We start from the raw sequence: 72,089 nt of genomic DNA, 5'->3' as shown, positions 1-72,089 counted from the left end.
CTTTCCAGTGTAAAGTGGTATTTAATTTTACATATAAGTGTTCACATGTATGTAAATGTAGGTTGTGTAAAAAGAGAGAGGGATGCATTTATTTATTCCTCGTGCACTTCTTCCTGGCAGCCCTATTTCCACAGAACAAGTAGATGTGGGTGTGAAGCTTTATCTCTTGAGCATGACAAACCTCAGCTGAAGGGTATTCAACAGAGATGTCATGGACACTTGTCAGTTACATTTCACTTAAAACCAATCTATTTCTTTTCCATTGGTCTCTCTTCACCTGTCATCTCTGATCATGTGCCAAATCTTTTTCACTGACACTACTTCAGCTTGGATTATGATCTATTTCAGACAGTTTTTAAAAATTTCTCATAGATAAAGCTTCTATATCATTTCTTCTTGCATGGCAAATTAGAAGATACTTTATATTTTTGATATCTCAGAAATGGGTTTGATTATTTTTATCTTACTTAACCCTATGAACAATTCAAACAAAACACCTGTGCAGTCCCCTTAGTACCGTGAAACATTATGCAAGTGAAGTTCATACATGTGATATCAGGACATATTTCTTGACCTACATAAACATAGCCCAGAACTGACAATAAAATATTTTAAAGTAATTAAAAACTAAAGTTTTATATCCTGCTCTATTTTTTTCATGTTTCATATTTCAGATAGGAAAGAAGATTCTCCTCTGATTATAAATACATATATTTTTGTTGCCATATGACAGCAATGATATCCTGTCTTGTAAGCACAAACAGTTCAGTGTGTAAGAAGGGAAAGATACAACTACTGGCATTAAAAACATCAGCATTTTTCATTTAGAGGTCAGTTGACTGAACCTTGAAGATGCAATCATTAAAGTCTGACTGTCTTCACTTTGCATGCAGATAATTTACTGGCACTGATGCTAGCTGTACAGTAGCTTGAGGAATGTGTTAATAATTTTCTTAAACACTTATTTGTTGATATGTGCTGCTAGGTCAGACAGGCAGCTGTGGGATGATCTGTCACAGATCTCACTGAAGTTCAACAGCCCTGGAGCAGAGATGCTCTCAGGCAGAGAATGGAACTAGCTCAAGGCAGTCAGAATTTGCAGCTCTCAGAACTGATTGCAGAGACCAGAAATACTGTCTGTTCAGCCTTGAGAAGAGGAGACTGAGGGGAGACCTCAGTGCAGTTACAGCTTCCTTGGGGATAGAAGAGGAAGGGCAGACACTGATCTATTCTCTCTGGTGACCAGTGACACGACCCAAGGGAATGCCCTCAGGTTGTCAGAGGAGGTTTAGATTGAATATCAGGAAAGTGATCTCCACTGGAACAGGCTCCACAGGGCAGTGGTCACAGCACCAACCTGACAGAGTTAAAGAGTTGTTTAGACAATGCTCTCAGGTACATGGTGTGGCACTTGGAGTTGGTGATGTGTAGGGCCAGGAGCTGGATGCTGTGATTGCTGTAGATCCCTTCCAACAGCATATTCTGAAATTCTATGAAAAAGAACTAATAATAGTACATTCCTCACACCTTAAAGCTCTATTCTGGGGTTAAACCTTCCCAGACAGAAGGAAAAGTTATACCTTGAGGTTCTTTTTCTGAATTAGAACAGTATTTATGAAGCAATAAAAAACTATTATTATTATTATTATTATTATTATTATTATTATTATTATTATTTTAGGGCTAACACAATGCTTGTACTCACAAAGCCACCAGAAGAAAAAAGCAAAAGAGCACAGAAGAAGCATTGGGCAGAATGATCAGCATTGCATAAACCTGGCTTTCTCCACTCTACATCCCCAAGTCCTATATCCCTGTTACTTTCACAGCTACACCTCAGTTTCATAACAGTGATGCTGCTAGTACTCTGCAAAACAGTGGTCACTTTATTTCAGATGCCAAGAAATTAAAGTGAAAAAAGCACACAATAATAGTCCTGTGGGCAAGAACTGCACGGGGACAGAGGACACTGGGGAGAAAAGCAGTGTAGCACAAAAATGGGCAGCTGAGGACCTGGTTTAGAGCATCACTGAGCTCTAAATTTATTCACAAGCAGAGACACAGGCTGACAAGAGGCCACACTGGAGCAGACCTGCTAGGTCACTGACACCAACTCCAGGCAACTGTTGGGAAAGATTATTCATGGATGACAAAGGATATCAGGCACAAACTGGGAAGGGTTACAATGATGGTCACAATGACAACGATGATGCAATGTGACAGTGAGAGAAAAAGAAATTATATGCCAGTATCTCCAGAATTTTCTTTGCGTTTAATCTGTTGTTGTTTACAAAAACTGAAAATTACACAAGTGGCTGATTGGAAACTATGATTTTTTTGTTTGTTTGTCTGTCTGCTTACTATGCTGATTTCCAGCTATATCAAATAGAGAGTACAGTTCAGTCAGTGCAAAAGTCACAGTCATTTTGTTTTTCATATCTCTGACATGCTGTGTCTTTATCAGTAGAACTATTCAGATAGTGAACCTGTAACACATGGAACCTAGCTAAAATGTGTCCTCTGTTTTATGTCAAAGTTGGCTGACTTAATGTTTTTGATCTTTCAGCTAGGACATCAAGGCCAGCATTTTTAATAACTCTCACTAGGCAGAATCAAGTCTGTGTCTGAAAAACCAGGCAGGATATCATCAATTAAAAATAAACTAACAGGGAGTTATAACAGCTCTTTAATCTGAAGATGATAGATCTTGAGATTGAATGAAGCACCTAAGTGCTAGCCAAGTTCAGTGAAAAATAAATAGAGTGCATATCATCTTTTATTGTGATCTTGTTATTTTGTGATTTAAAAGAAGGGATTAATTGTGTTGGAAGTACTTGAAAGAGACAGCTATTTGTGACCAATTGGTATATTTCCTATATGTTCTTCCCCTTTGAAAGACTGACTCTTTTTCTCTGTTTATAAGGGGTTTTTATTTATCCACTCAGTTATTTCATTATCCTTCCAGGAATTTAATTTTATTAATTAAAAGCAAATGGGCAAACCACTAGAGTACTTTTGATTACGCATTGGAGCACACATACCACCAGCCTGTATTTATGAATGCAAAAGTGCAAGCAGTAATGCCTTAATCAGTGAATTCAGAATTTACTGTGATTGAGGAGAATATTTTGAGGTGAAGACTAAAAAACAGCAGTTTTACAGACTTGGGAGGCATTTCAGGATTTCCCCAACCATGATTAGATAAACTAAATATTCTCTTTCATGATGAAATTCATGGAATTCTTTGAAGACAGTAAATGAGCAGCAACTCATGATAATCAAAAGAGGATTAGAGAAAGACATGTCAGCAGAATACAATAAGCATACTGTTTAAGAGTTGAGGAATTACATATATGTAACTCCAATGCTTTGTTACCAACATTGTAATAAGATGAAAAGACATTGCAATAGAACCACTCATAAAGAAATTTTTACAAACCAAACCAGCAAGAAGTCTTCTTATACCAAAGGAGAATGAAGATGTTTGGTGTTTTGGTGCTGTGATAGACCAAGGCATGTACACACCAGCTGGTGTGTCAGTCACCAAGGCCAATGGTGAAATTAAGGATGACATCTACACCAGTGTGCTTTTCAACATTCAGCAAGCAGCATGCTTCATATCTCAGCTGTAACAACAAGACACAGTAGACACTTTAAAACCAAATAAACCAGATTTCAAGGGACATAATCATGAGACATTCCAATTTATTAAAGCCTTAGGGGAAAAAAAAAAAAAAAAGCACACAAAAAATTGCAGTCACCTTCAGACCCAGGATATCTAATGAACCAAAGGCATAATTTCAACTTAGCCTTATTAACCTTCCAGAGCTGATGACTCCAGCTTCATTTTTGCAAGTTTCTACATCTTTAATCTCTAAATTGCTTTAGATCAAGCTGGTACGCTTTGTTTTGTAAGGTCTCCAGACATACTGACAGTCAGCTAATTTTTCAATCCAGTGAGCACTGAACAATTTATTGAGTGAACTCATAGATATTGCTTGTTCCATCACCCCTCCCCCTAAAATCAGGGAAGGACAGAAAGCACAAATAAAGATGTACAGAACTTGGAGGGAAAACAGCAATACAAACATTATATGGACACACTGAAGTTGTCAGTGGTATCTAGCAAAATCCAGCTCAATAAAAGTTTTGATAAAATAGGCTGCTAGCATAATGCACAGAAGAATTAAAAATTTTTTTTGCATGTTAATAAGAGTACATCACAATGCACTTACTAACAGATCTATTGGTAATGCAGAAGTAAGCAATCTGGTTTCAGCATGCCCTCAGCTGGAAAAAAAAAAGTGTATCAAAAGAGAATAGAGATACCTGAAGTCACTGTTGGGTGAAAAGCATAATACTGTAATTACAAGCACAATATTTGTTATAAATGCTAAAACATGTACCAAAAATGTGATAAAATTAAGCAGCTGAACAAAATAAAGAGAACTTCTCAGATATCTACTGGCATAAGCCAAGGTTAGCTTTTGCATGACTTTGTGGACATTGTCTTTAGATATTGAGATACTTGAACTTAGTGAATTCATGACAAAGCAGAAAGGTGAAGTTGTGAAAAGAAATATCTCCAGAGAGATAGAGTTATCTTGGCTTGGATTGCAAGCTAAATGTAAGGTAAATTTTATCAAGCTGTTCAGAAATTCGCAAAGACTTTCCAGGAACTGCTTGCATTTCACATGTGACTTCAGTAATTACAGAGAAAATGCCTTCAAGCATGTTACTCTCTCCATTAATCTTAATCTTGGTCAACTGATTCAACCTGATTGAAAGGCAAACCTGTATTTTTCACCATCATGGTTTTTTTTTATTTTTTGGTCACAGAAACTGAATCAGCACGAGTGAGAAACATGTCTAAGATAAAGTCTGCATAAATGGAGGATATGTTTTTGTTTCAGTGGCTCTGGGTAACGGTGCTGCAATTTGAGAGCAGCTTTGAAATCATTAAAAAATCTGACATCACACCAATGTCAGTTCTTAACAATGGGAATTTCCACAGAAGTTTGTAGGAACTGTGTCATAGTGCAAGAAGTGTGTGATTACACGAGTTCTGTGACCCAGGGGCCCTGGAGGACCATGAGTATTTATTTGGTGTTCTGCTGACAATTCAGAATGACCTGATTTCATCTCACTTTGAAGTCCTGCAAAAGAAGCACATGAACTCTTTCCTGCTTCTCCAAGTGTAATTCTATTTCATGTATTTGTCATGTGTCCTACATATTAAGGATGCCATTCATCTGGCATGCTTTTCACATTTGCTTCAGGATGAGATTAGTTGTGTGCTCGAAGCATCTGTTTTTTTCTTGGCACTAAGGGACTCCAGAGTGACTACCTCAGAAGCTTGTATCTTCAGTGCAAGGAAATATCCACAGTAGAGTTTAGACAGATCACATTTATGGAATTCTAAGCACAATATGCTTCATTTACAAGTACAAGCTTATTCTGAAAGAAAGAGGATTACAAACTATGTAATGCAATCTCTTCTTTCTAGGATCTCAGTCCAAAACCAATGCCTCTTCACAGGAGGGACGCTCTGCCTTGGGAATTTACCCTGGTCAGCAAAGACAACAAAAAACTACCAAAGTTGTCCAGCTATCTTTTACAGGAAAGTAAACATTGTCTATTGCAGCAGTAGCTGGATGCTTTCTTGCATCACAATACATTATAGGAGCCAGTTATTTTCCCTGCAAAACTTTCAGAGACAGAGTAAATCAGCTGAGCTCTATGTTTGTTTGTCTGCACAGTGTTAAGCACCATCAGCACTCATCAACAAGTAACCTTTATTAAATCCAACATCTCTGACTTAAAACAGCATGTTACAGTCATTTTTGAGGTAAATATGACAGGAAATTTGAAAGAATACAACCTGACAATCTTTTCATTACTTTTCTGTTCCATATATGAACATACAGGATATAATTTAACAGTCTGGTCTGTGTAGAATATTTTATCTAGAGCTATAATGCATAGAGGGAAAATATTGAAAATATTTTTCCAAGAATGGATTTGTAAAACGATAAAAAATAACTCCATGGACTAAAGAAGCTTACCATGAGCAGACCTTGAAACTTGTTATTGTAATGTTTCTTGATACTAGTTTTATCCTGGCTGTGTAAGATATGCTACCATTTCACACACCATCTCATATACTGGGAATCTTTAAACCAGACAATGGCTGCTTTCTGATGAAACTGAGGTTTTCATGCCAAATTTCTTCTAAACACATTTCCTAATTTATTGATTAAAACTTGTTTGAGTTGTCTCCAGCAAGCAGATATTTGGATCAGCTAGCAAGGAATCAGACGTGTGCTGAAAATTTAGCAGATGCCCTCCAAGCACATCATGCTCTCCTGACCCCCTGCCCACTTTTTTTTTTTTTTTTTTTTTTTTTTTTTTTTCTCATTCTCTTTAGTAATGTGGGTTTGTTTCCAGGATTGCTCACCTTTTGCTGGTAGGCACAGGAAGCAAACAGAACTGCCTGCAGAGAGCATGCTCCTTTTCAGACTGCTTTAGGTCCAGAGATCAAGGATATATTTCACTCACAAATTTCTGTGTGCCAAACACAGGGTGCCTAGGGTTAGCCCAACTTTTCTTTTTGGGTAAAATACTCTCAGTGATACTGCTCTGGCTTTTGGCATCTGAGGACCTGCCCTGCTCTGCTGCCATTGCTTGATCAGGAGGAATGATAAATGTATATGCCCTTGAAATAAAATCAATCTGGTGATTAACCAGCTCTATCAGGAGGACCAGAATGACATTTTGTCATTTATTAATTCCAGGCATGGATCTTTATTTTCCATATGGGAGCTAGTATTGTGAGAGCATGATTCAATAGAACATTTTAATTATAATACAAGTCCAGTCCACTAAGCTGCTCTTCCCTTCTGTGACTGCCTCAGAAAGAAGCTGACTTATGACTCCACTCTCCCTTTATGAGACACAGTAATATCAGGCACGTCCTCAGCAGCTACTAGAAAATAGTCACTCACACAGGAAGAGCCTTCAAGTAGGTTTCAAATGTTTTAAGAGAAGGCTGTACAAATAAGGTCTTTTGATTAATGTAAATAAGGGGTTGTTTCATAACGCAGTTTTGGCAGTCTTCCAGGAATGGTGGCTCGCAATGTCTTAAATATCTGCAGTCATGGAGGGAGAAAGGAAAACCTCCATGAAAAGTCTTTCAGTTTGGGATGAGCCACAGTAGCCAGATAATGTATTCTGTTGAGATGTCAGTGCTCAGGGTCTCCTATATGAGCACACAAGAGAGATGGCTCAGGGGATTGAGTTAGTACTGCCCATGGCTCACTGTGCTGAAAGTGGTGTGTGAGTGAAGCACCAACCAAATACCACCTCCTTGTACCACCTTGTACTGAACAGTCATCCTCCCTCCTCCCTTCTCTCCCTCCCTCATTCCTTCACTTTCTTCTCCATGCTGGTTCCACTGAGAAAACTGCAAAAAGGCTTGTATAAAAGCTGTGGCAAAGATAAGAAGTGAAGGAGTCATAGCAGGTGTTGAGCTCTATAGTACCATCTAATACCAGCTAAAATAGTCTCCTCCACAACCACTGAGAAGGGATGCCACAGTTACTCGAGGTCAAGCAAACAGAAAGGAAACTCTGGCTCGAGGCTGAAGATGTTTACAGGAGCCAGAAGATTGACTTATGCTATTAATTACTAGGCAGTATAATACATGTGCCAGCTCACGTTCTTTCTCTAATTACTTTCACTGATGTATCGTGACATCTTGAAATCACCCTTGACTGACTGTGTGAGCCAGATTCCAGAAATGTAGTGCAAACCACATTAGCAAAAACAGGAAAACTATAGAACCTCCCTATCAAGATTAAAGAAAGTTGAAATGTTTCTCACCCTCCTCAGACAAAAGCTGAAAAGACCTGAAGACAACCAGCACATACTGAAATTCAAGCATCTCTCAAAGCCTGGCACATGTAGCAAACCTCAGAGGGTATCATCAATATTTGAAAGGTGAACCAGTGTAATTCAGTTCACATCTGCTTCTTTTTTTTTTTTTTTTTTTTTCTAAATATCCCCAAATTTACTTTATTTACTTATCTGTAGTCTCTATCAGCTGCAGCTCCTGTGGGAACTTAAGAGATTCTCCACTCCAAAACATGGTCACTGCTAAATGTTTCTGCAGTAATGATCAACTGAAGTGCACATATTTTGTATCTGGCTGTGTTGTGACAGATGAGCTAGGAAAATATCTGTACATTTCTTTAACATAAAAATACTTTTGACTCTGGATCTACTCTTTTATTGGAAAATGAACAAATCACCATTTAATTTTTAAATTATAATTTATAACATTTAAGGTATCTCATATGCTCAAACTGAAATATGGTGAAGATCTACAAAATCAGATTTTAGATAACTGTAAAATGACGAAGTTCACTCTTTTCTGTTCTGTTTTTTCAGTAACTTATTTGTAGAATTCTTATTAGGTAAGATTTTATTAGGTGGTCTAGAGACAGAGAAGTGCTAGCCAGCTACTGTGTACTTGTAGTTCATAAAGTTGAAAAAAAAGGGTTATGACTCCAAATGGACCAGCAAGGTGAAGATGAGAATGGCTAGCCTGATGCAGAAAACAACTTGTAATTTATGCCATTGCATCATGCAACAGAGGATTTATCCAGAACTGATGGTATGTGCATGACCTACTGGGGATGCCTTGCCTGGCAACACTGCTGGACATTCATACTATCTCCTCAAAGGTCCAAACTTCATATTTCAGAGTTAAAAACAAAACTAAACTAAACAAAGAAATAAAAACAAACAAGCAAACAAACAAACAAACAAAAAAACCAGAGGGCCATAAATTAGATTTTAAAAGGCATATTCTGTAACTGTCTTTTAAATAGATGTACAGCTCATCAGTTGGAGAAGAGAGACCTTGAAATTCAATTGGCCAGAATTGCATTTAAGTTTCTCAGATTTCTATTTTATATCACGTAGATGACGCTGAAGAGCTGAAGCTAACAAACGGAATCACAGAATCATTTAAGCTGGAAATATCCTCTAAAATACTAAGCCCAGGTGTTAATCCAGCACCACCATGACCCCCAAGTGTCACATCCATACACCTTTTCAATACTTCCAGGGTTGGTGAGTCTACCACTTCCCTTGGCAGTCTGATGCATTACAAGAAGCATTGGCAAGGACTTAAGTGAATCTTGGGCTTACCCACCTGGCTGAACATGGCCTGAATACTTTGTATGACTCCACCTTAACACTGCATCATCTAGTTCTACTGTAAAAACATGGACTTTTAAATTTCTTTTACCTGCTGAGGTTATGTTTAATCATAATTTCTTCTTGGTCATTCATTCTTCAAATAAATTTTACAGAATCAATTAGTTTTAGGTAAGACAAATATTCTTTTCTTTAATTAAGTTCTGGTCACACATGCGGATTTTTATTTTTAAAAAGGATCAATATAAAGGATGTAAGGAAATTGATGCAGTTATATGCAATATGTATATATATATACCTTTTGTGTTTGTTATTGCCATGTTTGTAATGCTGAGAGGGAAATACTGCTGTAACATTATGAGCACAAAATCTGTAAGAGTGTTACATATTTTCATGAATGTTGCATATTCAAGGCCAGAAGCTACCAGTAGGATCACAACCATTATGCAGTAGTCAGAGGCCACATTGTTCACTGTAAGCTCTTGGTGTTGATTCTTATGATACTAGAAAAACAACAGATGTGCTGTCTTGTGATGTGGAAGGGATAAAACACAAGGGCTGTAATTTTTTTTTCCTATATATTCCAAACTCAGACTATGCTTTGTAAAATCTACATGTAGGTTTGTTCAGAGGTTTTGGGCTTAGTTACTGGTATCATAAAGCCAGTATCCTATTATTTCTAACAGTTGACTTTTCTTATTGTAATACACAGGAGTCAATTGCAGACGAAGCACTGCAAGACAACCTTCTGCACCTATGTGCCCTCCTAGGCAGCCCCTGCTTTTTTAAGCAGCCTGTTGATTCAACACTGTAACATCTGAGTTCCTTTTGCATTATATCTTAGAGTTTTGAAAAGGTTGCTTTTGACATATGCTTCTTTAAACTAGATCCAAATGTCAGTGCCAGGCTTAAAACCATTGGCACCTCTTCAGAAAAGTATGCTTTACCACAGATTATAGGCACTAGAAAATAAATTATGGAAAAGACCTATGATATCATCTTGTCTCTCCCTGTGAGCACAGGGCTGTTCTTCACAATATATGTCAGGCAGCTTTGTTCCTTCTAGTTTAAATGACTCTCAGGCTTTCAGCAGACTCTTTCACATCTAATTTATCTTACTATCATGACATCAATCCAGATATTCAGCCCACATTTTTCTATGCTGTGCTTCATCCTATAGTTTTGAGTTGTTGTCCTTCATTCTAAGTAAAGAATCAGGATTTCTTTGAGTTCTGTTTTCCTAGGAAGTGCAAAGAATTCTCGACTTAAGCAGACAGAAAATGTAAGTGCATATAACTGAAACTCTCTCAAACAATAAAGGTGCTCGCCATAATACAAACATCTCCACCTCAGAACTACTCAGAGCAAGAAATAAGTTAGCCCTTTTCTAATAGTTTTTTTCAAAATGAGCTTTCTCATTGCAATTTTCTGGTTTGGTTTGTTTTAACTGCAGTATGCATACATCTTCCATTCAAATACAATAGGTACATCTGAACAGCAGTTAAATGACATAATTATTTCTACAAAAGTGGTCTATTGTGGGGTTTTCATAGCAATGTCTTTTTAACTGACTGTTTTAAAAGCACATCTGTGCTAACACTCATGTTTGCACTGTCATATACTCCACAGCATCCTACCTCTAATCTTAGTCTCACACAGTCACTTGTCCTCCAAAGCATTCTGCTTCGTGAACCCACATGCCCTTCAGAAAATATCTGGTATGCACCCACCCTAATTAACAAGTTATCTAACTAATCTCCTTAGAGAGCATAATCCTGATTAAAATGTCCAGGTGACCAGTATTTAATGGGATGAGTAAAAATGTGGATCTGAAGAAAATCTGTGTTTTCAATTGGTCTCAATACAATACTGAGTTCTAATTCTGAAGGCTGTTTACAAATAGCATCAACTAAAGAGAAGAAGGAAACTTCACAATAGTTTTCAGCCAACTACACCATCAGTACCTTTTCAAATAAGTATATTATGTATCTCAAGAGACATCAATTGTAGATATATATTAGGGTGGCCTCCATATACCTGCATGTAAATGTGTATGGGGATTATGTTTCCAGATATTTGTACATGCAGACGTGTGGACTGGCTATTGTGCTGTTGTGTTTATGGAATGCTTAGCACCCAAAAGAGAGAAGTGCAGACAGGAACACCAAATTACTTGCATCTTTGGTACAAAGAGAAGAGCCAACACTTGAGGGTGCTGTGCCTCACGAAACAATAGCTATACCTATCCCTACCTATACCTATGACTCCTCCTGGCACTCCGCCTTTACTTGGTTTGGCATTGTGCATGTACACCTTCTACTACACAGTGCGTGGCCCAGTCACTCCTGGAATGGCATTTGCTCCAACTCTGATGACAACTCTTTGAAATACTGTCCTCCCTGTTTAAAGTAAAATGTTGCAGCAGATTGCAATAGAAATGGCCTTCCTCTAAGCTAGAGTTTGCCAGTGTTTGCTAAGCAATTTTAAGCATGCTAAGCTTTCTAGCCTCTTTACAATCTAAGTAAGAACTTCATTGTCTCTCCTCTCTTGAGCACCCTTCTATGAGAAGAAAAGCAAACCTAAGATACTTCAAAGCCTTTCTGGCATTTTTGAAAAATACTACTGGCAGGTATTTAGTACTGTAACTTCTGCCTGCTATATTTAATTTGATTTAGTAATTATGGGTCTAAATTAATCACTGCCAAAAATCCATTGATTCAGCAGAAGACCCTCCCTACAGTAACCTTCCTCCAGTTTTAAGTGGTTGCTGTACATACTCTGGCTCAACTCTACATGGACAATGAAGTCCTTAGAAAATGCTAAGAGAAATATCTCCATCCCATTCACTCTGCTACACAGTTATTTATTCCAGGAAAGATTTCCATTATTTCATTCAGTTTATTTAATTTCACAGTGCTCAGTTGCAAAGATCTGACAGAGAAAATGCATTTGTTTCTACTGGAAAAAATCACGACTTTTCTTTTTCACTGTGGTAGATACCCACCAAATTCAAAACATCTGCACCAGCTACTGGCTTCAGTAACATCTACATAAAAGGAGCCAGACCCTCAGAAGCAGCTCAGAACCCCTGAGCACCATTGATAGAGTTCCTACACTTGTTGCTGGAGAAGATGCTCTGGAAGATTCCTACTTGTCCCATAAATATTGGAGAACCTGTAGCATCTTTGAAGATAAATGTGCCTCACTTCTATCTGTGCCTCTGTCATGATACAACCTTGTTGTAGAGTGTGATGAAGTGTTTTCATGTGGCCCCACCTGAGCTGAGTTATAAATTTGCCATGAATTATGCAGAGATCAGTATAGCCATGAAGTGGATTGGGGAGGCTGCACAGCTGCTCTCCTTGCATGTGACATGAAGCATGTGCCTCTTAGGAGAAGTAGGGACAGTCTCCTGCCCCCCTCCCCACCATCCACCAGCAAATCCTCTCCTGGATTAAGCAAGTTCAGTAAAAGGTTGTCTGTTATCTGGCTTTATTTCATGCAGATTTCCCTTTTTTTTTTTTTTTTTTTTTTTTTTTTTTTTTTTTTTTCCCTGCATCTGAGGCCTCTGAAACGCCTTTTTGATGAACTTTTATAATCTGTCTTGGCTTCCTCTTAAAGACTGGTAAAGGCCCTACAGTGTGTTTGTGTGAAAATACAATCTGTTTGTGTGTGTCTATGTCTGCGTGTGTGTGGGTTTGCAGATCTCAGTGGGCAACTGTAAACAGTTTATTGTTTATCTTGTTTGAATTATCATCTACAGGCATTATGTATAATAAAATTTACATACAAGCATTTATATAAAATGCTTTCTGGAGATTGTAAAGCTCCAGCCTTGCTTGCATAAACTTAAATCCCTCAACAGTCACAATTGTCTGAAAAGATCTAGGCATACTTACCTCTTCTAGGTGAAAAAGAAAGCAGAAAAAAATGAGATAATAATGAATATAGTTTTATAACAAAATAATAATAAATACTAGCTAAAATTTATCCTTCATCCATAGAGACTCATGACATTTTCATGGTTTGCAGACACAATTTCATAATCATGCAGCCACTAAGACAGTTTAACCAACCCCACAACTCACAGTAAACTAACTGTGAAATAGAAAAAAATATTTGCAAAGGATTTCTTTACTATTAAGCCAATTTGAATGTTAGCACAAACAAATCAAGCATGCTTTTTCACATACTTGAAACTCTTGGCCTATACCACAACAGTCATTTTTTCTAAAAATGAAAGTGCTTGTTATACTTCTATGCAGCCCCATCCACCCCTGGTCATGTTGCAATGAATAGCTTAGGACCTGGAGAAGGCAAAAGTAATTCTTTCCAGTTACTTTGGAAAAGAAAGAAGCTATATAACAGGTCAAAGTGCTATAATTTAAAATAACTCAAGAACAGAAACACGCTCAAGGAAATTCAAAATGCTTCTGTCTTCAATCTATCACACAGCAAATCATGAAACCAATCCCAGAATTTCACTTGGTTTTTTCAAGGCTGTTCAAATTGCTTTGCAAAGGAAGGGATAAAGGAATGGGTCTGCAGGTTGCTAGTTTTAAGGGCTGATGATAGTGAAAAGTCAGCCTTTACCAGGCTTGAGAACTTCCCATTACCCTTGCCTTCCTGCTGCTGGGAGGCTGGCTGGATGAGACCTGGCTGCATGTGGCAGCTGCTCCCAGCAGTGAGGGTAGAGCACAGTGCAGAGACCCTGGACAGGATGAGGACACCCTCTCATCCCTGATTCCACACACCAGCCAGCAGCAAGCACGGCCAGCAGTCAGAGGAGTGATCCAGAGCCCAGATAAAAAGGCATAGTCTGATAGGAAAAACAGAGTTAATAATGGCATGGGCAACAATTGCCTCCCTGTATATTGTCTCTTGCTGTCCTGAGCTTGCTGTAGACACCTCGTCTAGGTAAAGATCTTGAGCAGGCTCAAGTGAACCTGCCATACAAACACAGGTGATTCCACAGCTCCTTCGTACACTCAGGATGAAAGTAGGCCCAGAGGCATGGAAATTTGCTGCAAGCTGGTGAGGAGCTTGCTGGGAGGCCTGGCCAGCTGAGGAGCCCTGCTGGCCTCAGGGAGCTGCACAGAAATGCAGCTGCTGCAGGCACAGACCCTCCCAGACACCAGACAGCTGCTGTACTGCCTGCAGCCACCGATGTACCCCAGCCAGGCTGGACATGCAATGTCCTTGCCACTGCTGACGGTTTCTGCCATGAAAGCTGTCTTTTCAACCAGCTGGGACAAAGCAACATCATTTTCCCACAAGCTATGTCTCCAAAGAAGCTGCGCATGTTTCCTTAGCCTGCCTAACCAGATTGAAAAACATTTCCCTCTTTCTGAAAAACATCTGAAGTGAAGCAATTTTTGCCAGGAAGGCCTGTGCTTGTCTAACCTGTGTGCCACAGAAAACCCAGTGCTGCACCCCAGGCCATGTGGCACAGCGTCCTGCATGGGGGCTGCATCTCTTTCAGCTGCAGCACCTCCTCTTAGCCACTCTAATGCTCCTGTTCCTGCATCCCATCTACGTGTGTAATCCATTAATTACTCCTGACCAATGTATATGGAGGTTTGTGTTACATTTGTAGTGGAAAAGTTCCTCTTTGCAATTATTTTTCCCATCCATGTATGTTGCATATAGTGGACAGACACACCAAACTGAGAAATGTGAGATTGCATGAGTGCGATGCTAGGCTTGAGCTAAAAAAATCAGGTTTATCTTTGTGTCAGAGCACAAATCAAGAGAGTTTGTGCCTGTCCATCATATGCAGAATAAATACACACAAAGTATTCAAGTGGTCTCTAAGAGCTTTCAGTTTCTTTTGCCAGTTAAAGTACCCACATATTTTAAGGCCATGCTTTGACCCACTTAGATGGTTGTGTAATCTCTGGAAAGGTCCCCTATAGTTCAAAAATTATTTCATATAAAAGCCACTTGTCAGCACCAAAATATGTTTTCTAAATTTCTGTTGCACACTCATTCTAGATACCACAGTGAGAAATGATCAAACCTTAAAATAGCCCTCCTCCAAACATGCACTCAAGTATTTAAAACTACATCAGTTCTGTATACAAACCTTTTTCTATTAATAACCAATGAATATTATTACAGTATTATTCTTTCCAGTAAACTGGAACAGCAGAGCCTGTGCAAGCAGACTGCAGCAAAATAGAGCAATCTCCCAATTTAGTATTTAACTAGTAAGGCCACTTTGCTCCCACAGCCAGGACATCAAGCGACCAAGCACTCACCCATCGTGGCCATTTGGAAGCCCCTAGCTAGTCCCAGAACTGCTAGCCAGGTATGTGACCCTGCTATGGCCTTCCAGGTGACCTCTTTATTGTACTTGACCTTGGCCACTTTTCATAACCTTTGTATGTTTGTCTCTAGGTTCACTAGAAAATCTTGAGACCTCAAGAGTTTCAGCTGGGTTTCAGTCCTGCATGACACCATGGGAGCACAATGCCTGCTTGGCCCTCCCAGTACCACCATAATTTCACCATAACCACAGAAATAATTGTGCATGTGAAGGGGGTGTCCATAAAGAGGTCTTGTAAGTCAGAGAATTATTATAGCTACATCAAAACAATAATGAATTCTGCTGCAATCTAGAGTCCTGATGGGTTGCAAATCTGATGCCCTTCAGACTGTGGTCATAGTGGGAGTCTTCTAAAGGATTGGGTTGTTTAGCCCAGTGTGTTTGGCTTTCTCCTAAACCTGCCCTCGCCTATTAAGCTGCTTAATTTCAACTTCTGACAGTGAGTGCACTACATATAGCGAGACACCAGTTAAATGCTTGCGCTTTTGTTTGAGTTTCATTGGCACAAGTTTAAATTGCCACTTCTGTGTAAGTACAATGCCAAACCACAGGATTGCATGCTCCATTACTGCTCATGCACTTGTCACCTTGCAAACCTGAAGCAAAGCTCATAATCTTGGGTAAGATATCAGTAGGAGGCCCAGGTATGCAGAGAATGCAGGACTAAATCATTTGTGTCATAATTTACAGTTTGCATGTTACAGACACCTTTTTTCTGTTTCTTTCTCATATCTTGGGGTCCGGCATACTCTGGCAGTGAAATGTAAAATATTGCGAATCAAAGACTTTAATGGACACATACCTTCAATTATCTCAAACACGTTAAGCTTTTCCTGTATTTTACCAGTGCAAATCTACTATCACAGAGGTTTCAAGCAAGGCTCTCAAAGCTTACCATTCATAGATGATTAGTCATGCTCTATACTGTTATTTGATATCTGGGATGGGACTTCATTAATTTGCAGGCATTCTTAATGCACTGCATAAGGTCAGAGATTACTGGTTTCCCACAAATGAACTTTTCTTCCATTTAAAAGGATTTAATGGAAAGTAATATAAATGTTTCTACTTAAGAGCTGCTCCTGCTGGTTCAGAGAGCCAAGTGCTGATCCCAGACCACCACCTTCTGGAACTCTGCAGAATCACAGCACTGCCTTGGCGACGGCTCTGCAGGAGAGGAAGAAGACTGGAGACCAGGGGAGTGGTCAGAGGAAATGTCATTCACGGCACATTGCCCTGCAGGCTGCCAGACAACTGATGGTGAGTGCCATTCAAACACTGGTTACCTGGCTAGGAGAACATTTGATCTGACCTGGAACAGACACTTACTTTTTTCCTTATAGAAGGAAAATATTTCCTTATAGAAGGAAAAGATTTTTCTTGTAGAATAAACAATAACAGAATTTCTTAAAAATAAATATAAAAGCGAGGATTTGCACAGAAATTTCTCTTTACCAGTGTAACACCACGAAAGTGTCATAACCCATCTCCAGCTCCCTAGTGTCACAGTCAGGGTGTGTACCCAGGATGGACACACCAGCACCGTGTGTCCCCTGACTCAGCAGGTCTCCACACCCACTCCATCTGCTCCTCCACAGGGATGTCTGGCTCAAGCACTCTGACAGGCTCATCAGACCAGCCTTATTGCATGCCAGAGGCACTGAACGCAGCTTTACACCTGGAATATCACGAGGAAGTTTTTGGAGGGTAACAAGTGAAAGCTTAGAGCATGGTTAGGGTGATAAGCCCAGTGAGAGACTCCCTATTCCATCTGAAGTGGGCACATCACTCTTAGAAAAAAGATTTAATTTTGTTCAGTTAATTGTAATCAGACTATCCTTTGGGAAAACAATACCTATAAACCCAGTAACTGTTTAACAGTCCACAGAGAGGACTTTCAAGCACAAGACTTGTTAGTAAATTTGTTTCACTGGGCGCTACTGATATCCCAATAAGTCACACCATAAAAGATGCCCTGCTCCCACTGAAGTCAAGGGCAAAAAGTCATATTGACTGATCAGAAGTTGCCTAAAAAAACAGGGAGCAAAGTAGAGTAGGTCCTCACTCTGTCTTATATTCTATGTGGGCACCTCTAAGATATAGCTGTGACTTTATCTTCCTTTCTCTAGTCACTGTTTATCTGCTGACATTTCAAGGAAGGTTTTGTTCCCTTACAGCAACCTAGATCAATTCCCACCAGTGAGCACAGCTGACTCCTTCTGCCTGGTTAGTGGTCTGATTTCTCCACACATCTGAGTTTGGTGCTAACCTTCCAGACAGAGGCAGATGGAGCTCAAAATCGTATGAGCAGTTACAATTGTACTTCAAATAGCACACAGCATTGTATTTTAAAAGCTTAACAACCAAAATATTACTAGTGGATTTCAAACAGAAACTGGAAATGAAGGTTGATGGTATTTATCCCTCTGTTAATTTTGGCTTCCGTTCTCTGGATTGCATGCTTACCAAGCAACACTGAGGGTGTGAATATTAAGGCTTGTGACACACCCGTGAAGAAAGCAGGGAAGTACAATTTACGGCTGGAGCTGCTGCCTCTGCAGTGCTGGCTGCTGGCAGAGCTCCTTACAGACGGGGGCACTGCTGCTCCAGGCGCTTTGCAAGGGGAGAGCCTCAACCCTCCTCCAAAGCATTGGCTGTGTCATTGCGTCAAATGGATGCAAAACCTTTGCTCACTTGCCAGTGCAGGGGCCAGAGAAGGTAAGATCTGCAAGCTGAGCCTCTGCTCATGATGGCAATCTGGCACAGAGCAGAGCATGGCTGTAAGCATCCATGAGCTCTCAGCCTCTGCACTGTCAGTTTTCAGCCCTGCTCTGCACCCCAGCAAATAAAATTTACATAGCACTTGAATATATGTTTCATCCACTCTCCGTGGTTTCACCACAGCTTTTGCATTCACCTAATGCACTACAATTATAAGGAGGAGAGTTAACCACCATACATATGGCACAATGCTGATGCAAATGTGGGCAAACAAACATGCAAAAAGAATGCCTATGTTTCTGATACTCTCTCTTCATCATTCTTCTGGACCATACAAAACTTCCCAAAAACCCGAACTAGTTCTGACAGAATAAAAAGTCAGGAATGCTTTTCTTAAATTAAAGAATAATGTAAATTAACAATTTCAAAGTTACAATCTTCATCTGCTGCCATAGTAGCCTCTAACTCTTTTGTGGCTTTGTTGTCCTTAGCCAGAGCTGCTTTCATAGGCACTGCACACAGGAGGTCATTTGACCCATATGAGGAATTTTAAGACATTTATTTCTTCTAAAGAAGCAATACAGAAAGTCAGTAACCCACCTCCTAAATCTCAGTTGTTTTGGCAGCATCTGAGCTGTGATATATCTACCATAGCTGAGGCACAGAACCGTGTTCACCTGGTGCTTATGTCCAGGTGGGGAAAGGTGTTTTGCTAAAGCATTGGCCTTACTTCTCTTCTGATGGATGTAGAGGGGAGAAGATGCCAGCTCTCAAACATGAGACACCATGGTTTTCAGTGCATGAAACCATGGCAGCTGTGGACTCCAGTCTCAGAGGAGGTGCTTGGCTTTCATGTAGCTGAAGGCAAGCTAAGCCCCAGGCAAATGCTACACAGTGCTATAGGGAATATTGTGGCACACACGGCACACAGAAGGAATCAGCAACCACGTGTTTCTCTCCCAAATTCCCTGGCAGCATACCTGTAGTGCACCACATTCCCAGGCTAATGTACTGCAAGAGTGTGACTGAACCAGTGATCCCCAAAGCCCACTGCCTTCATCTCAAGAGCAGAATGAAAGGCTAGGGACCCAGTAACAGCAAATGGGCAGGTAAAACTCTGAGTATTTCATTTACTGAATTAGGTAGAGGAGGGTGGGGGATCCAGCAGCAGTGCCCAGTGCCAGAAATTATGTGTACATAGAGGAAAGCAAGAGGAAAATTCCTTCTTGTCACATGAGGAAAGCAAAGGTCACTTTTGTGGTCTTTCAAAGACCACTAGGGGTGACAACTTGCAGGTGAAAATTCCTGACCAGAGATATGTCTCCAGTGCCTCCTCCACAAAGTCAGCAGCCACAGCAGCCGTTTGAACAGAGTCAGTGTATTAGACTAGACTAGACTGGACTTTACCTGCTGGTGCCGCCAGTGGAGCCACCCTCCCACCAAGGAGATGCCAGTTAGGAGTTGACCATCCACTCCCGGATTGCATAGACAGCACTTACCACACGGTGGGCCTCTCCTCAGTGCCACAAGGTCGGCCTTGAGACAAGGCAAACCACAAAACAATCAGCAGCACAGAAAAGATAAACAGCCTGTCTCTGGATCCTCTGTCCTACCACATGCCTCTTCACAGTTCATCAGATCAGCAGATCATATTGCCACATTCTGGCAAAAGTTTCAGCTTTGGTGTTTCAAGCTATTGAGCCTGTGTTGCTTCCTGGACCATGCAATCCTTTCCCAAACACTTAAGTTTGAATTTCTGTTCAGAAGCAGGTCCTTGGGATATGAATGAGCTCCACATACAAGTCATGTTGTATCCACAGGTAGGATACATCTCTAGGATGTGCTGTAGTCATAGGAAGTGGCCAAAAACCAGAGCAGAATAAATACAGTAAAAAAAGTGTAGTGGCTTCTTAGACTGAACAAACATAGGCATAGCTTTAGGGTAGGTGCTGCCTGCATTTTTGGACCCTAAATATCTTGCCTAAGTTTCATATATTACTTTGTCTTACTTAGCAGTAATTGTGTCTCTCTTTCAGTGCATCAGTGGTGAGTAATATTATACCCCTCCCATTCACCAGTCACTCACTGCTGGTAATCTAGTTTTCAAGGTAAATTCCAAGTCACTACATATATTATTTTTTCTTTCACAGAAACAACATAGCAAAAAGCAAAGCTCACCAGGGTCCTGTCCACTTAAATTACAAGGTCTGAGTTCTCAGTTTAGGAAGGCAGACCCTAAGCCTGATCAAAAACAAAGTGTGAAGGCAGTTTGGCAGATACCGGGTTTGAAGTTATGGACCCTGGGTCTGACATCCCCTGTTGCCATGGTTTAATGCCAGCAGCTCAGCCCCATGCAGCCCACAGTGGGTTGGGGGAGAGAACTGGAGGAGTAAAAGTGAATTAACTCATGGGTTGAGTTAAGAGACAGTTTAATAGGGAAAGCAAAAGCTGCATGCACAAACAAAGCAAAAGAAGGGATTTATTCACCACTTTCCATGGGCAGGAAGGTATTCAGCCATTCCTAGGTCAACAAATGTGAATTGGGAAGACAAACGACATCACTCTGAACATTCCTCCTTCTTCCTCCAGCTTTGTACGCTGGGCATGCCACCACATGGAATGGGGAGCCCCTGCAGTCACTTGTGGGCAGCTGCCCTGCCTGTGTCCCCTCCCAACTCCTTGTGACCTCTCCCAGACTCCTCACTGGTGGGGTGAGGAGAGGAAAGGGCTTTGGCACAGTCTGAGCACTGCTCAGGGAGCTAAACATGCCTGTGTTACCAACATTTGCAGCAAATCCACACCACAGCTCCATACCACTGCCTTGAAGAAACTCAATTCCACCCCAGCCAAAACCAGCACAGATGTTGACGCTGTATCTGCCGCGCTGTGCTGTTGTAGCGAATGCTGTCCGCTCCAGCCGCAGGAGTTTGCTGTCAGTTACTGTCCCTTCGCTGTCCCTTAACGGACTGCCAGCGGGCAGGACAAACCGAGGCACGGAGGCCCCGGGAGCCGGGCCGGGTCCCCGCTGAGGCGCTGCCGGCGGGCCCCATGCCCCGGGCCGCGGCTCTGCGCATGCTCCGTGTGCCGCCCGGGCCGCGCGCGGCCGCGGCTGCGGCGCCTCGGGGCCGCTCGGGGCTCCTCCGCTGCCCGAGGACACGGCATTTCTCAGCATCTCCCACCAGCTTCCAGCCCTCCTTTTGAGAGAGTCCATAGGAGAGTATAAGGTTTCCGTCAGGCTCTTGCCTTGGCGACAACCTGCAGCCGTAAAGCGAGTTTAATTCTCTGAGAGGAAGGCTGGTGACAGCTGTCGTTTCACTGTGTACTGTAATATATGAGATTCTACCCTGAAAACCCTGGAGGTGGCATTTGTCTGGTCCGGTTGTTAATAATGAGATAGATCACAATGGATTTCAGTTCCTCATCTGTGTTTGACCAGCACAAAGGTAAGTCACATACCACTAATTTCGAAATCCTCTGGTCCTCCAATGCGTCCCATGCAACCGTACTGAGGTTACTTGACAAAATCAATAACATGAATTTTTTGGGAAAGATTAGGTTTATTTTGATTTCATGTAAAGGAGTTTCTTCCATCAGTTTTAAACTGGATGGATATTTCAGTCTATTGCTGCAGTGATTTCTAAAAATTAATTTTCAACAGAATAGCAACAGCATCTGGCTACTCTTATGGTTAGCACTGAGAGACGTATATGTATTTATTTTTATATTGCATGTTGGTCCTCTTGTGGTTGTAGATATTAAAAACAGTTGCAGTACTAGAAAACAGCAGTTTAAAATGGAGTAAAAAATTTAAGAACAGCTGGTTTTCATAAGTCACCAAAAGGACTAGAAGATGGCAAGTGAAATAATTTTCTTTAGGAAATTTATCTGTATAGGTGAGTATTGCCATAATTGCAAATTTAAGAGATCACTAAAATCACCAGCATGAAGGTTTTCTACATTGTAAGGTTGCTATAGAAATACAAATGTCTCTTTCTTGTCTATTTTGAAATTAAATGTTAAATTTCATGTCTTTATTTGCCAGTACAAGCTTTTATGTCTTATGGCTCAATCCACTTCAAGTGCAGCGGCATTCCTTTTATGTACCCAAAGCAGGATGCTGTCTTGGCTTGATTATGCCTGTTGCAACAGATTTCTCTTTTAAGTTGGCTTACCAAACAATATGTGTGCAGTGGCTGCAGTTTCCAGTGCACACCTGCAAAATACCTGAGCTGACATGGCCACGGAGGCCCCACAACAAAGGGGCTGACTGTGGAACAAAAATGAAAGCAGGAGGAAAACAAGGCACTGCCCTTGAGGCAGCTGGGTGCTACAGGTTGTACTTTCATGCTACTGCTTCTTTGGTGAGCCCAGAGTGGATACGGCCCATGTGAAGTGGTGGGTTTATGGCTGCCTTTCAGCCACAGTAAAAGCCTGAGCAAGCCTTGGGAGTGCTGGTCTACATCAACTCAGCTGGAACTCGCATGTAGTGGGGGGCGAGTGGGAAGTAAAACTGAGTGACAAGAGAGAAAAAAACCAACAAGCATAAAGAAGAAAGAGAAGTGCAGTGGTAGAAGGAGGATCTGTACTGCAGGAAAAGAGACAGGTATTCCTAAATCATATGTGAATGACATAAGGAGCGTTTTTCCCGACAGGACAGAGGTGTGGGGCTGACTGAGCTTCTGCAGCTCCGAACAGCCATTCCAACCTCTGCTTCTGCAGCACTATGAGCAGGGAGGCAGAGGTAAAACCCAGCACGCTTAGTGCTGTCGGGAAGGCTGCCAGGGAGCCAACGAGGCTGCAATACCACCAGGGATGGAGAAGGCAAAGACAAGTCTCCAGATGGTTTTGGGGGCAGAAAGCAATGCAAGAGACCAAAAACCCAAACCAGTTTATCCAGATAGAAGGGATAGAATTGGAAGGCAATGTCTGCCTATACCTCCCCTTGCTCCTAATCTGCATCCCCTCCTGCTGGCAGGGCACTCTCCACACTGACCCCTCCTAATTTCTGTCCAGCATCACCTGCAGCCTGTGTCACTCCACCTACATCAAGTCCCCTGCCAGAAGGTTCCTTCACTATACATTCATCATCCCTGCTTCACAGCACTCAGCTTCACAAGCAGGAGTGCTTGCTCATTAGGTGATTTGTGATTTACTGTGTGCCTTTCCCTGCTAGCTGCGTGGGAAGTGGATGGGGAGCAGGAGCACAAAACACATAGTACTGGGAGACTGAGCTCATGGGTGATGTGCAAAGAACACTCCATTCAAAACTTGCATGTACAGTGGATTTTGTCTAAATACTATCTTAAAGTGTTGGCACATTATTGGCTTAAACAGGCATAATTTTTTTTAGCACGGAGAAGGGGAATGTCTTTCATTGCAGCAATTTGTAACAATGGAAGAATATAAACTATCTTTCAAACACTGTATTTTTCTCTACTGGTCTGAAAAAATAATTCAGCTCTCCCCACAAACCCTTTTTTTCTCCATCCCACACATCAGAAGACTCTCCCAACTATAAATAAAAATAAATCCCCAGCATTCCAAGCTTGAAAATCATACTCTTTGCAACTCTTCTTATGGTACTGCTCAATAATATCTTATAATACTTAAAATAGTAACAGGAATGTGGGACTTACAGAAGGCAAGAGAAAGCACAGAAACGCCTTCCCTCCTAATATTGCTCGGTGCCATTTAAATAAATGTGTGCTGCTTGTGATTTCAAATGTTTACTAAACAAACAGCGAAGCCAGGGAAAGGCCTGTACTGGGGCATGCACTGCCAGGCATATGCAGAGGTTATTACTTTGTTAACTGTTCTATAAAAGTGCAGTACTAGAGAGTAAGTTACAGTTTTCAAAAATGGCACTCATCCACCTCCCACTGACCCTTTACACTGACATGCTGAAAACAAATAAACTACCCAGTATTTTGTCCTGACAACAAGCTGTAGAAAATCACATATGGCCTTTGGCTAATGGTGGAGATGAAAGGGATTATGAGAGAGAGGGTAGTAAATTACATGCATAAGTATTTCTTCTTACAATGAACGTGAATTATCCTATTATTCTGTCTTCAGTTTTTAATATCTTGTGATTTAGCAAGTCCAGAAACAACCATTGTCAAGACTATGTACAACAAGCTCCAGCAAATTTATTCAGAACTTAAAAATCCAATGCACTAGAAGGTATGCACTTGTGTACACCTAATGTGCATTTTGTAAAACAACACATCAGCCAACGTCAAAAATCATGTAAAATGTGCATTTCTCATAGTGGAGCCAGAGAAGAATTAATGTAATGAGAAACACTATTTCATTGCTCTGAATTCTGTGATCATTCTGTATCTCTTTTTATATGCCCCCTTTTCTGACCAAAAGAAAACTACTTTGCCTTGAAGAAATTATACTCTTAAAAAAAACCTCAGCTTATTTCACATAGATTGGTGTTTAACTTTGTTTCTGAGGATTTTAGCACCACCCTGTATATCGTTTAGTCTTTTCTTCTAGACCTTTCTACACCACTGCTGCCAACCTGCAGTTTCTCCCCTGCCTTTCTCTCTACCCAGGCACTTAAATGGATCTTCTGCCTTTCTGAATCTGACTGACACCTTCCTTTCACCAGCATCACAGCAATTCTCTAAAATATAAAACGTATTTGAAATGGGGCGAGTACTTACTGGCATTTATAGAACTGCAAGATAATAATGGGACAAACTCTAAAACATTGGAAGATGAAGAGTCTGGCATTTGGTTGTTCACAATCCCTTTCTACCACATGATGCTTGTGCCCCAGCCACAGCCAAGCCCCCAGCATGGTGAGTTTACAGAGCAGGGGATACATATGCATTCATTACTTCACTTGCCTTCTGCAAAGTGCCCACTCTCTGAACCATTCCTCTTCTGCCCAGGGAGGTATCTTGAAAAATAAATATCCTACCAGCTTTGTGCCCGTATTTCTTCATTCCTTGACAGGGTAAGCTGGAGGAAGATGAAGTGGTCATGTTGTTCATCTGGAGCCAAGTGCATCCAGCACAAATGACACCCAAGCTCTCCCAGCATTTTCTGCTTTTAGTCATGGGAAGCATCAGAAGGCCGTTTATCTGTCTTCCTTTTCACTCCCCATTCACAGGCATACAGGTCCAGACACCCCACTTGAAGTTGTGTCACCCTACAGAAATGGAATTTGTGCCAGTCAGTTTTATTCAGATCACAACGTGAGTGCTTATCCATTCCTTCTGGCCCAGGCTCCCAGGCAGGGTGACACCCTGCTCCACCTTCCTCTCCTTGCTCTGGCAGCTAGGACTCGCGGGTGGAGAAGTGGGAGTCTTTGTGGCTTCCTGCCACCATACTTTAACAGGAACGGAACCTGTGTTCTGCAAGAAGAGGCAGGGGCAGAACTTAATTTTTCCATCCATCCATCCATCCATCCATCCATCCATCCATCCATCCATCCATCCATCCATCCATCTTTTTACTTGCCCTCCTCATACAAAGAATAGTTGCTCTGGGGAAAGCAGACTGAGCCCAGCAGAAGCAAAGTGGGAGTGTCTTGGTTTTATTTAGAGGAAAAAGGGCAGAGTTATTCAGAGACCCACATGAAGGATGCACCCTTGTCCTTATCTTCCTGCCATGGCGCCCTCAGGTATGCAACTGCTGTGCTCAGGAAATGGAGATTTCCCTTTTGTGGCTAGATTTCTCTGCTCCTGACTCACAACAGGAATACTTAACAGTACCTACAGGCAGAACAAGAGTACAAAATTTACATGTGTAATACATCAAAGGAGGTGAGGGCACCTTTTATTCCCTGTGTGCCTCAGTACACCTAGCAGTTTCTTTCCCAGTGCCAGCAGCCTCCTCTCTGTACCATACCCCTGCAGTACCTGCACAGCTGTACACGGCAGCAGCCATGGGAGGAGCCACCTCAGTGCTCAGGGCTGGTACCCCTCTGTGCCTCCAGAGACAAGAGGAGCAGCACAAGCTATCAACCACTCAGACGTGAGCTTGTCGTTAACGTTTTTGCTGACTGTACCAATTGTGAGAGGTATCTTCAGGTATGACATAATAAGGAAATATTAGTAACTGGACCAGTGGTAAAGTCACGTCTTTTTCTTCATGTTCTAGTCACTGACGATGACTCTCTGGCAGCAATGACTCCTCATCTCTCTGGATCTCCCAGGTTCACAGGACAAACCTTCTGAGCCAAATGAACAGCTGCCTCAGCAACACACTCCTCCACAGAATAAAAATCAAGTTAAAATTTCTATTCACAAACTTTATGAAGTGTGTAATTTAAAATGCCAGTTAAAAGAAAGAAAATAAATTAGATTCTCCTTAGCTGAGGAGAAATGGAGACAGAATCTGTGGCAAAGGCAGATTAACATCAGCTTTTTAATTTTCCCAAACCCACAAAGAGTTCCAGTTCTGACAGACGAACCTATCCCAGTGTAAGTGTAGATTTTGTTTCCATGGCAGCCAAATTTTGAAGTCCAGAGTGTTGATTGCACCCAGTGAGAGAAGGTCACATGAAGAATCACACTAGGCTGTGAACAAGCATAGGCCTCATGCAGGTTCATCTGAGACAACATCTGATAACAAGTGTGTGGCTAATACTTTACAGTAATATTTAAAGATCTTTTATCACTCAAAAAATAGAATGACAGTACTTCAAATATAATTTCTACCAATATGTTACAAACAATATATTTGATTATGGTAACAGCTTTACAGTAACTTTTCAACACTCTTTAAACTATCGTGCTTTTTTTTGCACAGTTTACATAGTTATGCTATCTCCAGAAGTTTGACAGTACAGGTAAGTCACCAGTCACATAATCTGTCTTTCCTTTCATCAACTTTCTAGTGTGATTTAGGCATTATCTCATTCTAACAAAGTAGTGCAGTGGCTGGACAAGAGATATTTCTATAGCTCTGACCCTGTACTGGTTTAGCCTGGAGTAGAGTTAATTTTCTTTGTCGTAGCCAATACAATGCTTATTTTCCTTTAAGTATGAGACTGATGTTGAAAACACAGTGCTGTTTTAGTTGTTCCTAGTTAGTGCTCACCCTAAATCCAGGGCATTTCGGTGTCCCGTGCTCTGCAGTGATCAGGTGCCCAAGAGACTGGGGGAGCATGGCCAGGAGAGCTGACCCGACCTGGCCAAAGGGATATTCCATACACAGACCAACAGAGGCAGGATACGGACTGGGGAGAGCTGCAGTATGACAGACTGGGCGTCAGTCAGCAGGTGGCGAGCAACTCCACTGTGTATCACTTGCTTTTCTTGGGTTTTATTCATCTCTTTCTTTCCTTTTATTACAATTATTAATCGTGTCGTTGTTCTGGTCGTGGTGATGATGATGATGATGATGTGCTGTTTCAGTTATGAAACTGTTCCTATCTCAACCCACCCATATTACCATTTTCTGATTCTCTTTCCCACCCCACAGGGATCAGGGCAGTGATGGAATATTTGGGTTAAACCCCGACAGACCCTCAGCCATTGTGAACACTACAGCTCACTGCAGCTGTACTTCTTTTTGAGTTAATAGGGATCAGAAAGATAAGACTGTTTCTGAGTACATATCTAGAGCATTTTACCATTACATCAGATTTGACCATGCACCAAAAAATCTACTCTTTTGACTCCTAGAGTTAAGAGGTTAATAATCCACATGAAGCCGGAGGAGGTGTATGCATGTTGAGCATGGGATGACCGTGCATAGGAAAGGAAAGTGAAGGGAAAAGCAAAGAAGCAAAGAGAATCATCACTATTATTTCTTTAGAAAGAAAAGTCTGAGGAATGTTCCAGAACAGGTCCTGCAAGGCATCTGCTTTAAATAATAACTCACACTGTAGCTGCCAAACAAAATAAACCTCTCCTGGGTTCCAAGCAATAGTCCACTTTTCCTTTTTGCAGGAATTATCAACACAAACCATTGCTGCCAGAAGTTTACTCTCCCAAGATGAGAATTCCCTTGGACATTGCAGGGAAGTGAAAAGCCTCAGTCTTCTGACTGGTGCAAGGATAACACTGAAATTGAAAACACCCAAGTCTGATTTCATCCTATCTCATAAAAGTGCAGCTAGAAATATTATGAGCTACTTCAGTTATTACATTTTTTCTCAAGTCATGCTACGTTAGTATGATTTCTTACAAGAAATGGAAACTTTCCAGAATTTTTTCTAAGTCCTTTCAGTGTCTGCGTTTGAAAGTTTTTGGGAGAAGTTATGATGAAAAAGTAAGTTTCAGATGACTAACAAAAACCACAGTGCTGTTTAGATACACTTCGTTCCACCAAAAGTTACACAGTAATTTTAACTCCTTGAGACAAGTGTCATTAGTTTTACTATTTATCGTTTGTACTTGCTCTCTGTTTACTTACGGATGTCCTCCTTCTCTGCAGCTGATGCAGCAGAAGAGATTGACTTGGCTGTGGTTTACCAAGCAGCAGCCAATGGTGATGTGAACACCCTGACTGCGGTGATCCGGGAGGATCCTTCCATCCTGGAGTCTTGTGACAGAGAGGGTAAATGAAGGCCGAGCTTGTTCTCCGGAGATCTGTTGCTTCAGCTTGCAAATTAAACTTTCCATTTCTTTATTCTGAATTTTGTGTTCAGCAAATTATATTTACTAGCAGAATATGGGAAATTTGAGTTATTCTTTGGAACAGCCACTGGAAATGCAGTTTGGATAATTCCTTCCCCCTGTAATACTAAGATATTTTTATATGATTACAAATAAGCTGTTTTGCTATAATTAGACAGTACTTTACTATTTATTTCATTTATCGTATTTAGGGAGATGCTGAGAAACGGTTGGCATTTCAGGAGAGGAAAACGAATATTTTTACCAATGCCAAATGACATACATTCTGCACATCTCTAAAGCAGAGGTTATAGTATGCGTACAGTCACAGTGTGAATGGTTTTGTCAAGTAATTTTTTGCCAAAGGATTGGTTATACGATGTGTAATTATCTAAATTATCTGTTTTATCTGTCAGGCTGTGCTCATTTTGTGTTCAAGTTACTATTTAATGTTATTGCAATTTATTGTACTTTGTCTGGGTTTCATATGTATCTATTTCCTAAGTGAGTAAGAACCACAAACCTCTGGAAGCTGTTCTCAACAACTTTTTTTGCCAGAAGTATTTTTTAATTGCAGTTTCTTATAAGGGTCTATATGAATACTGCCTTTTCTAATCTTTAACAGCTTTTACCAAGCTACCAATTTTTCTTATACTTTAAACCAGGCATTCTAAGTGATATGTTTAAAACATTCACTGGTTAGCAGGGAAAATTTACTCAAGACAAAATAGTCCCTGTCTGCTCATTAATGGAGAAAGACTAGGTATGAATGGTGGGTGGAATAGGTGGAGATGGGCTGGCAAGGAGTATACTTCAGCTGCAGAACTAACTTGTCTCCTAGGCTGTCCATGCAAATGTAACTAAAAGCCAGTTTTCCAGCACAAAACTGGAAACAGCTCATATCCTGCACATTTGTCAGGCTCGGCATGACCTCAGGTTGAGTAGCACATTTCCTCAGCAATCTCATTGAGTCCAGTAAGAATAGTTAGTCTTCAACTATATATGAAGTTTCTAGTAGTCTTACAGTTTCTAATACTCATTTTTATTCCCAGCCTAGTAATTTTAAATTACTTTCTCAGATTCTGCAGGAAAATCTCTTGCTGTTTTTCAGCAGTTAATAGAATTAAAGGAAGGGGAAGCAATTAGTGATACAATACTTCACGAAGAAATCTGAGTATTAGGTTTAAATGTAGATTTCAAGAGTTTTATAAACCAGAAAAATTTTGCAGGATATTAAAAAAGTCCTTAGAAAAACAGGAAATAAAATATCCTAGAGCAAATCCAGACTTCCAGTTAAGTTGTTCTCTGCATAAAGGGCCAACTCAAACTTTAATACCTTTGCAAGGGATACAGCTGGATTTTGTAAGCCTTTTGAATATACAGACGGAACGAAGCTGGGGTTTGAGACAAGTAGACAATCACCATCTGGCTACTAGTAATTCTGAAGAATATCAGCATTCAAAATGGTGTACGAAGCCAAAAGTTCATTTTGGGAAGTTATCAACAGCAAAGCACTTCTCCCTCCAGAAGCAGAATTGACAAGGCAAAACTTTTGCTAATCCAGTCACGGTCTTTTTTAAATCGGTGGTCAGTGACTGTCATAGAAGTTACTTCCTGACTCAAAAAAAGATGAGTACAACTATTGGACAGTTGTCAGAGAAAGGATGTGTTAACTTGCCAGTGTTCACATTAGAAAATAAGAAACTATATCTTATAGACATGACAAAATGAAATTGTTAAATAAATTTGGCTTTCTTCCCCAGGTTGCACGCCTTTGATGCATGCTGTGTCAGGACGCCAGGTTGACACAGTGAAGCTTCTGTTGAAGATGGGAGCCAATATTAATACTCAAGATGCTTGTGGACGTACCAGTTTATCTCTGGCAACTTATTTGGTACCAAGACTTGGGGGACAAGGGTGGAGTGAAGGGAGTGAATGCGCAGACCAAATAAGATTTCTGCTTATACTACAGGGAAAAAAAAAAAAAAAAAAAAAAAGCACCAAACATTTGGTTCTAGACAACAGTGGAATTGGTTTTGAAACTTTACTATGATGCAGAGCTGGAGCAGGGATTATTATGAGAGGATCAGGACTCCTGTCAGAGACTCCTGTCAGAGTATCCTTTCTCTTTTGGCCTATAAAATCAGTGCATGCTATGAAAATCTCACAAGAAAATCACCTTTTTTTGTACACTGAAAGTCTCCTCTTGATCTTAATATGCAGGTTGACTTCTTCCCCTTACATACCCAGCATTAGGTATTTATGCTCAAGTGAGCATGAATTTCCTATCTCAAATTCTGATGGTGGCAGGCATGTGTTCCTGCACACTGCGTGAACCAGGGCATTGCTTCTTTTCACTGTAGTGTTGGACTTTGGATGGCCAGATTGAGAACTGAAGTTCAAGGTGCTGCAAGTGCTGGTGCACTTCTTCAGATCATAAATAATCCAGTCCCCTGATCAACCGACCTGCAAGTGACAGGAGGGGCAGACATCCCACTGAGACATTCGGGAAAGGAATTGTACTTTGGAATCTATCTGAAGCAACAAGGATAGTCCTCTTCTCCTTAGTCTTCTACTCCTTGCAGGAGGTAATTCAGGTTTCAGAGAGAGAGGGGGGACCAAATTAGCCAGGCAGACTGGGCTTCCATTATTAATTGGACAGAAAGGAAGAAGGAGTGTGCAGCCATGGCTGCACAGTATGAGTTAAGCTGGATGACTGCCAGCTCATTTAAACAGACACTGAGGCAGCCTAATTAAATGACATCCCTTGCACCTAGTTTCTTCCTGAAAATTGAGGACAAAAACAATGTTCCTGCTTAGCTATGCAATATTCAGCCAGAAAATAAGTGTAGAAAATAACAAAACAGGCATCCAGTGCAAGGAGTATGCCCTGCTTACTTGAGAACAAACATTTCCTCTGCAAGATATTTTTTTAAAATCCCATAGTGAGTGTCACGCTTCTTTTTTCCTTCCTCTTTTCCCGGAGGGGAAAAAATATTCTTTGGAAAAAAAGAAATTACTGGAAAAGATTTAAACCACCCAGGCTTCTAAGTTTCCATTTCTGTTTCTGTGAGGGATATAACAAGACATCCAGAGAGAATTTGGCTGCAATGTCTGTCCAGACAAATGTGTTCAGGAGAGTTGCACAGTCAAGACTGCAAGTGGCATTTGGTGGTCTTGTTCTTCCACAAAGAGCTCCAGAACAGGGGTGTTCTGATTCCTCCGTTCCACACATTTTCCCCAGAAATGCTCGTAATGCCGATCCAAAATAGCCCATATGGGAGGGAATGGCCTTTATCAATTGCCTGCTGAGGTTTTAACAAAACACTTAAGCGCCTGCTTGATTTTCTTCAGACTTAAGTATATGCTGAAAGATTTATGCAGTCACAATCAGACTGTTGCTTTTATGCTGAGGTAATCAATAGAAGGTTTTAATCCAAGAACTGATTTATCCCATCTGTTTTGATGCTATTTTCAGTCTAACACTGCCACTAATAGAAACTTCTGAAACAGCATTTGTAGGACCATTCTCTGTCAATCAATGGCTTTTTACCATTGATTTGCCATCCTTGCTAAAATCTAACAAACAAAATCAGATTGAGTGCTCATCTTCTTGGTTTAATCTGGCATGATTGAATTCACATGCAATAATATGTGTAGCATTTGCTGGTGATACAGGAATTAGCAGGTTTTAAATCCCTGTTAGTACTTGCCACAGATGCAAGAAAAAAAAAAAAACAAACAAAAAACACCAAAACCACATGCACACACATAAAAACAAAAAAAAACCCAAAAAAAACCCCAACAAAACAAAACCAAAATACAGAGTAAATTTAACACTTCATCAGAGAAATTAACAACTGAGGTAGTTGGAGACCCAGACTCTAAAGGGGAACTACTCTCGTTGCTTAGAAATGTCTACTGAGGAAAAAAAGCCCAGTTCCTCTGCTGACAGAAATGGTTACAGTCACATGTGAACGCCAGCACCAACAAGAAAAGATCTGGCCTTATACTTTTCACTTTCCTCTTTGATCTGCTCTGATTTCTTTTTCAGGGCTGGCTGGAAGGCTGTGTCAGCCTGCTCAGGAACGGTGCTAAGCAGAACATACCCGACAAAAACGGGAGGTTGCCACTCCATGCTGCCACTGCAGAGCCTGATGTGAGGTATGTGCCCAGCTCCCACAGCTTTTGCTGGTTGAATCTCTCAGGTAGCCAGCAACCCAAGGAGAGCCCAGAACAGGAATAATAGTTGTGACAGCTTATGACCTGTCTCTTTGTTTAGTGGTTACTGTGAAGGGGGTAGAGAGGAGGAAAAACATTGTGCAATACCTGTGTAGCAGAGCTCAATGGCTGGGGAGGTGAGGAGCCTGTTTTAATATCACAGTAGCTGGAGGAGGGAAAATAAGAGAGGTTGAAATGCTGCATTTCCCCTGCCCAACTACCTTTCTGTCCTACCTACATGAAATATGATAAGACTCCTTCTCTGGTCTTCTCCTCTGAGTAGCATGGTAAATGTGAGAGAAGTTTTCCACAAGACAACCTCTCTGAAAATCCCCAACTATAAAAAGGAAGTTAAGGATTGGTGGTCTGGCTCATTTTTAACTGCTTTTACTGAAGGTAGAGTAACAGCTACAGAGTGCGTTCACAAGAACTCTTAAGGAAGATTCTCTTTTTCTGATTCTAGCCTGTGACAATAGGGAGGTTTAATAAATTTTGATTTGTACATCTGAATAAATTCACTCAAAACACTCCCCTAAGTAAATCATGCCTGAAGGTATAGAAAGTGCTTGAAGACATTAGAAGCAGGTAAAATATTCAGTACATGCAATACGTTCATGCAGCTTAATCACTCAGTCTACAATTTTGTTGCTGTAACCATATCAGACCAGCCCAAACATCTGGCCATTTCTGCTTATCTTGTTCTCCAGCCTTTTTTAACAGCTTTATTCATTTCCCACGTTATCTTTGCTTTTCATGCATCACTTGGAGAGAATAATGTGATATTGCTGCAAAAAAAAGGTCACTATCATTAAACAAAGCCAATGCAAGAAAGAAGACAATGTTTGTACAACACCACACATGTTGCTACTTGAAAGAGAATATTAATCTTCTCTACCAGGAACATACTGGGTCCCCTGAATGTTTTTCACATTCTCCAAGGATACAGACAGACCTTTCTTTGCTCTATACAGTTTTCCTTTTCCTCTGTCTTCCCACTGGGTTTGCCCCATGCCCATACACGGTCCTGGAGCACTGATGGGGAGGTTTTTCCATCACAGTCACTGTCAGTCCCTTGAATCCTATGTCATTGCCAAAAGAGAATATGCAGTGGCCAGTTGTGAAATGCTTTTGCAGCTAAATTAGAAAACTCACTTTGTAGCAATCCACTGCTACAACCTCACCTGCTGGAGGCAGCATGGAAAGACAGAGACAGTTCATGTATTGATTTGATGGTGGATGTTTGTGCTCCAGTGCATTGCACAGAATCTAACGGGCAAGGTGGAAAGAGAATCCATTCCTGATCCATGCCTTTAAGAGTAGATAGCAGAGAAGCCTCGGCTGCTTGGTTGGGTATTTACATATTTAAATGGTAGCACTTATGTTGCCATCAAGGTCTAATGATGTAACTGAGTCGAAGTTCATTGATAATAAAGATTCTAGTCAAATAGTGAGATTTCTTTCACGTACAGTGGTGTCATTGATTATATCTGGAGTTGAACCACAGAGGCCCTATATCAGATTATAAAAAACTATGTGATAAATGGGTTTTACAAGCATGTTATGGTTACCTCACTTTCTTTTTCCTCACTTGGTCTTTTACCAAGACCTGTTTTCAGACACTGAATTTCTGAGATTCTGAGTCATTTTCTAAATGACAACAGAAACTTTCTTCACTCCTACAAACTTCTACCAAACCAATCACAGCAATCCAAAGTAGTGCCATACTTTTCAGAGTTCCTACAGTATGAACCCATTTAGAAAAGGAGGTGTGAATACCTCTTTCCTACAAGAATTTGTATCCATATGCAAGTGAATTTGAAGTCAAAGCAAAATCCCTGTGCTGGGATCTAATCAATCATCATGCTTAAGGGACTGTACTTTAAACAAACCTAAATTTGGACTTCAACACCTGAGGAAGATGTTACCTATAAATGAGATTTTTCACCTGCAGAATTGTCAAAATCATCACTGAGCAACTGTAAATCTTTTATTTTGAATAATTTACATGCCTAGTTCTTTGTTGCCGGTAGGGAAGAACAGAATTGACATGAAATATTCTCAGCTTAATCGAATGCATACACCTGAGCATAGTTCAATCCAGAAAATACACTGTAAGTGGTTAAAGATAAAAAGCAGCAAAACATTTTCATTCCATCTCCTCTGCATGGGAATAAGTGCAAGATTTTATACGTTTCTGTATTATCTTTACATTTATCAGATTTCCTTCCTTTATACTTCATTATCTTTTACTTCCCTTGCTAAACAGTTTGTCTTCTTCATGTCCATGTTCCAAAGGCTTCTAGCAAATTTACACCTTCACAGATGAGCCACAGGTTTACACAGTGATCCACTGAGGATACATCCTTCATTTTGCTAGAATCCTAAAAATTGTACATCCATATTAGGAGTGGCTTTGTTACAGTGTGGACTGGATGGTGTTTTTCATTTCCATGGTCCAGGCATGTACATGATCCAAACACTTAGCATCCTGCTACAAAACATAACCATCTTTGCCAAACCTATGGTGATTTCAGAATACCTTCACAAGATAGCAAAAGGAAAAGGAAGGGTTAAAATATTATTGTACTTGAATAATACTTACTGTAACTACTTTATTATTCCCTCCACCAGAGGGGAGTGTTTGTAATCCAATATTCTATAAAATGTCAATCTATGCATTGCTGTATTTTATGCTGTAATAATGGCTCCATTCCAGTAGACATTCTGTAAGGCCTTGTAAAATATTGGGGTTTGTGTGTGTAAACATACAGCAAGCATGCATATACACATATACGCACGCAAATGCATACACTACAACACATTGCTCCAAGAGTTAAATAGAGTGAAAAATCCTTAGAGGAGCTGGCATCTCTGTTACTTCAGATCATTATAAAATATGTTAGCAGCAAATTGCAAAGCTACCAAAAGCTGCACACATGTACAGTGTTACACATTCTGATTCTAGCCTGGCAGTCAGCACAAGAGTTATTCTAAGTGGATCTTCTTTTAATTCCAGAATTTTAGAAGCTCTAAACTTCTGTTGTTACCATAAGCCATAGTCCTGTTTATTTTGCTCATATGACAAAGCTCAGACCTAAGATTCTGACCTGTGCCCATCACTAATACTGATTTTTCATAAAGTTGCACATTTTGTTTTTTAAAAATCTGTCAGTTTTTCACATTTAGTCAGGAGTACAGCACACTGATTATATCGTTGCTTCCACAGGCTTCTGAGCTTGCTTCTGCAGCAGTCAAATCTTAGTGAAATTAATCACCAGGACAATGAGGTGAGTGAGCTTGTGCTACAAGTCACAGTCCCTGGCACTGAGGGCATAGAAGCCATTCAATTTTACAGTAACGCTATGCAGTAGTCAAAAATTTCTGTAATGATTTTGCTGAACTCTGCATATTATCTCATTCTTCCTTCTATACACTGTGCACCTGTAGGCTAATAAAGTGTTTCTCTATTCAGCCAGCTATGAAGTACCTTGAAGCCATCTCTTAAATAATTTGTCAAGACAATAACTGCCCTCAATTTTTCTGAAGTTAGACACTCGACTAAATCTTCACCTTTAACCAATCATAAGTGTTCACAGCCAGGCTGGATGGAGCTCTGAGCAACCTGGTCTAGTGGAAGGTGTCTCTGCCCATGGCAGGGAGGTTGAAACCAGATAATCTCTGAGATCCCTTCCAACTGAAGCCATTCTATAATTCAATGATTCCTTGATCCCATAATTCCTGAGATGGAGCTACTGTTCTCAGGAAAAGTATCAGAGAGCTGGCATTACACAGAACAGTCATGGAAGCACAAAAATTTATGCTGTTGTCTTCCATGTGGAATTGTGTCCTACATGTATATATATTGTACATAGAAAAGAGTTAACTTCCCATGTGTTTTTCTCCAAATAGAGAAGCCAAGACACAAGAGAGATTCTGAGTGTCTTTTCATATGTTTCTCTTCATTCTAACAGTTGCTCAAGGATGTATCTCTTTTCCACAGTGCCGGAATGGCCAGAGGGCTGTTAATTTTTCCTCTTTCTTACCCGCTGAAAAGCTGGCAGATCCTGCTCACAGCACCCTAAACCAGACATACGCATTGTCTTCATGTAGAACTGTGTTGCTAATGAATTGCATGGAACTGTGAATCATTGTTTCAAGCCATAATATTTTGCTCTAATGCATTGCTACATGCAATTTGGAACTTTTAGTCCATCTCATTGTCATTTGGCACCGACAATATATTTGTTTAAGTGTCGGTACTAAGCCCTGAATACTCATGTTTTCTGAAAAATGCGGATCCTCATAAATGATTACAACTAACAGAGCTGTTCTCTTGGCATAAGTAAAACACTTCAGTTTTCCCATTTGACACTTGAGAAAAACACCCTGATGAATGCATGAACACGTAAACAGTAAGAAATACATCTGGAGGTTTCATAGTTTCCACAACTGTGTCTTTCTGTGGGTTTATTAGTGAAGCCTGTGAGATGACAATGTGAAGAAACATCCCCTGTAAAAGCCTTGAATCTGAGCAAAACAATTTTTTTGTTTTTTTGTCACACTATTTTTCTCAGAGCCATCTCTTGAGGTTTGTCCTTTTATATCGCGTGCTGCTCCTCATTTTTTTATGAATGTGCAATTGTTTGGCTGTCTCATCTCTAAGACTGTATTCTGCTGGACCTTCAGCTTGGGCAGTTCTGATACCACTCTCATGCTTCCATTCACCAACAATAGTCTGTCTACCTACTGATGCCACTCCAGGATGGCAGCATAAAGCACAACTGGTGTGGGCTAGGTGGCCATTGCCCGCTGCAGAACGCCCACATGAGTGAGCTGCTGCTGCGAACAGCTCAGTGCTCTTTGCTCAGCTGGACACCCCAAAAGGACACGTGGAATGTACAAAGTATTAGAAAGGAAATGGAGAATAAAACAGGAAGCTCTGTTTGAATCCTTTGTACAGCCACATGGCTACAATAGTAAACTGAAAAAAAAAGATACACAAGAAAAGGAACAGAAAAAGGACTACAAAAATAATAATGGTTATAGAGCAGCTTCCTTACATGGGCAGGCTAACTAGAGCAAACTAACTACAATAGGACTTTCAGATTAGCAGCTACATCAGAGGAATGATATAAACCCATGGTATCATAAATGGTGTAGAAATGAAAAGATTATTTGTATTAACTGGTCTGGGGTTTTTGCATATAAAAATATGGGGACTTCTACAAAAATTATCAGGCAATAGTTCCAAATAAAATGAAAATAAATACTTTTTCAGAATACATCATGACCCTTTAGAGGGGTGGATGTCATACGAAGTCTTTAGTCTGATTACCAAGTACTAGGTGGCAGTGTATTGTTAAGCCTTGTTTCTTATATTTTGGCACTAAGAATCTGCTACTGACCTCTCTGAGTTTTGTTGCTGCACTATAGAAATTTTTGAAAACTATCCACAGTTTTACACTGTTATTCTGCTGGCTATCACAGTAGAAACAGAGAGAAAGTTGATTTTTCAAGGATTTTTTTGGCCATATCAACACACTGAGAGAGGATCACACTACTGACATCAGTGGCAGAGCTCCAATTAATTACGGTTGATGCAGGAGTTTACCCTCAATTTTGGTTTTACAAAACCGAAACCCCCATGTTTAAGTTTTTAAGCTTTGCAAACCCTAAGTAAAACCAAAACTGCTGTTATTCAACTGCTCTGTCTTGTTATCACCCATATCTAAACCACATGGGAACTTATCAGTCTTATGAGATACAGGATGAGTGAGAGAAATGAATGCTAAGGCATTCATGCTTTTAGTCAGAAAATCACTGCAAACATCTTTCATTTCAATGCACTGATAAGCAGTATGCATCAATATAGCTCATACTTTACCTGGGTTGTTACCAACTGGCTTTATAGGGGTTCGGCTTTAAGTTTTAATTGGTTTTCCACTCACTCTTTAATGCTTTTTATCCTTTTGGAAATCAGGCAAGACCCTTGAAATGCATTGTTTTCTGGTAAGAGAGGAAAAAACATCTGTCCAAAGGAAAATGTTAGCACACCTGAAAAACACTAGTAATTTGTTAGAAACATAATAAATTAGTCATTTTATAGAAAACCTTAATTATTATGCATATAAAGTAAAATACAGGTGAGTATGACAGTGCTGAAGGTGCAAATACAGGCCATGAATTCTCTGATCTATTAAGACTGACTGGATGCAGCTAACATGGAATGAAAATGCAGCTGAATACCTTACCATTTGCTTTATTTTCTCCCGGAAGGGTAAGTATAAAATGTTTATATTGTGACTTTATTGTGGACATCACTTTGTCAGTTCTTGCTGACTAGTGCCAGCTGCAGTAATAGCTTATAATACTTATTTTGGATCAAAAATAAGACCAAACACAAACATCACACTGTGTAATGCTGAAGCATCAGTCTAAACCAGGCTTTTCTTGCAGGATTCAAGGTGAGCATTGGGGAACTGTCACCTCAGCTATCGTGGCCCTGATCGTATGTTATTTATAACAGGCTATAGGCACATATGGAGGAAGCATTTGTATCCATTTTCTGTAATAATTCCAAAAAGCTAATTGCTTGGTTCTCCCTTGTGACTGCACTAATTCAGAAGCTGCTACTATTTCAAATCGAGATGAAGAAAGAAGAATTTGTCCACCCTGGATGGTTTCAGGGCTGCCTAGCTTAGCTGCAGAGACTTGAAGGGTGCTCCTGTGAGTGACAATAATTTGCCCTCTGGGTTTGTGGCTTACAGGGAATGACTTCACTCCACTGGGCTGCATTCCACAACAGACCCCAGCACACCCAGACTCTGCTGCACAAGGGAGCAGACCCGACTCTGGTGGACAAGGACTTCAAAACAGCTCTGCACTGGGCAGTACAGGTGAGCCACAACACAGTCCCAGTGGGATGTTTATTGAACTGAGCTGGATATTGTGGTGTCCTAAATACTCCTAAGGAAATAGTTTGGGCTGTGGAACAAGGAAATTGGATGCTAAGAATGCCCACTAAGCCCCAGCATTTTTCCAGTGAGATGGATCAAGAATCTACCTTCTTGGGTGACCAAGCATGGAGGCTTCATCCTGTTGCCATAAAGTTTTCGTTTATCTCAGTGGGACTACTCAGTGTATGCTTCATGTTGAATTCATGCCTAATTTATTTTTTTTTTTTCACAAAATCAGGGTTGCAGAAAACAGCAGCTTACTTGCCAAAGAAAGACCTTAGGGAACAAAATAATGTAAACACAAGTTAAAACACATTTAAAGAGCTACAGCTATGAAATAATTAGCTGAAGGGTTAAGACCCTACTTCTTTGGAGACTGGAGAAGACATGGAGCTAAACACATTTCCTGTTGAGCTGTATGTTCCTATCTCATATGCAAAAGAACATTGTCAATAGTAAGGCCATCATTAGAGAAACCATAAAGGTTTAATATGACACTTAAACTGTATTATGTAATTGTCAATAAGTGATATGAAATACAGCATGATTTACTGGTTTTCCACGTTTACTGCAGAAAACTACTCAGATGAAAAGGTATGTTTTTACTTGCTCTCTTGTCATAGCAAGTTCCAGTGTCAATGTTCAAAACACATGCACAACAGCTAAGCCAAAATGGAAGTCACACAAAAATCCAGCAATGTTTTCATACAATTACCAAATATTTGCATCCTTATCTTTTGATCTAAGTTTGCTTTCAAAAAGAAGGGTCAACAAGGAAATTTAAAGTTCTGAACTGCCATATACTACATTTGTTATGGGGTAAGGACATCTGAACAAATAATCTGTTTCCTTTAACCACAGTCTCACAAAGATGATTAACATATAATAGGCCTAACTTTTTTTTTTCTGAAGTAGAGGTATATTTTGACCTCTGCATTTGGTATTATTTCAAAAGTTTTGTTCCTCTTTCATCCTAATAAGTCTTTAATTGGACTTGTTTTTTGCCATGGGAGATTAAAGGTATCTACTCTACTACCTGCAGTGCATTTTTACCTGGCTTATTCCAGTTCTGGCTGCTTCCAGTTGGAAACCTCTGAATCTCATCCAAACTTCTGCATGATAGCCAGTGATCTGTATCATAGCTCTGGGGACAAACTGTCCAACAAACAGAAAGAGAAAAGTGAATCCACTTCATAATCTTCAGAATTCCCCACTTTCTTTAAACTTTCCCTGATTCTGTATTTTGTATGTTTCATTATTTGATTCCACTGCTAACTCTCACCCACCTCCACCCTTCTCTCACAAATGAGCAGAATAACTCTCGAGAAATGGGGAAGTGGAAACTGCACAAAACCCACTTGGCCTCAGGTAGAAGGAAGTATTACCCTCTTTTCTTTTCCTTTGAGCTGCTCCCGGAAATCAAGAGGAAGTGTGCAGAATGACACACACACACGCTCCCCTTTTTCCCTTATTGTGAGATTTCTGCCATGAAACCTTACAAATTAGAAATTTCTCCATCCACATGCTTCACCACATTCTGGGTCCAGAAGTGGCAGTTGAAATACCAGAGCATGAAATAGATCTGTTCACATTTCCCTTACTCAAGAAAGAAAACTGTTGGCCAAGAAAAAACCACTTTCAACCAGTGCTCTCTGCTGCCCTTTTAGGCCCAGGAGATTTGGATACTGTGGACAGGCACAACTTTCTCTGCTGTGACAGAGAACAGAACAGCTCTGCTGGTTGGGATCATCATCATGTCTAATAGCCTCCACTGTGACTGCTGGAAAGGGGATATTTTTCCTTCAAGAATTATATAAATATCTTCAGAGTACAAGAAACTCACAGAGCTCAGGCAGTACAGCTGCAGGGGTTATTTTTGGCTGAATAGAGCCCTGTGTTTAATTTCTTTTTTTTAAATGCAGTAAGGGGACGACCAGACACTGCACAGAAACTTGTTTCAGAGCTTACAGGAAAGAGGCAGTTTGTGCACGCTGGGCTGAAATACACAGTAGGACCATATGAAAACCATTGCCTACCATTCAAACCCAAATTCATGGGCACGGGGCATATTTCATATAAAATCATTGTTCTATGCTGGCTCTTTCAAATTTTTGCATGTTTGTGGCTTTGTCTTCCAGCAGACATCATGGGTTGATGTAGTGGTTTGAAAGTGAAATGAGTGAGAGGCTCCCAGTCAGAAATAAAATTTAATGAGAAGAAAAGAAAAGGTCAAATAAAATAAATGCAATAATACAAAAAGACCACTGACAGAGTCAGAACACAACCTGAGCAGGGTGATGGAAGCAGTCCAGGTGAGGTGGTCTTCCTGAAGCAGTGATCCTGTAGACAGGTCTGGTAGCTCTGATCCTCTGGGAATCCATTGGGTGAGGGCTGCCTGTACTCTCCCAAATCCCAGCTTATATCCAGGTGAGAATGCTTGGCTCCTCCCACTGGAGGGAACATCTCACAATGGGATGATGAGTCATATAGGAGGTCCTTGATGGCCCATTGAAGAGAGAGAGCTCCTGGAGGGAGTTATCTATGGGTCATGCAGCAAGGCATTGATGGGCCAGTAACAGAAGGCACCCTAGAGAAAGGGGGGTCTGGGAAGACACTGCTCCAACAATTGGATTCATCAGTTCATGAAGATGGTGATAGAATACATTCTATACTACAACCCAAGACAGATGATTAGTCCCATCCAGGTAACCAGACAGACCTTGCCCACACCAAGGTATGCTCTTTTGAAAAATTCAAACCTCCTGCCATTCAACTTCACATCTTAAGTGCAAATGTATTAGTGTCAGAAACACTCATCATTAATGTTTGGTGTGAGACTATCAGGTGCCACATTTTTTACACATGTAATATTTCTGTGTGCTGGTACAAACAGGCCTGTTAGAAGTGTCTCAGGAGGTATTTTGCTCCTTTCACTCTAGCCAGCATTAATTACTGTAGTGAAAAGGAAACACCTTTGAGGAAAAAAAAACTGTTAACTGATACTGGGACAAAGAGTAAAGCCATTCTAACAATTCTAGATAACAGTATTATTGAAATCCTAGTAAAATATAATATATACCATACAGCAGGCACTATCATGCTACATGGTACAATACTATAAAAGTATTAGTGGCACCTTGGAAATGGCCTGGGAAGGTTTGGAATCTTGCTACATTGCCTTGCCAGTTGTCATCATTTTTACCAGAATTTTCTTTGTCTCATGGATCCCAAAGTCATATGAGTATGTGAAAGTATCAGCTTTCAATTAAGAGTAAACAAAAAAACACTTTTTTTTTTTTTTTAAGTGAAGAAATACAACTCTGTAGGAATAAAAATAAAGCAACTAGAGAGAAGCTATTAAAAGTAATATTCTGCCATGGGGTAATGTGCTTATGATTTTTTAACAGGTTGATTTAGAATGAAAAGTTTAAAAATTTAGAAGCCAGCATATTTGTTCCCTAGCAACAGTGCAATTATTTCGTTCCTCTGTTTCCTGAGAAGAAATACCTATATGTATAAAATACATTGTAAAGAAATGCATAAGTAAGTATTAATTTCTGTTAGGCTGACCAGGCATTGCAGTTTCTCTGTAACTATTTAAACCCAGTGAGTGTTTCTCTGCAGATATGTCTGTAATTGGACTGGTCAAAATAGGTGCATTTGCTGGGCACGGTTCACTGTCTAATTGGTTTTAGGCAGATTTCTTTTCCTGCAAAACTGTACTTCATTTCTCCTTTTTTTATGCAGTTTTCTGAAGATGGCTTGAAAAGAATAGTAGTGATTTCCCTTTTTATGTCACTAAGCTTTAAAGAGAACTTTGACTGTTAACAAGTCAAAAAGATAATAAAGTTTCATTTTTTAAGTATACAATTTAAAATAATCACTTCCTCGTGTAAATACTGTCATTCCAGCCATGGTACAACTCTTGCTTGTGGAGTCTGGAACATTGCAGAGCAGCAGGGATCTACAGAGGGAGCTGTCAAGTAGCAAAACAAGATGGAAGAGAGTTTACAAATAGTTTTGAGTAAGAAATAAACTTGCTTTAATAAGAACAGAAGCTTTTTCCATAAAGTGCCCTAAATACTTGTGAGACTGTCTGCAACAGTGAATTAAATGTGCTTGAGTCTCAGCTCTGGCACTGAGGCAAACCATTATGGGACAGTCTGTGTCCCTACTGCTATACTCTGTTATTCTTGAACAGGATGGTCATATGTAGACTACCTCCTGGGAATGATCTGGCACCCATGTTAGCTCCAGAACTGGTAGGGAAAATATTAATTGACCCCGGCCTAAACTATGCCAGGGAGGATTTTAAGAATTATTTGGTAGAGACAACTAAATTCCGGTGCTGAAGGATGTTCCTGAGTCCTACTTAATTTTTTTATACAGCTGCAACCTATTTATTCATTTAAAGTTATCACAGAATCACAGGATAAGCTGAATTGGAAGAGACTCACAAGGATCATTTAGTCCAACTCTAGATCATTCCAAGAGTCACACCATGTGCCTGAGAGCATTGTCCAAACACTTCTTGAACTCTGTAGGCCTGCTGCTGTGACCACGTCCCTGGGGAGCCTGTTCCAGTGCCCAGCCACCCTCTGGGTGAGGAACCTTTTGCTGATATCCAGCCTCAACCTCCCTTGACACAACTCCAGGCCATTCCTTGGATCCAGTCACTGGTCACTCAGAGAAGAGTGCCCCTCCTCTTCCCCTCCCAAAGAAGCTGTAAATGTAATGAGGTGTCCCCTCAGTCTCCTCCAGGCTGAACAGACTGAGTGATCTCAGCTGCTCCTCATACGCCTTCCCATCAAGGCCCTCCTCTGTCTTTGTTACCCTCCTTTGGACACTCTCCTATAGTTTAATAACTTCATTATCCTGTGGCACCCAAACCTGTCCCCAGCCCTGGAGGTGAGGCTGCCCCAGCTCAGAGCAGAGGGGACAATCCCCTCCCTTGCCCAGCTGGCCGTGCTGTCCCTGATGTCCCCAGGACACGCCTGGCCCTCCTGGCTGCCAGGGCACTGCTGGCTCATGTTCAACTTGCCCTGGCCCAGGAGCCCAGGGCCCTTTCCATGGCACTGCTCTCCAGCCTCTCATTCCCCAGTCTGTCTGTACAGCCAGGGCTGCCCCAGCCCAGGGGCAGAATCTGGCACTTTACTTTGTTGAACTTTGTAGATTGGTGATTGCCCATCTCTGTGATTTGTCGAGGTCTTTCTGCCCTGGAGGGTGTCAACACCTTCTCCCAGTTTTGTGTCATCTGCAAACTTGCACTATTTATATTAAAACTCACCAGTACAGCCAGGTCATCAGAAAAACTTCCACGGAAAAAAAAAAAAAAAAACTGTTAAAAAGTAAGTCCTTGAAGTATGAACATGCCATAGACAATGCAATTGTTCATGCCAATCAAATGTCTGAGGTAGTTGCAGTTGCAGAATTCCCACTGAGCTTAGCAGGAATTTGTCCTGGGCAAAGCCTGTAGGTAAGTATGGGATAATTGCCAGAGCTCTTCCCAGCACACAGTCTATGTGTAACTCCACAGTGGATGCCAGAATATGAGTAATGTATGTGCAACACACTTCCTGCATATCTATACATGTGCTGATCTCTTATGCTTGACAAAAGGCACTTGAAGGCAAATACTTCCATTTCTCTGATAGAATAAAACCTTATTCTTCTTCAGATTTTAAAAATTGCCTCCTTTCCAAAGCATGTAAACAGCTCATTTGGAAATGAAATCAGTCCTTACCACAATGCAATAGCAAGGGAGAGTTGCCAAGTGATTTTAGTCATAGTCATTTACACAGTAAATCATATGCACTTAGACTCCAAGTGAAAATAAATTATCAGAGAGACTTGGCCAGTGTTTCATGCAGTGTTAGGTTTGAGCAAAAAGAGGGCAAGAGAGGCAATGACATACGCCAGCCGGAATCACGCCTCCATGACTGCCTTTGTCATTTGGTACCTTTTTGCAACACACTTTAAGGCTACTAAAAGGATAAATATTTTTAAAATATCATGTCCCTTAGCTTTACCAGAGGCAGTAATGCTCTGAGGACCACAGGACAAACTTTCCTGTACACCAACACATTCCATTTCCAAGAATATCACAACGTCAAGCCAACTGGGTTGCTCTGACTCTGCAGAGATGCTGTCTCAGTTGCTGTGTAAAGCTGCAGCACCTGGGTTAGGAGAAGACAAATGAGATTCTCTCTGAGCTGACTGAGTCTCACCAATATAGCTACACTGGTGTCAGTACAGTTGTTGTTAATTTGTATTGGTTTGCCATCAGAAATGCACCCTGTGAAGTGCCTGGGCTGCATTCAGGGAATCTCTGGCACAGTTTCCCTGGCAGGAGGAAAGATGAAGATTTTATTATGCCTTGTTTCTTTCCTCATCAGAGAGACCAGTTTTCCATGTCCTCTCAGGGCAGAGAAAACGCTCTGAGTTTTTGTTCACTTCTCCACTGCCAATTTCAGCCATCTAGCAGCCAGGAAATGACAATCAGTCAAGGTAGAGTGAGTGTGTTCCCATTCCTTAGCTTTCTCTAGTTTTGGGTGCAGAGGGGGAGGTGCTGGAAGTCCTTGATAAATGGGAGAAAGCATTGGTATGTGCAAAAGTCTTCAACAAGCCAAACTGACAATATAAGGACATTTCTCTCTGCACTGTTTGCTGCTGGCTAGAAGCAACATTATGCCTCTGGTTTTGAGTCTGGCATCCTTGAAACAGCAGACACTGCACCTACAAAATAGGTATATGCTTTCTGATATTGCCTTAATATCTGATTCCAGCCTGACTTATCCTCGCAGCTGATGCAACATTTCTCTTGCTTTGATTCTAGTATGAAATTCTAAATTGTATTACAGTAAAACTAATTATGTGATACACTGCTACAGTGCTCTGCATGTGAATATGAGGAAAATGACACTTCAGTGAAATTATTCACATAAGGGAAAAAATCTATTGGAAGAATAATTGAGTTTTGCCAGTATAGCTGTAACTAAACATAGTTTCTGCTGGAATAGCCTTGAGTTAAAGATCAAGGCTTTTCAAGATCCAGTCAAGAGATCCATGTGGAATGGCTTCTGCTTTTGGTAAATACTGAATTTCAGAATAAAGTAAAAGGTTGAAAAGTTACTTTGAAGGTAAAGATGTATTTACCAACATCATTGTTTCAACTGGAGTTACAAAGGAAAAGTCCACAGACAAGTTATTTGTTTGAATTTTGCTATGGGCTGCTCAAAAAAGTACTTTAAATGGCTCATGTTTCTTTATTTCAGGAAAGTAGAAAAAGATTTTTGTTTCATTTGGCTGGTTTATTTTCCAATGGTCCTGCTGGTGTTACAGCTGATTTCAGAATATTTTGTGTGTGTCTGGAGGATAAGAGGAAAGACAAAAGGGCTTGGATTCTCTAACATAAAACAACTCAAACAGCGCCCAATGATGCACATAGATGGTTTCCAGGAGGAAGCTGGAAGTACTTATTTAAATGTAATTAATTTTGCATTTTTTTATAGAAGTGAGTTACCTCTCAGTAACTCACTGGTAGTGAGTAGTGCAATGCTAATAGTATTTGTTTGTTGCTGCAGAAAGGAGTGAAATAATGCTTAAAATCTCAAGCCATTCAGGGATAGAGCAGAAGGCATCAAAGAAAAGGTCAAAGCTTTGGGTTCATAGTTGTGGAATTGAAAGATGAAAGAATGTAAAAGAGGAGGAAAACACAGGCAGACCTAAAGTGCAATGCTTATGATAAGAAGCAACATCAGGAGCTTCTGGTGGGGAATTTCTATCCAGCAAAGATGGCTGTAGATATGGGAAGGCTTTAAACTGCATGCTAATACAAACAGACAGAAAATACACGACAACTAATACAACCTAACCATATAACCTCCAGAGGCATTTATGTGGAAGAAAAATATTTTATCTGGGTTTCATGAGAACAGTTAAGTGGTGATCCATAGCTTGTTCCTCTACCCCTCCCACCTTTCCATTACTGCTAGCAGGCTTAGCAGACTCCTTTCATATGACTCCTCTTTGGCACCACATGATCTAGTTTACTAGAATATTCTGAAGAGAGGAAAAAAGTAACCCTCTGTACAGTGCAGTGAACAGAATAAAACATATCAATGTTTATGACTGAAGACCTGGCAGAGTAAAATGCAATGTTGTGGTAGAATATTATGTAAGTGACAAGAAACTTTGTAAATTAAATTACTGTTCTGCGTATCAGTTGGATGTAGAAAGGGCTGAAGTATAAGAACCATGGCTGTAGTAACAAGGAGGGTAAATGCTTTCAGCTTTTAGAAAGAGCTTTCAGCTGAAAGAAGCTGAAAATAGCTGAAAGAAGGGCCGAAACTAGAAAAGTGTCCCAGAGCTTCAGGATTCTCCTCATGGTACATGGTTAGATAGATACTTCCTGAATAAATGTTTTCTTATTTGGAAAGCACTCAGAGATGCAACTCTCACAAGTCATGACTTCTATTAACCTACTAACACTTGATTACAACCAGAGCTGTAATCAAGTGTTAGAGCTAAATACCCTGTTAATGAAATGACTGTTTGGCGCTGTCTGGAGATAACGCAAATCTCAGATGAAAATTTGCACAAAGCACAGAGATTTCTTACAGGGGCTCACGGATCCAGGCTTTAGGACATTTCTTCTTCATAAATGTCCTGGGTTTGGACAAGTAAAGTTACCCTAGGACAATAAAGTATGCTTAATTGAGATGAGGGATCTAAGGAAGAAAATCTCACTTCCTGAGGAGAATCAATAATGGGTGGAAGCAGACAAAAGTGAGAGATGGGACAAAAGTGTAACAAAACTGGAGGGGGGGGGGTGGGAAGGAGAAGGCCTGCAAACTATTTCGAAATACATAGAAAAAATGACAGATAATCTCTGAGAACATTTGACTCTCTGCTAAACAGAATTGGAATACAAAAAGGGAAGATGAAATTTAGTGATACATACAGTAAGGTTACAAAAACACATAATTTTCGTATGGTAAATTTACCAGACAACATCCTGGTCTAACAATAGTATTGTGGTAAATTTACCACAGGAACACTACATTTTTGGTGACCACAGCTCAAAGCTATCAAAGAATAAGGGCAGTGTAAGAATTTTAGGAGAATTTTGAGTAAAATTTAAAAGAGCCAAGATGAATTTAAAGATAAGAAGGCATTCCTGAGAAGAAAGAACTGGAACGCCACTGAGCAGTTGCCCAGAAATCTCGTTCAGCAGAAGGTTCAAATATTAGGAAATATTCTTTGATTACTTTGAAAATGGAAGTAACAATTTGATTGAATTGTTAAAACAAGGCAGAATTTTTGTAGCCATCTTCAAAGCAATTATTGCTTCCTCAGATATGAAGCTCTTAGATACAGTGTGTTTGAACATCAGTTAATCAGTTCAATCCCATGTAACAAAACAGAAAAATTCTGGAAAAGTGACAACAATATACATTTCATCACATCGCACAGAAGCCTTGTTAAGCATGTGGCAAATACAGTGATCAGTGATCATTGTAAGTCTAGTTCTCTGTTCCCTTCTGATTTGAGCAGTACATACAAATTTAGTCACACTGAATGACATCAATAGCATAACATTTACAAGCACAACCTGCTATAATAGACCCAGAATTCAGTCTAAGATGGCCCACAGGGGAAGAATAAGGAGTGATGCCATCAGAATCAACCAAGGACTTCTATGACACATCATATCTTCTTTATCAGCCACATTCAAGACAGTTAAAATAATCCTTGGAGGTGAATATCTTGTAGTCCAGCCAGGGACATATCACAAGAATGTTTTTATTTGTTCCATAATGAGGTGTCAAAATACAGAACACATACATAACCCACAGCTAATCTTACATTCCAGGGACGTCAAGTACTTCATGGGTGAGGATGAAATTAAAAATAATTTTGATAAATTGTAGGAATTAACCAAAGTGAATAAAATAACACTGTATACAGAATTGTGAAAAATTAAAACTTTTTGTGCAAAATTAAGAGTAATAGACTAGCAGATCACAAAAGTGAGTAGGAGTTTAAGTTATGGTGTTGATACAAATCAAACAAACATGATTCTGAGATATATTAGCAGAAGTGTAGTACTCATGGACTACAGGAAGCCATTTTCAATGTCAGGAGAGAAGCCTCTACTGGATAATTATGTTGTTTGGAATACCATGGCTGAAAAAAAAAACTGTAGACATACTGGAAACAGGCCAAAAGAAAACACCAAGTATGATAAGTAGGTTGGAAAACTTGACCTGCACAGGGAGGTTGAAATGGTTTGTTTAGTCTAGGAAACAGAAAACTGGTGGGAGACAGAAGATTCTGTAGAAGTACAAAATGCCAGTAAGAACAGTGGGAAATTTCTTATGCTAAGAGTTGTGCAAGAACATTGAGGGAATGAAACTGTAACTGCAGGGTGCAAAATTTGGACTTAGCATGACAGTGTAAAACTGGAGGAATAGTAGAGTCACTAGAACATGAACATAGAAGTAGTAAGGTGCTAATGTTAATTATTTTTTGTATCAAAACTGACTTAGGGAATGACAGTAACAGATTTTTATTATGGTGGTACTAGAAGTATGTAATAGACTTCTAAATATAGTTATCCCTGAATGTGACTAGAGATTTCACTGATGCTAATGATGAAAATATGTAACTGGGAATACTAGTATGGAGGATATTGGTATCTAGCATAGGGACTGGACAATAAAAACAACAATTTGGTCATAGGACCTCAGTATTCCTGAACATGAGGATCAACACTCTTCTTTTCATTAGATATTCAGACAACTATAACTTAATAACAATTTAGACATGGTTAATTAGGACATTACAAAATGATGGTCATAGAATATAAGTTTGGATTACATTATTAAGATTAGACTCTAAATTAACCATCTGAGTAAACAAAGTACATGTAAAACAAAACTCCTGATTTCAGGGGGACATGTTTTGATAAATTAAGGAAATTCTCAGCTGGACTAAGTAGTGAGATCAGAATGTTCCAGGGACCTGGAATCTAGCCTCTTAATGGTGCAAAATATGGAGGAAGCTGAATCCCAGGAGGAGAGAAGAAAAGTGTATGGAAGAGGCTTGAGATAACAGATGTCCACCCAACTTTAAAATACATATTTAGAAAAAATATCTTACAAAATAAGATACAAAAGTACAGAGAAAAAAAAAAAAAAAGAAATTGTGTCTTAAAATCCAGAATAAAAGAGTATGATTAAATGTTGAATAGAGGCTGGAAGGAAATTAATGTCAGGAATAAGACTTGATATTACTCTTTTTTAATATTTTCATAATAACTTGGCACATAATACAAGAGCTGTCTGATAAAATCTACCAATAATAAAAAACTGAAGGACAATAACAGGAAGGAATGGGCATATCATACAGGGAGGGACATGGATCACCTTTAAATCTTGAGTTATTGAAATGGGACAAAATTGAATAGGATAAAATGTGTCAGTCATGCACTTGGGTGCTAGTAGCAGAAGGTCCTTCCCAAATCTAGAAACTCTAGGCGTGGAAACAGCTAAGGAAGAGAAGTACTTAGGGGTCATTCCAAAATGACGAGGAGTTTCTAATGGGACACAGCTGTGAATGAGGCAAATGCTGTTCTATGACATACCAGAAGAGATATTTCTAAGACAAATAAAGAGGAGGAATGTTATTCTGTAAGATCTGGCAAAAACGACTTTGTATGGATAGTACAATTTTAATCACCCCTCTTCAAGGAAACAGAATTAAAACACAAAAGGAAAAGGGTTACTAGGTTAATGAAAGATACAGTAAGCTCAGTTAAAAAAGTAAATTAAAAGACCATGATTGGTTAGAGCAGCAGGAGAACAATTCAAAAGAGATGTGATGATTGCCTATAAATGCATCTGAAGAACAAGTACCAGTAAGAGGAAAGAAGTATTTAATCTAAATAATAATGCTGGAACAGAAACAGAAGAGTATAATCAACCCAGAGTATGAATAGAAATTAGAGATACAAATCATTAAAACAAAAAAGTTCTTGAACTGTGTTCCTTTGAGAGTAATGGGGGCAAAAAACCCTCTAATTGCTTTTAATGGACAACACAAGTTTATGAGAGGGTTGATGTAATACAGCTTCAGGTGATTGCAGGGATTGAATTCGATAATACAGAAAGACCTTTCTAACCCTGTGTTTCTGTTGTTATAAAAAAGTAATTAATTCTTTTGCTGTATTTCCATTAAGGTAGGATATAAAATGTTCAACTTCATTTGCAGGTTAGAGAATAATGTTGACTTTCTATTAAGACACTGGAGCAAACTAGCTAAAAAAGTTTTCAAGAAGTACTTGAACAAATATTTGACATGGCTTTTCTGTGTGTACTCAGACAGACTTACAGATATGGGTTGGTTTTCTGAGGTTCCTTTCAGCCCTAGATTTCTATTGGAAAATATAAGCTTGTGTTTCTGGACACAGGCTTAGCAAAACAGAAAAAAACACAAGTAATTCCTGTTAAGTCATTTATACTCTACAGCTTCTGGAGATATTTGCAAGGGTTCATTATTTATTATTTTCCAGTGTTCTAAGAGTTCAAGAAAATTCATAAAGCACAGTTCCCAGATGAAAATGGGAAGATTTTGGCTTTTGTATCTGAAGATTTTGGTATAAACACAGAAGAATACCATTAGTGTATTTAGCATTCTCTAGCAGAGAAGATGCAGCCTGGTGTGAGTTCCGTTGTAAAACAATTTCCTTTTCTGAACTTCCTTCCAGAGTGGCAACAGGATTCTGTGTTCCATCATTCTGGACCACTGGCAGGGACCATCAATAATAAATTATGATGATGAGAATGGCAAAACATGCATGCACATTGCTGCTGCTGCTGGCTACAGTGATATCATCAGTGAGCTGGCTAAAGTCCCAAAGTGCAACCTGCAGGCCCTTGATGTGGATGACAGGTAACCATGGAAACTCTGAAATTGCTGCTTCCTTTCTAATAACCTGAGATCAGCTCTGTTTACTACATAATCACGTTTCCTGTTTCACAGGCCATGGCCTAGTAATGCCCTGCAATCCACAGAGGACTGTGCTTGCTCAGAAACAAACCTGCAAAACCTGCAAACCTGTCCAGCTCATGCATATCGTACTTAGTATGACAGCTGACTAGAAGGAATGATATCTTAGCTTTCTGTTTGTGCTAGGAAAAGAGAAGATTATTTATGTAAAGACTTGGACACCAAGTTTCTTTCAATCAAAAGTGAACATTCTTGTCAAAACAATAGAACAGGATCCTGCAACTTGAAGCCAGGGTCCTGATATTATTTGTATTTAAGAAATGGCAGTGTTCTCTTGTTGTTGTTTTTAAGATGTTGTTTTAAGTTGTATTTAAAATAAAAATACCATACTCCTATAGGACCATAGGATACTCACCTTCCAATCTGAAAAGATCTGTGATTCCTTCTGTGATTAAATATCTCTTTCATAAGTACAGAAGAGAGATCTTTACTCTTTTTCACCCCACACTTACTTCCTTGGAACTTTGCTCATAAATTTATTTTATGAAAAGAGAACCAGCTGGCTGTTCACATCGATTATTCTGCTCAGTGAAGCAAAAGCCAAGGTTTTCTTGGCTTAGGCCTTCAGGTACTTAAAATAATATCATTCTTCATGGAAAAGTGCAATAAAATGAAACAGAAATAAAATGAACGGGGTTCTGGAGCAATTTCTCAACATCATTAAAATGTAGTTGAGAAGGCTGTGTTTCTATGGAAAGAAGAGCAAAGGGAGGAGGTTGCCTACACTTTAAATTTATTAAGACATGGCCACCTATTCCATGTGCTCAGTTATTTCCACAGAATGTATTATACTTGGAGAGGGAAAAGATAAGCTTTTCATTACAAACACATATATAAGGTTTTCATTCTGTTGTGTTTCAGATTGCACCCAATCTGACATCACTGAGACTGAAAAGGAATAGAAAAAAAATGTCAGTTTTATTTTTATTCTTAAACACTTTCCTTGTGGGGTTGTCTGTGCTCTCAGGTTTTTCAGAAAAGAAAAAAACTACGGTTTGGAAACTGGATAAAAGTTTCCAAATACAAGATGCAAATTTTCTGTCAAGCACAAAATCAGTTTGATTCTCCTGCAGAGATTCAAAACAGTTATATGTGCCTATCATAGAACTCAGAAACTGGCTCAGTGGCAGTCTGCGAGATGTGTTCAGTCCTTGTCATTCATCTGGGAGAGGCTTCTCTTACTACCTTCATGGAGAGCCCTGTGCCAACCACTGCTAATTGTGGTTGGTGTAAAGATGAGAAGAGTTTCTCCCTCTTCAGTGGACACTATGAAGGTTTGTTTTTAATTCTGCTCTGAAAACTCGAGGCACTTCTCTTACTCTACAATTCCAGCTGTGGAAGATGCTATTATATACTGTATAGGCATTCTGCAGCCCCATATTTTCTTTATCTGCAGTTAAATAAATGCAGCTACCATGATGTGGAATAAGTTGTCTGGAGAATTTCTTAAAATGTATGTTATGAGTCTGGACAAGTAGCACACCCTGTGCACACTTCACTCTGTCATTAGTTGTTTCAACTGCAAATCTACTAATCTATCTTAATGATACTCCTGCTTTCCTGTAGGACTCCTTTGCACTGGGCTGCAGCAGCAGGGAAAGCTGACTGTGTGCAGACACTGCTGGAACTGGGGATAGACAGCAACCCTCGAGACATCAATGAAAACACTCCTCTGACATATGCAATATACTGTGGGCACACGGCATGCATCAAGCTGCTGTCTCAGGAGAGCAGGTAAAAGTAAAGTTCACATCTTGCTGCTGTTGCTGGTGACTAGAAAATATTTATTGCTTTTTGAATGCTGCTGAAGGGTTTGAGCCCTCGGTGGTGTCTCCTTGATTCATAGGCAATACTCATTTCATTTTCCACCAATGCTGCAATATTACAACCAGTTCTCTACTGAAGACTCTTCCCTTAGTTGCAGTACTACTCCACCAAGCAGCAAAGGGTTCAGAGGAAGATGTGCATATAACTCTAGCTCAGTCAACTTCATGTAGAAAATTTGTATAACAGAATAATTCAGTCTTCAGATACATGTAACTTCCACTTCTTTGAAATCTCTGTGCACTGTGTGCTCATGTAATCAGCCAGACAGATACACTGATCACAAAAGCAGCTTTGACAGACAGTAAAATAAATCTCAAGTTTTCATTCTCAGAGTAAAAGTTTGGTAGTATTATCCCAGCCTTCTTTAGTTCTCTACCTTGATGTGGGTTTTTATTCTGAATTTTTGTCTTTTAAAAAGTTTAACAAAAGACTTAGTGGTTACAATCTTCCTTTCTTTGAATTCTTTCTTCTTCAGCAGCTGTAATGTAATTAGTTTCCATTCTTCTACTTTAAGTATGCACTTACATTTATCTCCTCATTTCTTTGTGCTTTCCCTTCCTTTCCAGTCAGAAGTTAGTATTGTGTCTTACGTTCCAAATGTAAGAAACAGGTATACTACTTCTCCCCTTTCTCCTGCACTCTATCAGAGATTAGCCAAAATTTCATCTCAAAACCACCACAGCAATACTAATACCATGTTCATTTTTGCCATGTTCTCTTCTCTATGTTCTCTGTATTCTTTGCACATATATTTGTAGCTCTGCAGCCTGTTGTACTCGTGGCTAGTTTCCTCAGTAACTTTCCGTGGCCTTTCTGTAGGCAGAAAGACAAATTCCAGAGCTCCAAGGCCCAGGGGGTAAAAAGCCCCTATGCTGTCTTGGTTTTTCCTGGCTACCAAGGCTGAGAACAACTCTTCCAGATACATTCTCATGGACAAAGTGCAACTGGTACCAAGGGAAGGGCTCCAGAGAAGGAGCTAGATCTGGGTGGGGAATTCCATCACCACTTGTGCTCCCAATTATGCTATCTTCCCAAAACCTATGAAAATATACTCACCCTTGTGGTGATAGACGTGTGTGGACATCTTTCCATAACTACGCCTAAAGGCCTTCAATAAAGATCCATTTTTATAGTACTTCCCACATTAAATTATCTTGAGTTTCATTTCTAGTTTGGAAAAGGCAACAATACCAGAGTAGGTAATTATCTTGACCAATCTGAAACTGTCCCAGACCTCTTTAGCACAAGCAAGGCAAGGGAAAGGGCTAGAAAGGAAAGGGCAAAGGGGAAAGAGGAAAAAAGGTAAGGGGGAAGTGACAGTAGGAACAGTGAACTAGTGTCTTTTTTTACAGTATTTGCAATGTCTGGAAATACCTTTTTGAAATACGACGTAATACAAAGACCTGACTTCAAAGATCACAGCATGTTCTTCTCATTATCATTAGATCTTCACATCTAGTAGACGCTGAAACCAGAAAACTTTGTTTCTTTTTTCCCAGACAGCTCTGCTAAGTTACATTAAGATGATTGTAAAGCAATTCATCTGTAAGAAAGAGTGAAGTAACACAGCAGCATTTTCAGTCTTTGTTAATTACAGTTTTGGGATCCTAATTTTCTTGAACCACCCATGCAAATGTATCTGGACAGAATATTGCTTCTTTCATGGAGTAACACAGTTGGTATTTTCTTATTGTTTGGTAATATTGAGTTCACATTTTGTTTTGTATTTCCAGTAGATCTGAGTCAGTTCATCAGTTTCCCTCCCAGAACAACCACCTTATAAAGAAAGAAGGACGATTCAGTATGTTGAACCAGATCTTCTCTTGCAAAAAGAAGAAAGATGATCAGAAAACCAGTCAGAAGGAGAGAGGCAGGAATCAATATCGTGGAGAAGAGACCTCAGAAGTAGATGATATCATCACCCGTTTTGATTACATTGTGAATAAAAATTGCAAAAACATTTCAGATGAGTGTAAGACCACCCCTGACTTTAAGGGAAAGAGCACAGACACTAAATACCTCATAGCAGAAAAGAAACAATCAGTATGTCAGGGACTCCCACCCATTGCCACCCAGAGCTTTCCCCCAATCACTGCAGGTAATTCCTTCCTAACTGTTTCCCAGACCAAAATGTCAAGCTTCTCCTCCAGCTCCAGGACCCACCATTTTCCACACAAATCTCAAAAGAGTAGGAGCGAGCACAACTTGCTGGACAACACAGGCAGCTGCCAGGCTTTGCTGGATGATCACTGGAATACAGAATCTAACCAAAGACTCCCCTACAAAGTCTGTACTAGGACTTCTTCAGACAAACTGATCAATGGCTTAAACTCTGATAGATCTCACCATGCACTTTTGCATCCTCCCTGCCTTCCCTCACTTCCCAGTTCTCCATCAGGTAATTTTTTTTCTTTCTCTATATCCTAAGTCCTATAATATCTACTGATGTGGCAAGCAGAGTCAGAAAAATGTTAGGACCAATAGCATTTCAATTTTTAAATTTTCTTTCAATGTCTCCTTTATGTGGCCATCAGATAGCCTGTGGGTGGAACATCTGTTGAAAGCTGAAGCAAGGTGCTTAGATGTGGGAAATAGGAGATTTAAATAGGTCTGATGAGCAAGCAAAAATGCAGGTATCTAGGAAGCACATAAGGCACCTGCGCAGTTAGTGCCTCCAGATCATGTATGTGCTTTGTGAATTGCATATACCACTACCACACCTGCTGCCTTGTGTCCTGTCCTGGATGTAGATGTGCAAGGAACTCTCTTGCCCTCAAATCTGTAACTGTGCTGAGAGCTGCTTCTGGGTCAACCCAGTTCCAGTGCCTTGCTAGACAGCTTTATGCCATGCCACTTCACCCTTAGAGGTATATTCTGAATGCCACCCTGAGTGCCAGCTCTTTGGTCTGATGTGCTGTTCTTATAGTTTCTCCAAAGCTGAATTCAGGTTGCTAAATTTACAGAGATGGGACAAATGCTTTTATGCTGTGGTTTGGAAATTGTAATGGAACAGTAATGAAGCAGGGCATTAGAATTCTAAGGTGAACTTGATACTAGAGTTTGGCTGGATTTAGGATCTGGTATTTTTTTTAAATCACATCCATGTTTAAATGAATCTGCCTGGCTGGCCTGCATTCTAGAGTTTACTTTAACATATCAAATTCATCTCCTTTGGGGTTAGTTCCATGCAAAATTAAACACATCTTGCATGTTCATGCTTCAAACAACTGCAACACCTAACTAAAAATGCAGCAAGTAAAAGCAAACCTCAAAGTTTCCAGTATATCATTAAAAGGAGTAAAAATTTTACAATAAGTTAACGATATTTACCACAAGAGACATGAGCCATTACCCTTCAGTGGAAAGAGGAGTGAACAGAAGCCCTAAGAAGAGCCCCCAGTTAGCATGATAGTGCAAACTGTACTGAAATCTAAGTGAAGTGAACAATAAAAAAGCAAATCTTTGCACACGTCTGACAACTAGAGCAGAGACAGCAATTTCAGAATTCTGACAGGTCATTATACATACATTTTGCAAATAAAGGTTCGAAATAGCTTTTGGGTGTAAAAAGGAACTATTTAAAAAGTGCCACTTCCTGAATATCAGGCCACATTCTTGAAAGCTTACTAGAATACTCCATAGGTGTCACTACTTTTTTATTATGGACTCTTCAGCTACTCATTCAACCATACAATCCCCAGACTCCACATGCCCAGCAATGATTGTTTCTGCATGACTCCTTCTACACTAAATTCTGCAAGGTTCAGCTCACATGTGGAACACAAGAATACCTACTGGGCTACTTTACAACCTCACTCTAATAGGCTGTGTACAGTGAGGCTAAGATATTAGAGATCATTGAACTTGACAGCAGTAACAGAAATAAGCTCAAACTGGATAAACCAAACTGGAGGACAACTATTTCTGGGAAGCATTTCCTGATGGAATTTGCAAGACTATTAATACATTTGATGTGGAAGTAACTACCATGTTATTTAAAATGTGATTATAGATTTTTCTTAATTTTGTAGTATAGTACAGTAGCAAGAAAATGGTTAAATCCTTGTCTGCTCTGGACAGAAGGATAGGTGGTTTTCCTAGAAAAATATTTCTGTGAATATCCCATGACAAAAATCTAGTTGTTAATAGTGGGAGCTATCTTTGCATGCCCAAAGGGAAAGTAAGTAATCTTATTTCTGACAATTTATTATCTCTCTCAGAAAATAAAAAGCCGAAGTCTTCTTTAAGCCCAGTTTTCTTTGTACCAGCTCCCTTTAACAACATCTTCTAACAACAAAATTATTCCTATAGCTAGCAAAAGGACCTTCCTCTGACACATGTGAATTACAGTTCTCTAAGGAGGAAGAGAGTGTCTGACAGAAATGCATTGCACAACACAAATACTGTCTCACATTTCTTTGTGATAAAAAGATCTGCTTATCCCCCTCCATGCCTGTGTGTAGTTTCAATCCGTTTGCCCCTATAATTAAAGCCACCTGATTTTCTGTGAATTAGAACTACATTTACTGTGTCAGCTCCAGGACTTCCAGGTCTCCAGTGTGCTGTGCCTGCAGGAGTTACAGGGATCAGAAGCAAAGTCTGGTTCCAGCTGAGCCAGCAATGCTGTGCAGGCAGCCCTTTCTCTGAGAAAAAATATTTTTGTTGTTTTTTTTTGAGGGGGTTTTGTGGTTTTGTTTGTTTGTTTGTTTTGTTTTGTTTTGTTTTTTTCATTTGTGGTATTTTTGGGTTGGTTTTTTGGGGGGAGGGGGTTGGGGTTTTTTGGGGTTTTATTGATTTTTCTTTCAGACTTAGGTGAGAGGGGAAAATAACATCTGGTTTTTGAAGAAACTGAAGTGTTAATACTTCATTTCTCAATTCATGACTGGGGGGGACTACATGTAATTTCCTAATCATTGAATATATAGGTCAGGATTATGGGTATCAATCATCTAAGGAAACACAATTTGAAAATTATTTTCTCTGTTGACACACAGTATTGATTGTCTTGCACGACCATGTCTATTGTCAAAGTCAAAGCTAATTTTTGTGCTCACTTGCCACAAAGGCAGCTGGCACATGCATGTGCCAATGCCTTAGGAGGTTTTTTTTGTTCTGTGCTCCTGGGAATGAAACATGAGTCGATTTACTGGATGAGCATTAGCACTTACACAAAGGGGAGAGGTTGCTGTGTGTAGCAATGAGAATTACCTTACTACTATGCTACTGGTTTCTCTCAGAATTACTGCCCTCCACTGAGAAGAGCAAAGACAGTCTATACTAAAAACTGTCAAAATTTCAAGAGTGTTTTCCAGCCACAGTACTGAGCTGGGATCAAAAATCTGAAGCATTTTGTACTTACGAGCTTTGCAGTCATCTTTTTGCAAAATATACTGCCATCTCCTACAGGGAAAAACAGTGGAAGTAGAGAAATTCCAAGTGACATGGGTAACAGGAAGCCTGTCTCAAATATAAAACAGCTCTGAGATGCCTATCACCCACTCATCTTTTGTGTGACTAAATTTCCAGATGTAAGATAATACTTTATTACAGGTTTTATTACCGCAGCCCATACCTTCCATTTACTTGAATTGGTAAGGTGAAAAACAGGCTATTATTAATTTTATGATGGTATAAGCAGCATGATGTAGTTCAACAGGAAGCATTTTTTGGCTGGGAAAGCAGAGCGAAGCTGATCAGTTGTGACTGTCACTTTCTCAAATTTAAGAACCAATTTACTCTGAGACATTCATCATAATATTAACAACTTTTACACAAAACACATAGATATGGTTCACCTTTATAAATGCAAAAAAAATTAAAAAAAAAAAAAAAAAAAAAAAAAAAAAAATCCAAGTGCAGTCCTGCATTTTATAAGAATGAAATTGCTTCCTTTCCATTTATTCAAAAATAACTGCAATCATAAATGTGCTCTTAGGGCCAGCAAAGATTATGTCTCAAAGAAAAAAAACTATTTTTCCAGACGTTATATGAAACAGATATAAAGGAAAAGTAGAATACTTCTGCTTGATCACAAAACTTTTAGCAAGGATTCTTTTCCAAGCATTCGTATCATCCTTGCAGACATGATTATTTTTTGTACTGTTGTTTTGTACAACTGTACATCTTTTTGTACAGATGTACATCAATTTGTACATCTGTACTGACAGATATCCCTATTTATGAAATGAACATACCTCTTGATAGCAACAACCACCCCCTATCATCAAAGCCATAATGTTACATTCACAATAAGCAATTAGTTCTCAGCATAAGCATCACAGAAACCAATATAATTTGAATTGCTCTAGTGAGAGTAACAAACCATTCTCTGCTATATTGGAATTGATATATTTAGTTCTTTCTGCAAAGTGGAAGCAAGGTCTATAGAAGACATTTACCAACTAGACACTAGAGTTGTTAAAGAGTAAAACACAGGAAAAGCAAATTGAAGTCTGTTTCTATTAAGCAGAGCTCAACTATACAAGATTCTTCATGCTTTAGCTCAAACACATCAGCTTAACCACAGGATCCAGCAGAGTGACCCAGTGTTTACCAACTGTTGTGGCTTTTGGACCAGAACCTTGCTCCATGCTGAGCTGGAGGCTGCTGCACTGTAACATGGTGGTTTGCATGACAAACACCAGGAGAACTCCTTTCACACTGTTTAGTCAGCAACACAGTTACAGCATTTATGACAGCTACTTTTAGAAGTGCGCATTTAGAAAATTGCTAAACAGCTATTTTTCTATAGCTTTATCTTGCACAGCCCAACAACACATAGGTATTTTCAAGAACCAGCGCTACAAAGCCACAAAAGTAATTAATGTCATTCCATCTCTTCTTTCAGCAGAATATCCTGCTACATCCACCCAGTGTCTCTGTGCTGACACAGCACATACCTGCTTGTTGCAGGAGCCCTCTTGTTAGAGGGTATAAATGAACCAAGATAGAGACTTCTTGTTTACCACAGCATGAAAAGGGTCCTGGTTTATTCCTCCTTACAGCATAGCCATCCTGACTCCAACTATTCACTGACTCTGGCTGCAGCAAGCTCCTCTGTAGGTTTCCCTTGCAGGCTCTGACTGCAGGCAGGTTTCAGTTTGCAGACTCCAACTGCAGGCTTTTACCCAGCTAGACTGTGACTGCAGGTTCCAGCAACAGCCTCTAACTGCAGACCCAGACTGACCTCACAGCAGTGAACTCTGCGTTTAAATACTTACAAAGGCTGAGACCCTACCAGGGTATTTTGCAAATCTCGGCTTCAATTCTAAAATCAAATCATCTATTTGAATAATTTTGCAGATTTAGAGTCTAAATATTCCTACAAAGACCTAGCTAATAAACTCTGCCCATTTTAAGACCTATCGGTATGTTACATAAGAGGAAGTGATAAGGGTAATCTGTGAAGGTTATACTAAAGCAGTCCTTTTTTATGAGTGTAAAGTGAACTAAGCAACAGCTTCTCTTTTTTTCAGTCAGTGGTTTCTTGTTATTACATATTTCTGAGAAATACTAAGTAAGTTTTCTTCTCTGGAAGCCAGAAATGCACAGTGCACCACACTAGTTAAAATTATTTCCATAATAATTTTCCTTTTCTTTCATAGGTCAAAATTATCAATGGATGTCCATAGACCAACACAAAATGAAAAATACTATTCCTGTACAGAACAGCCTAGCTCCAATACCCAACCACAGTGCCCACAAAAGTAAGTACAGACAAGTGTCAGTTACAATATCACTGCTTGCCTCCATCACTGGCATCTGAGGACTTGAGAGAGGTTTCATGTTTGTTTTTCACAGCATCATAGAATGGCTGAGGTAGGAAGACACCTTTGGAGTCTGTCCACAGAGAAGTCACCTCCAGCACATTGCCTAGGATCACACCCAGTTTTGTTTTAAGTATCATTATGAATGAGATTGAGACTACACAGTTTCTCTGGGCCATCTCTTCCAGTGTTTGACTGCCCTCAGAGGAAAAAGTTTGTTACTTAATTGTGGCCATTGATTCTTTTCTCTCTGTAGGACTCCACTGAGAAGAGTCTGTCTCCTTCTCCATTACTCCCACAATCAAACATTTATACATATTGATAAGGTCCTTTGAGCTGCTTTCTCTTCTGCAGGCTGAACAGTCCCAGCTCTTTTAGCTTCTCCTTTAAGGCTGACACTGCAATACTTTAGTCATCTCCATTGCCCTCCATTGGACTTGCTTCAGTATGTCCCCTTCCCTCTTGTACCAGGAGTCTCAGAACTGGACTCAGAACTCCAGATGTGTTTGACCCAACCTGAGTACAGGGGAAGAATCACCTGTCACAATCTGCTGGCAATGCTCTTCCTGATGCAGCCCTGGATGCTATTGGCTGTATTTCTGGACAGGCACATTGCTGGCTCATGTTCAGCTTGGGGAAGCAGTGGTCCCAAAGGGCAGGAGAGCTTCACCCTACTCCGAGTCCCAGCAGAGTGTCAGGACTGTGATCCAGGCTGATCAAGCCAGCAACTGGGGTGTTCTTTATACACAGACACCAGCCCTACTCCCAACAGTGTCCTAACCTCACATTCTTGTGCTCCACAAAGCAGCAATCTCCATTGTATACTGGATGAAGATTTACAGTTTACTAATTGTCATCCTGTGGATCAGCCAGGTCCTAAAGTATTGAGGCCTAAAGTTAAGATTCCCTGCCACCATAATCAGGATGTCAGAAGCAATTCTTCAGTGATGACAATATCACTAGCAATGAGGCAGAGGCAGCCTTACAGGGACCATCAGATTGGGCGCGAATACACAGAATCCTGCACTGCTGCTGTTTTCTACATTAGACAGGAAGAAGAAAAGGTGTTTGAATTACTGAGGTGGTATTCTCTGTCTGCTCAGAAGGAAGCAAATAATTTAATTGCTTTTAATTGCTTTTGAAACCCCAGGTCCAAGTGTCCTATTTTTGAAGCTTTTGTACTCATGTTCTCTGTGTCTTCTAGTTAAAACGTAGTTGTAAGCAAAATCCTTTAAAAATTCTTTCATAATAATTGTTGTTCTTGCATTAATTCATACATATGGTCAAGAATTTAATTCTAGTCTTATGCCAAAAACTGTTTTACAAATAAGATACAATTGCCACAATTAAGAATCCTGGTTTAATTAACTAACACAGCACAGCTACCCATGTGCCATTACTGCTTGAACATTCATTCAAGCCAGTAATGGAAAAGCAAAATCATTTGCAAAATAGACTGTATTTCTTGTTAACACAAATTATATATTTGCACCTGAAGCTTCAGAGCTTGTTTCAGAGTCTCATCTCAGTATGAGATTTCACACATCCTCCATCCAGGCCTGAAAGTATTACCCTTTTGGATACAGCCTTTATCCAGGCAAAGTGCTCCAGCAACCAAGAATGAGTATAAATATTTGTGTTTCTCTAGTATTTTTAGTACACAAGACGTGTGTTAAAAATATGCTAAGGGGAAAAAAAAACCCCAACAAACTACCAAGAAACTAGAACAATAAAATAAGCAAAAACTAGAATGAGAACTGACACTACTCAGAGATTAACAGAAAGAGGAAGTATCTCCCCAAAAAAAGGAAGGGCAAAGAAAAAAAGAAGGAAGAAATATTAAATCTCTCAGTAAAATATGTTAAAATACACATTAGAAAGAGGAAAATAAGAATGAAACAGTAGCCTAAGAAGAGTACTTCAGTGACTTTAAACCAAAAATTCTCACCCTCCAGATATTCCCAGGGCCAGAGATGCCTCACATGGCTTATTGAATAGCCTCAGCACAGACTGCATCTCCTATTCTGCATGCTGCTGCTTCATCCCTCACACATCCCTCTATCTTTCCCTCACATCATGGAATGCTTACAACAACCCCTGGAAAACTGACTGCCATACATTGCTCACAAAAATGCCAGAATAATTTTTCAAACAAATATGGGACTTCTAGAGAACTCTCTGCTCCTCTCACTTCTTCATGTAGTTAAGAAGGTCTGATGTTTTGGCCTACTTAAATTTATCATTTAAAGCTTTTAATGACTTATATAAAGTACATAAAGCTTTATGGATATTTTTCACATGGATGTGAATTTTGAATATATTAACATATGACTGTGCTCCAAAGAGGGACACAAGTCAGCCTCTCAACATTTGGTTTGCACACCAAAATTTCAGTGAACTCAAAGCATTCTACCATGTACCAGAAAACAAATGGGCTCATTTATAGTATATAGCCCTCCCAGATTCACACAAATTCAACACCAACTAAAGCAAAGTTTTAATGGTTTGGGGTTTTTTCATGGAAAGGAAAAGTGATTTCCTGAATTTCTGAACATGAATTAATCTTAAATATGACCCATGAATTACAGTTATCTGCCAGAGGCCCAGCAGTTGAAGCAAACACTGTCTGCTCAGGTAATCACAACTTGAATAGTAATTGAAATTAGCTTAAAAAGAAAAGAATCTACCAAGTTTCTAAATTCTCTCTCTAAAGATCCTGCTTTGCCCTAAATTGGTAAGCTTTTCACTGCTCCTGAAAAAGAAATAATCAATGATTAAATTAGTATAAGTATATGCTACAGGGGATTAGGACAAAAACTTTAGCCCCTTTTGCACCATGTGTACAGTTAAAATAGGTAGATATAGATATAGATAGACAAATATATGCAGTGAGGACATACTGCAGACATTAGAGAGGTAACATTTCTTTTCAATGGATCAAATTAAATAAAACACAAAATTTCCAGCTAGAACACTTCAAAAGAAAGTATTAATAGCCTCTCAGATAATTCAACATAAATATGCAGATGGAAGGAAATCACCAGTGCAATGAGAACACAACCAAGAAAAAATAAATGTAAAAAATTGCAAGAAGATTCTGTTGCCAAAATAGATATGGTGTAATTCCAGAAAGAACTCTTCATATGCTTAAACTGTAAAAAACCAAACTGTTTGTATAGAAAGAGCTTGTGAATAAAATGGAGATAAAATTAAAAGAAGTTAATGCAATTCACAATACATTGATAGCACAGAAAAGTAGGTTTACAGTCAAGGTTTTGAATTCTCCTTTTAGAAAGTCAGAAAATTAGTGAGTTGTCTGAATGGAGGAGGATTTCAATTTAGAAATCCTTTATTACCTTTAAATCACAAACAATGTTACACTGGTAAGTGTGAGGTGGAAATTTAAGGGTGATTTAAATCCACAGTTTCTTACAAGACAGCGACAGAGATACATAACAGGTGTGCCTCTCAGGTGTTTTGATGTGTGTCTTGGTGTGCCACAGGGTAATGGGCTACTTTTGAGGCCTGTGAATAGCACAGCACGTGTGGACCTATCTTTATGATTGACTGTGCCTAGAGAAACCGAGACACAACACCCCACATTCTTCCATTTCGTCTTCCTTAAATTTTAATCAGCGTTCTTCAGGAATAGAGCATTTTTGTTAGAAATAATATATTCCCATTGAACATTTCTGTTACAGTCAGCCTGTGGTTTCTGATGAAAAAATGTGAAAATTTCTCCAAATAGACCAAGTCTCCTCCAGACAAACAATAGGTTCTCTGCTTATCAAAAGTAAATCTTTGAACTTCTCAAGACTTACTGGTCACTAAACCAAAAGTAAATCACTTAACACTGGAGTTGTTTTCTTCAGGTGAAGATAAGCCTTGCCAGGGTTATACAATTTTTTATTAATATTTTGATCCCGTTTTTTAAGTACAGTGAATACACACAGTAAGAGAAAAGAGTTCAAAAAAAGCTGCAAAATCATTTGTAAAAATGCCATGCTTTTCACTTTCTGTGCACTTTCTCTTTTTTTCTGTCTCCTCTAGTTCAGTTACCATCTCAGGATGCTAAGAAGTTTAAGTCCTTACGATCCAATGCAGTTATTCTACCACCAGCTCCAATCTCCAGATCTCCAAAAACTGGATATTCTCAGAGTCATAACCTCTGTTCTCTCTTGCCTGGTCTATCAGGAGAGTATCTAAAACCAACTTGTGTCCTACCTGCTATCCCAAACCAGAAGAAGTCTAATCCTGAAGAGGAGCTTGAGAAATCGCTTACTAAATCAAATGCTGAAAATTAACTCATTACACTGTCCTAAATGAGTTGAAATATGTCTAAGTGGTTGTTAAAAGGTAACTGTACAGTTAAATCTCATTATTTGCACTAATGGTACTCTTGTGAATTGGACCATAACAAAAAACCAAGATAAGATAGCACATCACAAATGCTGCACTGTGTGTATATCTATATGCATTTGCATTACAGTCTTCATTTATGATGAAATTACTAAATCAGCATTTAATGTGCAGTAAATTTATTTTGTGAATGGAAGCCTCATAACATGACTTCGTTGCAGCAATGTGCTGTTAAGCCTTTCTTAGAAAAAAAGGAACAAAGTGTAAGGTTTTCGATGTGATTTAAAAGTTGGAACTAGGGACACAAATTGACAGGGCTTCTTAGTAGTTTGTAAATGCAAAGGTGCTGATTCTGATGCTGTGTGCCATTAAAAATATTTTTAAGATTAAGAATAAACTCAAAAGACAGTTTTAGCAATTGAAGTCCTTTGTCTCTTTGTTTTTCATATATTTTCTAAATTGTAAGTTCATGGGTTTTGTGAATTCAGCAGGTTAAAAAGGTACAACAAAACATTGATTCCTGTGGAACAGACAGACCTTTAGCATGCACTGTTCAAAACTGTTCATTTCACAGACAGATTTATGTTTTATTTAATTCTTCATACTCCCAGTGACAAAAATGCAATCTTTGACAAAAATACTTTATCTTCATAGAACAAGGATTGCACAGTTGTGGGGTTTTAGGCATTGTTTCGCTTTGATCACTGAACTGGAGAAAATTTAACTAGACTGCTGTCCAGTCAATAACTTTTATGAGTGGTATAAGCCTTTGACTAAACATTGCACAAGACTGTCCTTTCCTAGAAGCTAACAAAGACGCCAGCCTCTGCTTGCTTCAGGGTTATCTAAATCTTGCTGAAATTGCTTTAGAGGCTTCTTCACTTCTGATTATAGATGGGCTGTGGGCTGGGGAGATTGTCCCCTTTTGTCACTCTTCTGTATCACCAGTTCTAGTAAGCCAGTCCAAAATTAGCTCTATATCAGCAGCTCATTCAACAAGGACCTGGGACTTCTGTTTATCTCTAGATAAATGTCTTCTAAGCTGTACAAACATTTCCTTTGCTGTATCACAGTAAAAGACAAACCTGACAGGAAGAAGAAGATAATCATGTTCCAGTCACTGCAGTTTCCAATTTCCTTGCACTAACGACTGTAAATAGGATGGCTGGTGGCTGTCACAGAAGTCCCAGAAAGAAAAAAGCAGAGCACAGCAACAGCTGCTCTGATGCAACACAGGGAAGAGGGAACTTTTGCACGCAAATAGAAGCATGTTTTGTTTTATTTTTAAACATCTCACCCAAATGTCAGGGTGTAAAGCTCATATTCAACAAGTGATGTAAACATCTAGCTTCTTGAAGGAAAACATAAGACTAAAAAGCTCATGTGCTTGGACCTCACAGACAACCTGAGGCTAGATGGAAAAAACACTGCATGACCGATGTCCGCACTTTTAAAGGAAAAATCAATTCTGGTCTTTGCACCTGACCAGTGCTATTCAGGCCAGCCTCACTGAAAAGTCCAGAATCTGTCCTGCAGTATAGCAGACTGGTATTTGCACCATGAGGTCACTGGCTGAGCTGCTTTTTCTGCTCTACAGAGCCCCTGAGCTTCTCTGCTTGAAACTCCACCTATTGAAAGTACCAAAATCTCTGTCCTGACTTATGCCACTTTGTACCTGTCTCTGTGCCCTCATACAGTAGACAAATAGTTCATAATTTATTTCCTAGAAACATTAAAGCTTCAGTGTAGATTTTCTGCCACTATCACTTGGTACAAAGAAAATGGCTTTGGTGCAGACTGCACAGAAGAGAAGGGGAATCTAATTCCTACAGCTCTGGCAGTCACAAGAATGAGGTTTGTCTTCATAGAATGAAAGCCTAAAATAACCATTCTGGCAGAGATTAATTGTCTTTAGTTCAATAAACTGCTTGGGAATGAGTACAGCATGTGGAATAAAGGGAAAACCAAATGGCACAAGGAAATCCTAGTGAGGCGAAACATTTGTAACTCCTTTGCCACATTAGCCCTTTTCAATGGATATGGAAACCATGTATTTAGCTATCTAATGGGATGCCTCAAAAGAGGCTGGTCATGTGATGCAACTTCAGTTTTTCCTGAATAGAAGGGATCCTCATTGCTCCTGGATTTGAGAGAGGACGTGAATCTCTCTCATTTCCTACATTACCCAGGAGTCCTGGGCTGCCTAATGGCAACCACGAAAGCTGTGGTGGCACTCATTTGTTTGCCAGCTGCTGTTCTGTGCTGGAGAGGAAGATAGAGCAGTCTATGTTGGCTACCCATAGAGGCTTGAACAACTTTTGAATGTTTCCACTATTACAGCAAGAGAAAGGGAAAGAAATTCCCCATTTCTGGGAATTAATACTTCCATTCCAAGAAAGGAAGCAATCAGATTTCCTGGTTTTCCTGTGCTTTGTTAAGCAGCATGGGTGGACAAAGCTGAACAATGAACCATTTCTGATCAAAGAGAACACTGTCTTTCAAATTAAATTCCTTAAAAAATGTAGAATTTCAGGTGAAGTCACTTGTTACCACATACATTACCACTGTCTACATAATATATTTCACTGGCAGAAGGCAGGTGCTGGGTAAATTTTTCCTATCATTTACCCCTTTTTCCTCATCTTCTTCTAGGAATTAATGGGGGGGTCTGCAATCTAAGAAGGGCTTTTTCAGGAAAGGCATGCAAATCCTTCAAAGGTAAGCACAGAATACAGTTCTTTCCTGAACAGAGACAGTCTTAGAAGTTGATAATCTGAATTAAGATCCAGGTCACTTTTTTAATGTGTTTCTTCTGTAGACTGCCAATAAAGAAGTAGTTTGTGCTTTACCAAATATAGATCTTTCAAAAATTTATGCTTATAGAAAGCATTAAAAATTATTCTCAGAAATATTCTCGTGAGAAAGTATTATTTTCTTTTGAGTTTGGTTGCCAAACTCTACGGTAAAGGAACACGACAAATTAAGGTGAAGTATTTCACCTTCACTGGAGAGCAGACTGTTGACTGCAGCACACTGCATGAAAGATAACAAATGAACAAATACCTACTTAAGCTACTCTGACCTCTTGCTCAGACCTTTCCTGGAAGATAGTGGCAGGAGAGACAATAAAAAGGCTAACATTGTTGATTAGCAATTGCCAAGAAATGTCTGGTCGGTAGGTCATGACAGAGATTTTTTTCCCTGTCTGTCTAGTGATTAAATAATCCTGGCACATTCTTCTCTGACACTAGCTGAGTGTTTATTCATAGAGTGTGAAGTATTCAGGTGTCTAGGGAGTTCAGCTTGGCACAGGGAGCTAAGAAAATATATACACACAAAGGATATATTTTCTGAACAAAACACAATGTATCTTCTCACTGGCATAGGCTCTACATTCTTTATACTGTTCCAATGAATATCATTTCAAAATGCTTTTAAAAGCAGCCTTCATTCCAGTGAACCATCTGCTTATACATTGATACTGAATGGATTGGCCCACTCTTCCAGTAAACTCTGCAGGTGATTAGCCTTAGTCCATTATTTAAAACAGGGGAAAAAATTCACATGCAAAACAAAGGATCACTCACTATTATGATGATCTTCCAAAGGTTGTTCTATTGCTGAGCAGAATATCTGATGAGCAGGCTCATCAGATAATGTTCTTGTATAAATACCTACAGAGGAAGCTATATGCCTTAAAATTCAGTCCTAATAAAGCATTTTAAATACCTCTACCACTGCCAAAGGTGGAGATCTCTGTCCCCTCACCATTTAATAGACTGCATTCTGCTACCATCACCAAAGGACTGTCTGTTCAATCCATATATTTTGCAAAACACCAGAAACATCATAGCTACCATTTTGGGACATAAAAGCATATCAGCATTTCAAACAATTGTAAGAGGGCTTTAAGAGTTCATGTGATCATACTGTCATCATGGTTTATCACACCTCATTTTCTGCATTGGCATCTTCATAATCATTCAGGAGAAATATCGCAAGTATACATTATTTACTTTTGTATTTTAAAGGTGAAATTCTGTTTCTCATTATTTTCATAGGGTTTTCTGAGGATTCAGAGAATCATAGGAAATTCCTTAGATTCAGAGATTTTTCTGTACTGGCCCTATTTGTGCAAAAGCTCAAATGATGATTAAACAGAGGCAGTTTAGACCAGTTTCTCCAGTGTCCAGCCTCAGAGCCATCTCAGACCAAGGGCACAGAGGAGTACTTGATGTAAAGCATTTGACACAGAGACAAAAAATTAACCCCATGCCTGCCAGGATGCTAAACTCCAACTTTTCCTCACAGAAGGCGAACACTGACAAGGGGCCTGCCTGATGCAGCTGCTACTGAGCTTAGTAAGGTCACACAATCACAGAATCACTGAATGGTCAGGTTGGAAGGGACCACAGTGGGTCATGTGGTCCAGCATCTCTGCTCACTTACATTGTACAGCATTCTGTAGTTAAGTTTATATTCCCATCTCACTGTTTGTGATGCTTTAGTGTACTTGGCATCATGATGTGACTTTCTGTGGGTCTGCAAACACCAGAAGCAAGTGCAGAGTCAGGGGTATGTTCATACCTGTCTAAGAGTACTATTTGACTCTACACACATGTGCCTTCCTGCACCTTTGCACAAGTTTCTATGCTCAGGTTGTGTTATTCCATCCTTTGGAACAAGAATGTGGCAGAGTTCCTTGTATCACACAGGAGCGGACTGAAACTGTCTGAACACACTAATACACTAAGAAAAGGCTTGGTCCAGCTCTCCCAGTATGTCTCTGTAGCCATCATCACCACTACAAAAGACCCCACAGTCATATCCTTTCCTATCAAGATTATATCAGGAAGCAGATCCCCTTCTCACACACAGTTCCACAAACTTCAGCTATACATTCAGCTTGCCAACTGAGCTGAAAGTAGCTATGCATACACACTGAAGGCTGTGTATGGAGACCTTACTACAGTGCATGAATAGTTGGCTGCACTTAAATAATTGTATCTTATGTGAAAGATACAACAATCTTTCA

General features: G+C 39.7%; 1 protein-coding gene across 2 annotated transcripts; it reads left to right on the top strand.

Annotated features, from left to right (window-relative positions):
• Nucleotides 1-21,472: 21,472 nt before the first annotated feature.
• On the top strand, nt 21,473-67,472 carry ANKRD55 (ankyrin repeat domain 55). Of its 2 annotated transcripts, XM_066338586.1 has the most exons (11): nt 21,473-21,714; nt 28,673-28,795; nt 30,618-30,748; nt 32,909-33,018; nt 36,302-36,362; nt 39,843-39,971; nt 52,801-52,985; nt 54,669-54,836; nt 56,666-57,327; nt 62,534-62,635; nt 66,746-67,472. In XM_066338586.1, exons 1-11 carry the CDS (start codon nt 21,675-21,677, stop codon nt 66,997-66,999), a joined length of 1,965 nt encoding a protein of 654 aa, XP_066194683.1. In that variant the 5' UTR covers nt 21,473-21,674; the 3' UTR covers nt 67,000-67,472. The 2 variants fall into 2 exon arrangements, with proteins under 2 accessions (XP_066194683.1, XP_066194682.1); XM_066338585.1 differs by lacking the exons at nt 21,473-21,714; nt 28,673-28,795 and having other exon boundaries at nt 30,492-30,748; nt 56,663-57,327.
• The last annotated feature ends 4,617 nt before the right edge of the window (nt 67,473-72,089 follow it).

Source organism: Sylvia atricapilla, chromosome Z (assembly GCF_009819655.1).
Source record: "Sylvia atricapilla isolate bSylAtr1 chromosome Z, bSylAtr1.pri, whole genome shotgun sequence".
In the NCBI taxonomy this organism is placed as follows: Eukaryota; Metazoa; Chordata; class Aves; order Passeriformes; family Sylviidae; genus Sylvia; species Sylvia atricapilla.
The sequence above is the reverse complement of the archived record's forward strand: the minus strand, read 5'-3'. Positions and strand labels throughout refer to the sequence as shown.

What these genes read in the sequence shown, in the direction of transcription:
- ANKRD55 (XM_066338586.1), top strand. Translation starts at nt 21,675, where the DNA reads ATGGATTTCAGTTCCTCATCTGTGTTTGACCAGCACAAAG. An exon ending in TTAATCACCAGGACAATGAG is followed by an intron (nt 36,363 to 39,842) that starts GTGAGTGAGCTT and finishes TGTGGCTTACAG; the next exon opens with GGAATGACTTCACTCCACTG. An exon ending in CAACCACAGTGCCCACAAAA is followed by an intron (nt 62,636 to 66,745) that starts GTAAGTACAGAC and finishes TGTCTCCTCTAG; the next exon opens with TTCAGTTACCATCTCAGGAT.